Raw genomic sequence first — 72,089 nt, 5'->3', positions numbered from 1 at the left:
TTAACAGTTGCTACTTCATTAGCAACCATGAAGAAGAAAATGTAAATAAATATTGAAAGTATAAATAAATATTGAAAGTACAAATAAATATTTAAAGCCAACGGCAATCTATTCACAAGAACAGAGGTAAATTGCAATTTATAGTTTTATGCGAATTCTTTTATCTGATACTATATACCTGGGCTTAGCAAGTCAATTACTTCGGAATGATTCTCCCTTATACTGTCACGTAGATCCCACATATTACATTTATTATTCACAAGTTTTGAGCGCGAGATTCTTCCCCCTAATTGCTCAAAATAGCATCCTTTCTTTAGATAACAAACTAACAATTTACAAAGCCATTTTGCGTTTCATGTTACGTGATGTCTTCTCTGTCCGAGCACACTCAAACCGCATTAATCGAAAGTAATTACAGACTGCACAAAACGCTATTCTTCTACAAGAATACAAGACGCTTTGATATACTGGTAACAATAAAATACATGAAGCAAATGTTGGGCAGCTTAGAAGTATAAGCTAGCTAAAAAATTCTTTAAATTCTTTTCAATTGATAATGAAAGTTTTACTATGATTATATGATGGTCACACATTTATGCAATTATTAGTTTTCTTGCTTTCTTTTATTATTCTTATGTCTACTCTCAAAATATAATCCTTCTGAAACTTTTAATTTTCTGTACCTAACATGATGGACATTCTCTGAACTGGCATGATTCGAAAAAAGAAATTATTTGACATGGACAGTGCCTCGTGCACAGGCATTCTGGAGACTACATCATTCCAATCCGAAGTCAATATAAAACATTTTTAACTTCCACTCGCCAGTTTGTTGCCATCCATTTGGCGAAGCATAAGATATTTAATTTTTCTTATAAATTTAATACTCCTGTTACTGATAAACATGTAAGAGTCCTATCTTTTAAGTTACTACTAAAGTTGAAGAACCTTAAGAACTGATAAGCGAATAATCGCTTTAGTTCGGTAGACAGAGAACAGATACTCAAGAAGGGTTAAATACCCTTTATTATTCCAAATAAATTTCACAGAAGACTCATTCTTGGAGTTTACAATAAAGGCTCCTCTTGGGCTTGAACTCAAGAAACTAAGAAATAAAACTTAACTAATCTTAACTAAAGAGATACACTGGTGTGCAAAAATTAAGGACGAGACGGTTTTTTCAATATAACTTTGTACAAAAGCTTTCCAAATCAACACATTTAATACCGTAAGATCCCCAATACGTAAGGACATGAGTAATGTAAGCAACACTTACTAAAAGAGAAATTACAGGGATAAAAAGAAGCTTTATTGAAAAAGTAGCATGGAGCGCAATGCGACTGAAGGCCGAAACATCCCTGTGATGTGTGTCCAGCAAGAAACATCCGGTCTTTAATAGGGGATATGATCTCCCCTGACTGCTAGGCAGGTTTCACAGCGTTTGCCCATGCTGAGAATGAGGGTGTCAATGGGTTGTTGAGGCATTGCTGCCCATTCGTCTTGCAGCGCCAATTGAAGCTCCGGAATCGTTACTGGTGGTAAGGTACGAGCTGCCAAGCGACTGCCTAGAAAATCCCATACATGCTCGATGGGATTGAGATCCGGAGATCGTGCCGGACAATCCATACTTTCAATATCCTCACTCTCTAAGAGCTGTTCGGCAGCTACTGTGCGATGACATGGTGCATTGTCGTCCATGAAAAGGAACTGCGGACACATAGCGCCTCTAAAAAGACGCACATATGGAAGAAGAATTTCGTTACAATAATGGGTCCCGTTGACTGAAACTGCGTCGAAGATGTGAAGGTCTGTACGATTACCAAGCATGATGCCTCCCCAAACGAGAACACCGCCACCTCCATACCTGTCCCTTTCAATGATGTTCGAGGGATGATTGCGGCTTCCCCGCTCTCTCCAGATGAGTATGCGATGAGAATCGCTACTCAGACTGAATCTGCTCTCATCTGTAAAGAGTACTCGTCCCCATTCATTGTCTCTGCAATTTCGGTGTTCCCGGCACCACAGAGAACGCCTTCTCCGATGGGCAGGCGTTAGAGGTACACACCGTACAGGGCGTCGTGCAAACAGACCACCACCGTGCAGTCTTCTGGCCACGGTAAAACGCGATATCGGTCGTCCAGTCGCCTGTGTCGTGTGTCTAGCGATTTCTCCCGCTGTCTGCCGCCTGTTTCTTCTGGCCTGTAAAGCAATATACCGGTCATCTGCGGGTGTGGTTCCTCGTGGACGACCACTACTAAACCCCCAGATAGCCGTTCCTGTAGTTTGAAATTGTCTCCAAAGTCGTGAAACGATGCTGTGAGCAATTCCGAACTCTGCAGCCACACTTGTCCTACTGCGGCCTTCCTCCAACTTCCCAATGATTCGACCTCGGGTAAAAGCATCCAGATGTCGTCTAACAAATTGATTATTCGCCATTTCTCGCTGAGGCAGCAACTCGGTGTGATTTTAACTGCTATACGGCGTGCAACCTCTTTGCCAGAAATACTGATCTTACACCGACAACATGCTTTATACTACTCAGACACTCCCCATTACGTCTACCTGCATATCTGCGCATGTGCTACCGTACATCACCTTACTTAATCTTCTGATTGGTCTTTCTGTCCGCTCTGCCTCTTCGTTCAGCTGATTTGCTAATTTTTCTGATATTAACTTCGTCCTTAATTTTTGCACACCAGTGTATAGCCGAAGCTATCAAGATTCTAACAGAGCTGGCTCCTTAACGCTAACTAACGGCGAAGCTATCAAGGGCTTAGAGTACGGCCGAGCGTAGAAATAGTTTTAGAGAGAGTATAGCCAAAAGGCTAACGTGCGCTGCATAGAATCTTTAGGTCTCTAACGAAGTCAGTAAAACTTCACAGTTAAATACTCTTTCTCCTCATTTGCATTTGACCGCGATTCTGAAAACTCGTTCTGGCCGGAAGTTGTAAGCTGAAATTCAGAGAGGACAGAAAAGAAACTTTTAACTAAAAATTAACTGTTAGATAAATTAAGACAAACCTTACAAACAAACTATATGATTTAAAAGATATAGCCGAAACTACCAAGATTCTAATTATTAAACTCATCTATTTTATTAGCATTAAACTCAAAACCATTAAACACATCTATTTCTAAAGCTCATCTATTAATAAAATAGAAGAGTTTAAACGCATTAAACTCATCTATTTTATTAATTACCTGATGGATCCGTGAAATAACACTAGCTGGCTTTGTTAAAAGCATTATATTTTATAGTGACTATTTTAAGCGCCAAAAACATCATTTTTAGTGCATCATGAGGAAACGGCGTTCATTAGGTGTGATGGTGCTTGCATGACGATCTTTTGCGGTATCCTTATTTGTAGGTGCGATTGGGTGAGGAGAAAACGCCTTCTCGGTAATTTTTTTTTATTTAGAATTTAAAGTAGAATATAATTAAGTGAATAATTTCATTCCTTTTATTTTAAGTAAGTCCTCGACGGTGAACACGGGGTCACGATGGCCCTGCATACGGATCAATCAATGACAAAACAAATGTACACTGCTCAAAAAAAAAAAAATGGGACAGTGCTATATCTCCCGTTCTACTGGGGCGATTCACAAAATTCAAATTGCGTTCTTCATGTCTGGAAAGCGCGACTTAGGATATATATTAGATTTATATATAGCACTATTCTAACATAGCTATTTTGACACAAAATGGGACTTTTTCTGAAATAACATACCAATTGTTTTACATATTTCGATTCTACGGCTCAAATTATGCCAGAATATTAAGTTTTGTAAAAATCGTACGAGTAGTTTTTGAAATATTAGCTCTCAAAATTTTAGCTCCTCAATGTTAATTGAATTTGGCAAATATTTATTTATATCTCTTTTTTTTATTAAACTTTTTTGATTTTTTCTCTCACATTTCAAAATTTAGGTTCATTCCAAATAAAATTTACCCATTTTTTGTGTTTTATTTTTTTAATTTCTATTTTTAAATAATTTTTATAAATTTTCCGAAAAAAAATTTTAATTATAACCTATAAAATTTTTACCATCATCTTAAAGTAGGTATATTTTTAAGCATATCTGCAAAAAATTAGACTTTTTTATTCAAAATTTTCTAAGATATACACAAATTTACATATTTTCGCGTTTTGAAATTTGGCATCATTTTTTGAGCGATAATAACGCCAAATGTGGTCTATGGATTTTTATTACACTGTATTGCCACAGCTATTTTTAACCTTAAATTTCAAGTCAAATTTTACGGAGAATTTATTATATGACATTTTTCCCTCAATGTTGCGTAATAAATATTTATTAATACTATATGAAAAGCTATTTTTTAAATAAATTTTTTAATATTTTTTTTAATTTCTCTCTATCTTTTTTTTTTTTTTTTTTTTTTTTTTTTTAATAAGAGTAAATTTTTACCTTCGGCGTTTTATCGTTTGCTGCTTTACTTCGTTTAAACCGAATTGTCTAAAACTGAGAATTTTCGTTTGATGTTCATTTGAATTTTATGACATTAACTGCACAATTTATTTCTAAACAAACTGATGCTTTTAAAGAGGCTGAAAGAGCGGCTGGTACTATCATTCCATATTTTTAAAGCACAGTATATTTTTATAGAAACATAAGATTTAGAATAATCATTTTTTATAAAAGTCAAATTAGGATATAAATATACAACCCTCTAGAGACTGAATTAATGGAAGTTCAATGGTCATGTAGAAATGATCTGCAGCTACTTAATCGCTGGATAAGTCAGCAGATTCCGTGGACAAGTAAGAATAATTATATAAACGACATTCTGAATTGAATTAACAACGAGAATACGATGTTTATTAAATGAATTCAAGAAGTTTTAAAACTTTTGTGCGTAGCGTATTTTCATTATTCTAATTTAAAATTCTAATTTAGAATATAATTGTCAAGAACTGATTCCTAATCATCAGTAATATAATAAGTAGTTATTACGGTTATTAATAAATCCTTCTTATAAAGTAATTGCAAATATTTCAAAAAACTTTCTGTCTGAATGCAAATATTTTTAATTTTATATTAATCAAGATTGCACACGATATTATTTATTTGCACTTCAATTCTTAACGTCAGTTCTAGTAGAAGTTACAAATCAATTATATTTAATTAAGGATTGGATTGGATTATTTAATTATGGCAAAGCACAAGAGGGCTATCTGCCTAAAGGGAGGGATGCCTTCGTGGAGGACTTTCTAAGGAAAACTAGCTCGTATACACGTTACACATCGGGAAAACCACGAAAACACTAATGCAACCAGCCCGTTTGCGGGATTCGAACCTTGGACCGAACTACCAGTGATCAGCGTCTTTACCGCTCGGCCGTTTGTGGGCCTTTATGAAATGGAAGGCGATAACTTTATTTAAAATGATTGTCAGAAATACCAAAATGTTTCGAAAAGTTGGATATTTTTTAACATACTTTCAGAATGCTTAAAGAAAAAGAGAAGAAAAATAAATTTTTTCGTAAAATTTAGTATTTGTATTTTTTTTAATTTAAAACTTTTCAATGTTATGATATTTGATTCTTGCGATTTCAAAAATAAAATATTTGACTAAAATATGAATAACATTTCAAGAAACCAAATGTAGGATAAAATTGTGTAAAGCAATGGACACAATGATAAAACTGTTTAAAGCAGTGTATGCAAGTCATCCTAAGTTAAAATGTCGGTTATACATCTCTCTTATTTATATATATATCTTTTCTGAACGGAACATTGAAAGGCGTAAAAACTGTGTAAAAAGCATTAAAACTTCAAAAGCATTAAAACTGTGCTTTACTGTATTTTCTCTTTTAATATAGTATGCAGTTTTCAAACTCATCGTAGTCTGGGTTACAAAGTATTCTTCCGAAAGAAACGCAGTTCAAATAAATAAAATCAAATTCTGGAAAATTGATATTAATAAATATATTTAAAATGCTCAGTTCGAAGGAATAAATAGAAAATTTTAAAACAATTATCTGAAGAGACAATGCAACACAAACAATTAAAATAAAAGTATAAAAATTTTAAAATTACCTAAAATAATAACTATGACGAAAATATATATATAAAGAAAACTATTTGAAAAAAATAAACGCTGCACCTTTATTTACGCAGTTCGAATAGGTAAATAGAAATTTTTAAAACAGTTATTCGGAAAAAAAAAAGTGCAACTTAAACAATTAAAATGAAATTCGAAAAAGAAAAAATTACTTAAAATAATAAGTTATAATTAAAAATATAATATAAAGAATATTATTTGGAAAAAAGGAACGATGGTGACTTTTTTTCCTCTCACGGGAAAGGAAACTAGGTTGCCATATATTAAGAAGTTCGCCAAGTGAAGTATTCTTGGCGCAAACTGACAAAAAAGTGCCAACATAAATTTGTGAATTTCTCCATAAATTTCGCTCCAAATTTTACAAAATTTCATTTTTAGGCGTAATTTGAGTCGTAGAATCGAAATATGTAAAACAATTGGTATGTTATTTCAGAAAAAGTCCGATTTTGTGTCAAAATACCTATGTTAGAATAGTGCTATATATAAATCTAATATATATCCTAAGTCGCGCTTTCAAGACATGAAGAACGCAATTTGAATTTTGTCAATCGGCCCAGTAGATCGGGAGATATAAGACTGTCCCCCCTTTTTTTTTTTTTTTTTTTTTTTTTTTTTTTTGAGCAGTGTACTTGTAAATTTGAAGGAATATGAAGCAAGACATCGATGATTAAGCAAGCATTTTTATAAACCATAGCTTTGCATATGTTTTTACTTTTATGTCATACAGGGTACAGTAAAAGCAATTATTAATATGTACTTAATGTGAGACGTGAAATATTGAATGTTCGTTTGCGATAATTTTATCCAAATAAGATTAAACTCACTTGTAACAATCTTTAATATCGAATGTAAATTTAGATCAGTAATTTGTGATCGGCATCTTTTATTCGTGTACTTCATTCGTAACGCACCTTAAATTAACTAATTCTTACGATTTTTATCTTTATTATAATTTCTTTCTTCCATATTCTTCACCAGAATGCAAATTAACTGTGATTGTATTTAAGCTGAAGATTTTGAATCTTAGAGAGCGAAAGCTTCTAGCACTCTCGTCTGCTCTAAGTTTTTCGTATGCTCTATTTAAGTGATAATCCTGGTAACTGAGCCAGCGTTGAATTCAATTATCCTTTATTGCTTAATTTAAATAGCCACAAGTGGTGGGATGTCAGTATCACAAGTTGTGCCTTATGTTCAGTTTTCGGCTAAAGTAAAACAAAAGTTATTTTAAACTTTTTTCAAGATTTTGTGAGTATTCAAGACATAGCAATAGCTGTGTTTACCAATAGGGTCTACAGGTCTTTAACTTCAGTTCCAGTTATCAATAGCAACTCTACAGATTAACGAGAGTTCTTTCAGGTAAATATGTCGATCAAAATAAAACTAAATATTTTTTGACATAACCTGAAAATCTTTTGAATTTATCTGCGTTCGGTTGACCATAAAAAATCATTATTTCACCTGAAAATTTTCCCTTAACAAATTATCCGACTGCAAATAATCAGTTCTAACTGAAGCATCATTTTAAAATAAAAATTTATGGATGAAATATTAAACTCCCATTTCAGATCACTCTTTTTATCGCAATAGTATGCATATTTCATTGCTTAATTTCTAAATTAAAACTGATGGAAATTATAAAGCTAGATTCTTCGACGGATGCACATTCTTTCTAGCATTTCTAGTATTCTGAGCTTAGACTGATGGCTAGGATAAATCATGTGTATATATGCAAATATACATTGCAACAATAGATTCACACTCGTACCACAAATTCCAGTTGTTTGCATTTCGTCACAAATTCCAGTTGTTTGCATACAAAATCAGATTGGAAAGAAATGAAAATGTCATTGCAGAGGATCTTCTAACGATACATATTAAGTAATTAAATGAGCCACATTTGGCCGCTGGCCAGCTTTTGCCCATCTCTATTCTAAGCCTATTTGTCAATATGTCTCCTAATGTTAGCTCTAAATTGAAGAACTTGTTTCAAAATCCAATGATCCTGAATGCAAGGTCAAATTTCAACAAATGCCATTTAAATCATGTAGATTACAGTCAGGACAGAATACACAATTCCATCGAAATCCTTTCTCGGATCAAAGGTGTTTTCATATTGGTGGAGAAAAAAAAATTGGGCGACAGTCGTTGACAAAGTTTTCACACTCTAATCGAATCAGGACCTTCGATTACTGTATGTCTTCATACCTCAATTGTCCATGAGAAGAATGATTTAGTTCCTTATGCACCTTCTAACAAATCAAAGTGTATTAGGTCAGATGATTTTCTATCGACGAATAGAAATACGTTGGCATATTCATCATTGTATTTTAAGTTCCGATTGTGAAGAACAAAAGCGAAGAATCTTAAAATTTTCACACGTTGCTGGAAATCTAATTCGCGACCTTCAGATTTTGTGGTATTAACCTTTAAATCTCAATAAAGTAAAAGATATTAATTCCATAAAACAGTTATGAAATTCAGTTTTTAATAATAAATCTTAGCTACGAAAACTGTGGAACATAATGTTTTCAGGCAGATTTTCAGTTTTCGTTACTAATTGATTAGTGAATCAATAAAATAAATAAAAATTGCAGTATAATTAAAAACAAAATTTCTTCACTTCAATAATAGCACTCCTTCGCTCCTAGCAGCATTCTCTACAAAAATCCTTAATTTCAGAATCACCCTCCTTAATATTATAATTTAGCACAAAATCTATTGCTTCATTCCATGTTAAAACATTCCTTAATTTGTGCTAACTTATGGCTTTTTTCGCTTATATTTAACTGAATTTTATCCGCTATTTGATAATTATTTATTTACCTCTCTCTGTTGTTGAAATTAAGTGTGGAAACAGTAGGTAAAGATTATTATCCTTTCTCGTATGCTCTTACGGTGTAGTGGTAAACATATCAGAATCTAAGAATTCGGATTCAGTTCCTAGGGCAAACGCAGTGTTTATTCCATAAAATATAAAGTCTTCATATCTCTACAAAGCTAATTTATGCTTCCATGGTTAGATTACACGAGCAATATAAACCCGCAGTGGAATTATTAACATACGTATCTGTCTATAAGCTATACAAAGCGTTTTTCTCGTGCACATATTTTTTCTATGTAACCTGTACAAAAATTTGAATTTCATATATTTTTTACCAAAACATATCACTTTCTTTAATACTGTGAATTTTATTCTAAAATTCTATTTTATGTGATTCACTGTTCAAACTGTCGTCATTTGTCAACGATCCGCTACTCAAGAGTCATTCAATTTCGCAGACTTTGTTAGAAGACCCTATACATAATATGAACTTTTAATTAATTAAACTTACATGCATGATGATTTGCAGTACATGATTGTTCATAAATCACATTCGTATAAAATACAGTTATCAGGAAATTAAAGGATCCTAAAGACACAGAGGATAATTTTTACTAAATTCACCAGTGAAACTCGTAGACGTCGACATGTTAATAACCACATAATATACTGTTTAAGCGCTAGCGTGTAACGTTTTATTAAATAACTTAATTTTTTTCTCAAATATGTGTTTTTGACTTCAGGAGCATTACAATTGAAAATAGTTATTCGTTTTAACTTTTTGTAACATAATGAGTATTTTTTAAAGCTAGAAAAATAATTAGAAGCCTAATCCAGGTAGCATGCTTCCTGAAAGTTTCTGAGCAGTTTTTCGTTTAACTACATTCCAGTATTCATCGTAAAAATTTGTCACCATTACTCGGTTAAAATTCTTTTAAAGTAAATGTACTCAAAAATCTTTCCTCTAGCAATTAGCTACATCGGTAAGCAAAGAATACGTTTCATGACAAGCGAGAAATTTTGCTTTACAAAAGTCACATTGGAAAATTAATTAATATCCTTTTATGATACAGAAATTAAAATATCTTCAAGGAATAAAATTGATCATGTATTGATTCAGCTTTTGAGGCTGTTTAAACATACTAAAATCGGACTGTCCTCAGATTAAATATCTCAGGGACATTTTTATTTTCAATAGTTCAACCCAAGAAAGAAAGCTTCTAAAACACCGACTTATTCACGATAGTGCCCAATACTTCCAAAAAGATTTAAAGCCATAATGCCTCAGTATTTGTGCCAGAGCCAACAAACCGAAGCTTCTGAAGAGTAGCAAACAAAGAAAAGGGAAATTGGAATTCTTACTCACTGACCTTTAGTCTAAATTCACGCTCTTTGAAACTCCTGAAAAGCAATAAAACCTTTATAACTTTACTAGTTTGAAAACAGCTTATAGGCATTTTTTAAGCGGAAATCTTGAGAGTTTCCTACTTCTTTTTCTTCACTTGAGGCCATAACTTCGATGCGATTTTTTAAAATTGCTGCTACAGTTCTGGTAACAAAAATTCCTTTTATTCAATATTTGTATAGCTGAAATAATTAAAGTAAATTGTCAGGCAAATTCAAAATTTAATTTAAAAATCCAGAGGATTTCTATAGGAGAACATCAATTTTAAATTTTAAGCAATGATAATATAACATATAAAAGAATTTTCTCAATTTGAGTTGATTTCTGGTTGAAACGCTATTGCAGATGAAATTTAACTGCTTATAATCATATCTTATTCGAAAAACGTAATTTGAAAAGAAAGCTGTAAAGAAATTTTCGTAAAAGCTGCAATGAACGTTTTTTAATACTTGAATATAATTTTTATAGCACTTTTATACTAGTCGACGATTGTTTATGTTGTTATTGCATTTACACAGCAATCTGTCTTTATTTCATTAAACATCAGCAAATTGCACAGTTCCAATATCAGTACCTAAATTTTGATTCATACGGGTTGATTGCGTACGACGTACAGCTTCATGCGATTAAACTTTTGCATTTTCTACTGTTATTCAAACTCCATATTTCTGAACAAATGTGACACTTTCTTTTTCATCAGTTATTAAATTCCACAGTTATTTACGAAAAGAAAAAATACACTCAGTACAACAAACACTAATGATCATTGTTTGCCATATAAATACATTTTGCTGACGTCATGGGTTGCTTGAGTATTTTGAGAAAATTGCTAGTTGCCTTTTTAATACTTTTTAGTAGGTATGGATAATCAGAAAGATCCAAACTAGTATATATTATTCTTCATGTTTATAAGAGATGAGATACCAATGGCTTAAAATAAAATGTTTGATTTTATAATGTAGTCTTAAAATACGAAATAATTGTTCTGTTTTATGTATTTTAGCATTAGAACTGGACATCAGATATGTCTGTGTCACCAACAGTTGGTGGTTGCTGTGATACTCCAATTATTCATGTCTTTGTTATAGGATTTCATCACAAAAAAGGATGTGTTGTAAGTTTTGATTTATTTCACATTTTGTCATTTCAGAAAACTTTTTGTAATGTATGAAGGAAAGAAAATACCAGTATGAAACTGAAAATTGTGTAGAAATCAATTTTAGATTGATGTTGGTTTTATGAAAGTATACATTTAAAGAGACTTCCTTAAAATGCAAGTAATTAAAGCTGAAAGTAAAATCAGTGTCAATTTAGGCTTGATTTTTGCTTGCTTTAAATTTTTAACTTGTGAAAGTTATGGTGATTTCCTATATGTTTTTACCACCAATCCTCGAATTCCATATCACAGATTATGTTCTTACTGCATTAATATAAATATTAACAAGACATAGTGCACAATAAAAATTAAGCTTTATTTTGGAACTTCGCGCACACTGCCCGACAACCTGCCTGTTTCGCTCTGCTCGCTACTCGTATAAGAAACTTCTCCTCTAGGGTTGCTACACTTAACGTAGGGCGCAAGGCGCGATCCTTATCGCCATCACCACAGAGTTTTCCCCCAGTTCCTTTAATGGCTATTCAAAGGAACGACATAGGTTATGAAATTATCTCAGAGGATCCATACTGTCGGGTATTTTTTACATGATTACAAAATTAGAATATAAAATTAGAAAAGATCAAAATGCAATTCAATATATAACAAGGTATTGACACATATAATAAACATGAAATAACAAGAAATATGTTAAGATATGAATTTTAAAAAAATGTTTTAAATTGTTATGTAAGAAGCAAGTTTCTTAGGGAAGTGAACATGTCTTCCCGATCTGGTGACAGTTTGTGTCTTAGAGAGTTCGTTTGCAGATTTATTCTGAACTGTCTTTAAGTCTTTATTTGTTTTCAGTTCAGGCAAATTAGAGTCCGAAAGCAAATAGGCTGGTTTCACACGGTCTATAGACACAGTAGATTTCAGAACGTTAATATCAATTGTGAAAGTTTTGTTTGTTCTAGAAAGAACTTTCTGCGGACCTGTATATGGTTGGCACAGAGGTGGCTTTACTCGATCGACACGTAAGTATACATGCGTACACGACTTTAAGGTAGCACTTACATAACACTTTTCTTGACAATGTGCAGATGTTGCTATTGGATTGGATTGTTGCATTCTATGCCGAAGATTCGTGATAAATTGAGTGTCATACGGAGATATCTTAGATGACGTTATCATATCACTAGGCAGCTTGAGAGTTGTGCCGTACACCATGTAGCGTTGCGCGCCTCCAATTTGCACGCAACCAAGAAGTGACTGTTGAAACTGGATAAATGACAGAGTCTTGCTAAGGGTTTAAGTCCCTTTTTATTCAACGTAATAAATTATAAGTGCGTGCTCTTGACGCTCACAAACTACGCCAACTCGGCGGTAAAATAAAAATAATAACCTGAAAAGGAACTAATGACAAGACTAAATACGAGGCTCTCTAAAAGTAACTAACCTCACCGCGTTTTACAATACCGCTGCTAATTCAGCAAACTTGAAGATCACTTGAACGATTAACAATTCTTCCAGGCAAGCACACAGGCTGAAACGCGGGGTTCTTCAATTTCTGGCTAACTACCTCCATGCTCGTGAAGTAAGAACAGCACACCTCGAACTCGTTTCCTTTCTATTTAACTCAGAATACTTCCGCTGATAATTTGAATCCTTGCGCGTTCTACTAAAATTTACATACTCTGGCATTGGCAGTTCCAGGGAAAAGTAAGGCTTGACAGGAAAGATAGTTTAAACTTAAAATAAATGTTAGTTAAAATAAATATAAACCCTACAACCAGTTCAGCACAAGATGACTGTAGATCTTCCTTTACGGCTGTCCGAATACCAAGCATAACAACTGGTAGTGTTTCAGTCCAGTTATTGGTTTCGTGAGCCTTGAGAGAAGATTTTAAATGTCGATGAAATCGTTCAACGATGCCGTTAGACATTGGATGATAGGCTGTTGTTGTGATTCTGTTCGTACCCAAAATGCGCGTAAATTCTGCAAAAAGTGCGGATCTCATTTGAGAAACTTGGTCTGTTGTTATGATCGATGGGCAAACAAAACGAGATATCCAACAGTTGAAGATGGCTCTGCAAATGGTTTCCGTTTTCATATCCGGGATGGGAATGGCTTCAGGCCATCTGGAGAATCTATCTATATAGATTGATATATTTTTTTGCTGGGCTCACCATTAAAACAGGTCTCTTAACCCCTTGACATACAATGATGTCCGGGAGATGTCATTGATTTCACGTGCCATAGTAGACTTTGACATCTCCGAGACGTCAAAAACTGTTTTCAGTGAAGGCCTTACAGTATATTATTATTGTTATATAGCAATATGAATTTGAAAATAAAACGTTCTGTTTGAGCTTGCTCATGAGTGTCCAAATTAAATGGTATTCTTTGGATGCGTATTTTATTTGTATGTCAAGGGGTTAAAAATATATTAGGATTATTTCTACTATTCTTATCTTTCTTTTGCCATATATTGCCTTGCAGCAATTTATGCCATCACTAGCTTCTCAATTAACTTTTTTAAATTGTCCAACATTAAATCTAGCTCTTCAAATTTTACAAATCTTGTTCCAATACTGACAAAGGCTTCAGCTGAGTCTTTAATTATAAACTTTCTTGATTTCTGGATTCAGTGTTTTTGAATTTGTATTAGCTGCTTTTCAATCAACATACATACTTTAATAGTAAATTCTTGGAATTGAATACTATAAAAGACATTTTCATTAATAACCAACTACAACGTACTTTTAAGATTCATTGCAGTTTTTCTGTCTTTACTGAGAATCTTTTGCAAAAAACAGTTAAAACAGTCACAGTTTGTTCATATCACTTATTCACGATAGTGCCCAATACTTCCAAAAAGATTTAAAGTCATAATGCCTCAGTATTTGTGCCAGAGCCAACAAACCGAAGCTTCTGAAGAGTAGCAAACAAAGAAAAGGGAAATTGGAATTCTTACTCACTGACCTTTAGTCTAAATTCACGCTCTTTGAAACTCCTGAAAAGCAATAAAACCTTTATAACTTTACTAGTTTGAAAACAGCTTATAGGCATTTTTTAAGCGGAAATCTTGAGAGTTTCCTACTTCTTTTTCTTCACTTGAGGCCATAACTTCGATGCGATTTTTTAAAATTGCTGCTACAGTTCTGGTAACAAAAATTCCTTTTATTCAATATTTGTATAGCTGAAATAATTAAAGTAAATTGTCAGGCAAATTCAAAATTTAATTTAAAAATCCAGAGGATTTCTATAGGAGAACATCAATTTTAAATTTTAAGCAATGATAATATAACATATAAAAGAATTTTCTCAATTTGAGTTGATTTCTGGTTGAAACGCTATTGCAGATGAAATTTAACTGCTTATAATCATATCTTATTCGAAAAACGTAATTTGAAAAGAAAGCTGTAAAGAAATTTTCGTAAAAGATGCAATGAACGTTTTTTAATACTTGAATATAATTTTTATAGCACTTTTATACTAGTCGACGATTTCATGTCTCAAAAAAATTTTAATTTCGAGAGTTAACAAGTGACAAAAATATATATTTACGAATACTGTAATGACTGAATAATTATCATTATCTCATATTAAGCCTAAACTTTTGTGTATATTTGTATACCCTATAGTATACAAGCAGCAGTCAATCTACTTAGACGAAAAATGCGCAATTATACAATATTGAGGCTTATAAAGATTTTGGTTCAGAAGGTTTTTTTTTTTTTTTTAAATTTGGAATTAACTACATCATCATCGTTATGTAAAGGTCATATGATTGTTATTATTTTTAATAGGGAGAGCAAGTACCCAAATTAAAAGAAGGAATTAAGGGCCTACTGCAAATTTAAATTATAATTTTGGCTTACATATTCCCCTACTTTATTACATCCAATCGCAGTCGATTATGTCAAGTGCTAGTGTGTTAATGGTGAAGCTTTGCAATGGTGGCAATTATTTTTATTTATTCTACTCCATGTGAAACATCGCTCTTGATCGATAAAAAGTTATTACTATTTTTCGAATAGAGAGGGGATGTTTAAAACGAGGAATTAAGGAGCTATTGTTAATTTAAATTATAATTTTGATATACATAATTTTTTCTTATATATGTATATACATATATATTTTATATGTTTCTATACGTATATATAGATAGATAGATATAGATATATTTTAAATAAAAGTAAATTAAAAAGCCTATGACTTGCGCTAAAGCTGCAAAGTAATAAACCAATAATTCATAATAATTTATGATAAGAAAACTTTCCATATACCTATATATATATATCGAGTTTTACAGGATTTCTCTACAGTAATTGATTTTTACTCCAAATTGAATTGACTAAAATGCTTCATGAGAATAAGTTCTTTGAGTAGCAACTATTCGCGGAAATATTTGGCCTGACTAGAATTGCCGGTTTGGCTTTAACTTATAACTCGAGTAAAGACGAAACACTTTCATATTTACGTATTTTTATCAATTATTGTTCATTGAACGGGAGTTGGTTTGTTCCCCTTGAAAAGTCAACTAATTTCCGATCAATGACAATAATTTCATGTTTTAATTTTTCCTTTTACAATTGTAATATTATTCTTCTTGATGATTTAACTCCAGTCCCCGTTAAAACATTATTAACATTTTGCTTTCAAATTACTTCAAAACATCTTTCAAAATATAACTTACCAGTATGGATGCACACTTTTAAAATAATTCTACTTTAATTAAACTTAGGAGATAATATAATCAATTAATCAATACTGTTTAGGAAATAAATTATATATATATATATATATATATATATACACAACGAAAAAGAAGTTCAAACTCTGTATGTAAATGGATCAGTTATTTAGAATCCGTCTGCTCGAAAACCTTTTAGTAGTGCTTTACTTAATTTTTAAGCAAATTTATGGTTTTGATGCTGTTTCTTTACAGTATAAAAATCTTTTGCATTTTTACTCTACCTACCCAGCTTGTAGAGGCTAGAGTCATAAAGACACAAATTTCTATAATTAAGTTTACGTAGTTTATCGAAGTATTAAACTCTAATTTATAATTTGTTTAATTATTAGTTCAGAAACATGCCGCTTTATTTACTTTTTTCTTTGTATCAACCTTCTGACAATAGTGGGACGAAAGATGTAAATAACCTCTTTTCTTTTACTGTTTTCTTCTTCGGTTTACACATTTTTAGCATCTTTTCATGCAATTGGTCGCTGTGCCTCTCAATTTTATTTTGAATGTTTGGACCGAGTTTAATATGGAATAGAAAATTCTTTATTTTTACTTTACTATTGCATTACTATAGATATATACATATAATTTAAGCAAATAAATCTCTATCTACCAGGATATTTTTTAGATAAAATTCAGTTTAAATACATAAAGATAAATTATGGCAAAATGTTATTCACAACAGAAATAAATGCTGGTGAAAAAGCGATGGATGAAACTTTTATTAAAAAACGCAATGCTAATATAGTATATAATGATTTTAAAGAGTCCAGACAGTATAACTTTATAAAAATATTGAATATTTCTAAATAGCCATCTCGAGATTTCAACACATATTTATTCAACCCAATCACAATGAAAAGGATAAAAAAATATTCTTTGTAATTGTGCTTATTGCTTTTAAATCGATTATCTTATTAATGAATAATCTTCCATATTACATTTTAAGGTATCTTATGCATTACTGAATCTGGCGCGTGGAATATAAAAGTATTTTATTTCTGTCCGTAACAACGCATTACTTTCATAGAGTTAATTCAATTTGAAAGATAAATATATTGCCTTTGTCCAAACGGCAACATTCCCGCGAGATAGTCTTAAAAATATTATATTCCGAGTAGTTCACTGCTCGCTTTTAAATCCTTGAGCTTGTTTATCCAAAAATTCATTCAAGTTTTACAAAATATTAAATAAATTATGGAGTACCTACCTAGAATTTACAGCTAAATGTGTGGAACCTTTAGAACTGGTAAGTGAATAATCGCTTTAGTTCAGGAGACAGACACATAAACTTGAGAAAGATTAATTACCCAAATAAAGTTTACAGATGGCCCTTTCTCAGAACGTACATAAAAGAATCCACTTAAGCTTGAACTCAAGAATACTAAGAACCAAAATTCAACTAATGCTTAATTAAAAAGATATAGCCGAAGCTATTAAAATTCTACAGGAGTTGGCCCCTTGAAAGTTAACTAAACGGCGAAGCTATCAAGAGTCTGAAATACTGTCCGAAATACCTTAGAGAGAGTATAGCCAAAAGGCGGAACGCGCGCTAGTCAGAATCTCTGGCTCTTTAACGAAGTCAGTGGAACTTCGACTTTAAGTACTGCTCTTCCTTCATTTGCATTTAACCACGATTCTGAAAACACATTCTGGTAGGAAATTGTAAGCTGAAATTAGGGAAGATAGGAAAGTGGCTTTAAATAAAAATAACTGTTAACAATTTTAGATAGACCTTACAAAATAATAAAGCAAATTTCCGAAGTTCAAAATTCGAGCTTACAGGGGAATATGTTTGAGTGCAGGACTACGTTATTCAAAATTTAATGGCTTTTGGTAGCATTGTTTTTCTTCATTGTGAGGAACATGTATACATAGATACAGAATTTTCATTATATTCATTTCTTTAAAAATAACAATGAGCGATAATTTTTATTGGCAACAATTTGAAAAGTGACACGCCGTTTATAGTTAACCAGCGCAAAATCCCATTTCGAAACTAATAGCCCCTTTTGGGTTCATAAATTAAGCATTCTATCCAAGAAATACGAGGTAAGATCCAATAAAAGTAAGTTTTATGTTCTGTAGTTTTTGCGTTAAAATTTATCTAAAGCATTCTATGCATTATTTCATTATTTCTCAATCCAGTGTGATTAAAGCGCCAAACCGTTTTAGCCTAGGCCTTTCAAAATTGTTAAAATAGCTCTGCAAATAAAAAAAAATAAATAAATCTAGAGTGAAGGTGATGTTGGTAATTACTTTCAATATGAAGAAGATTATACACCGAAAACTCTCTCCTTTAAGATGAGCAGCCAATAAAGTATTTTTCTTTGAAGTTTTGAGGTAGCTAAAGGAAGACATTTTTCATGGAAGACCTCACTGTGCAAATACTAAGAGTGATCGCTTTACGAAGGCACCATACGCTATAAATAAATGAAATATTAGGAATCGAAGAGAAACTCGCACTTGTCCCTCCTCATTTGGCGGCCATATTTGGTATCCTGAAGCTATTTAATTTAAAAAACGGAAATCAATAGCAAAAGTTCAGCCTTGTGACTTCGTACAGAATGTTCAAGCTAGCTGAAAGACATTGTTAGATACTCATCAATTAAGTCAAAACAACATTGGGATAAAGTCATTTCACGCTTTAGCATCCGTACATAAGACAGAAAAAGGGCTATTGTGAAGGGTATATAGACTAAATTTAAATCAGGGAAATCTGAACTACTCTTGTTAAGTTTGTTTTCGACTACCTTAGTATCAGATTAGGCATTATGCTACAAGGGAATGATATATTCATGGATGTTTAAAGAAAACATGTGTCGTATTCTTTATAAAACTAAAATATTAATGCAACCAGTTGTCAGGTTGATGGAAACGAAAGCGTGTTCAATTCACCTGAAAGACCTAAAGCACTAAAGGTTGGCTTGTTGGCTGGTTTAAATACGGCGAAGCACACAAGGTCTATCTGGATATCTGCCTTATCAAAAAAGACTTATAAAGGGAAGAAGTCCACGACTGCACGTTGTCTTTCATAAACTTTTCCTTTATGAATCCATCACTGAAAGTCATGAACTTCAAAAGTCCTTCTTGTAGGGATCCATCTCTAAAGACATGAAGCTCTTAGAAGGAGACGGGTGCCTTCATCAAAAACTTTATAAGAGAACTGATTTGTATTCGTGTTAAATATGATAAAGCAAAGAAATTACTCGTGCAGGACAAGAATGAATGACATTTTAAAGAAACAAATTCTTCCTCATTTAGAGAGAGAAAATCGCCAAAGCACTCACGTAATTAGCTCATGAAAGCACCTCACACGAAATGAGCTCTATAAAATTTACTAGTGGTCTTATTCTCTCGACACTTACAGTTTTGCTTATTTGTGATTAATGCTGTTAATTAAATTACTTAAATATGATTACGGAATTTGAATTTTTATTAAAGACCTTTCAAAAACACTTAATATTTCTTAATAACGTTTTTTTAATAACGTTTCTTAATAACGCACATTTAAAGCTGCTCTTTAAATGAAAATTAGTGTATTTCTATAACTGAAATCAATTCATTTGCATAAAATATTATCTGTAGATTACTTTTCCGGGAAATTAAAAAAGCTGTTAGTAATTAACGCATCGGAAAGCCTTATTCAAAACGTTATTTATAACTTAGCACGAACATTCGTGCCATTAAATAAATGTTATTCTAACTGCAAGGAGGAAAAAATTACTTTCTTTGCTTATCGTCATTCGGATTTCCTTTATTTTCACTTTAGAGATTTAATTTAAAAACTTTTTTTCCTCTGAAAAGTACTTAGAATAATAAGACGGTTAATTAAGTGATAAATTAGCTGATTACATGGTAAATTAAAACCTTGAAAGCTGATACTACAGATATCTTGTGAATAAAATATGAGTTAAATGAAAGAACAAGAAATTATTTAAGGTTACATCTAAAATAAGAATTATATTATTTTTCAGTCTTTGAATAGGAAACCGAAAGCTCTACATTACAGGATTTATATCCCCCATATTCTGTATATATATAATTTATATCCCATCTATATATATTTATAAACTCTACGGGATTTATATCCCTAACTTATATCTCCATAGCATTAACAAATGTATTCTGACTTTAATGAAGAAAATATAAATCCTTAAAACTGATGCTTTCGTCATTAGGTTTCATTTAAACTGTCTATGAGCTCAGTTTTCCTTTTTTTCATTTATCGTCTTCTGTATTGCATTCCTAATTACTAATTTTATTTGTGTTTGGATGTAATATGCACCTGCAGTTTTCATTTTACAAATATTAATTCTGCGATTAAACATTAAAAAGCGTTTTTAGTTTTTTATGTAAGTTTCAAGATTATTCTGCGTACGATTCCCGAGCAGACAGATACTGAATTGCCAAGCTTTTGAACGTATTAACCGGGAGTTGTGCGAGAGTGAATCTTTCTGGCTTTGAGTGAATTATGAATATCTTGCAGCAGAAGAAGCTGAAAATATATATTTAAGGATCCAGATATGTACAAAATAATAATTTCATGCAAAGTTGTGGACTGTAACCTCAAACATTACACCTAACCACACCAGAGTAAAAAGGCAAACAGAACTGGAACTTGCCCGCATAGTATGTAAGTGCGAGAGACACCAGTTGTGAAAGCATCAATGTAAAAAAATGTGACTGTTTCTTCGAAAGCTGACAAACACCTGGTCAAGCGGTAGAGAGATATAATACCCACCAGAAGGATCAAAGCCCGAGATGTGGAACATACTAAATATAATGCTTTATAAGGAACGCCTGACGGGGCTCCTTGCGGATTCTGTATAGTTATCTGTATAACTAGTGCGGCTGCACAATACCCAGATTGTCAATGATTAAACAATGGGTGTCCACCACTCTTCACCGTACCCATATCCATAAAATCAGGTGCCGTGGGTGCAAGCCAGCGAACCGTTTGGAAGACTTGAGAATGAAGAAGATATGCACCGTGATTTTCAGAGAGAATTTAATCTTTGAAACTGGACGATTATCTTCTGGTATTAACTATTCCGCTTATTGTTACAACAGGCTGTAACAAATCCTGAATACCCTCCGTACGCCTTATTCATGGATGAAATTACGTATTCCTGTATCAGATACATTTAACACCCACAATTCTCACGGCTGCAAACATAATAATTCTCATGACACAATATCAATACCTTCGAAGAAAAGTATCCAGTAATGCTTAAGCATTTCATTCGTTATTCAACTGTATAATGAAAACAATACCCACCAGCAGGCGAGCGTTAAAAGCGCTAAATGCTGATAGTTCTGTTTAGGGTGTCAGCTCAGGAGAACGGGCTGACTTCATGGGTCTTTCCGTGGTTTTTCTCATGTATAACGTGAATGCGAGCAAGTTTCTCTTAAAAATTCTTCCACGGGACATTCATCCCTTTCCGTGTAATGCCAAAAGACGGAACACGTGACAAATAAATAAATAACGAATAGAATATGAGGACAGAAATGCTGCGATGAAATAACAAAATTCGTTTTACAGATCAGTAGGTGTAAGCGATCCATTGGCGGCATAGAATAATTATTAGCACACGAACGGTAGACAAAATGACATAATATATTACATTGGACTGCACATTATACATAGTCACCTGAATACCTTTCTGCTACCGTGCAGTACCTTTCTGCAAGATATCTAGCCAGGTTAGTTTTTCTGGCAATTCCCCAGATCTTTGCTCACGAATGTATGATCTTTGCCCATGAAGTGTCAGCTCACATGAACAATAGTATGTGAAATTACTTAGACGTAATCATATCGCTTCGTTTGGATCTATTCCTTGGTCATCAGATTTCATATGCATGTTTTCTTCTGGTAGCACATTAAGAGCCTGATCTTTGCCCGCTGAATTCGATGAAAGGCTAAAGGCCAGACTGTTAGTTACTGCTGGAAATGTGCATAAAATGCTTGAGATCTTTGTTACTCAAACCATGCGTCGCTGACATTATTTCGATGTTATTTTTGATACTCGCACTTTCGAGCACCTGTTTTTAAAAGCTAAATCAGTAAAATATATATTTCTTATATTGCTTTGTTTTTCTTACATACATGTTATTCATACCTTTCTTACGTATCAACATTTAACTGCGATGTTTCTGCACAACCCTTCCATTACAAAATATGCATATTTCGGTTCCTTATTCCTACCTTTACATTTTTACTAGATATTTTAGAATATTCTTGCAGAATCCATTAAAATTTCCATATATTTTTTAAATCATTCAATAGCAGATACAAAATTTAAATCATTTAAAAAAGGGTTAGCAACAAAATGTATTGCAAATAGCTTCGTTATAAGAGTATAAAATTAATTTTGAGAGCTATATGAAAAACTAACATGTACATTCTTTTTTATTAAATTATACATTTATTTCTAATCTCTTACATGTAAGAAATAAGTCTCTTCTTTCAGTCAATTTTACGTTATCTGGAACACACTGCATTCTATATGCACAAGAAATTAAACCAATTTTTATGCGCCAAACAAGGTTTCGCATCCTGCTTTTTAAAAAAACGAAGAATTTAAATTACTTTCATTATTTCTCAGGGAATCCGTAAAATGATCTATTAAAATATGAAAACTAACAATTTTAATATGAAGAATACATTTTCAGGTGTTAAAAATGAACGCTAAGCTAAAAAAACCACTGAATCGAGTTAACACTTGAAAAAGAAAAGTTGAGTTGTAAATTAAGCTGCTCTTTCTATATTATTATTTTTTCCCATGAGAATTATTTAATAAAATAGTGAGGTTATAACAAATAATGAAGAAAAGCCCAGCGAAATATCTATTTTATTATTTTATCATCGAATATGCTCCTTTATCATCATTTACCAATTGTTTATAATAAACTAGGATTTAATTTATATCTAGTCTTTGTAATACATTTTCAATAATAAAAGAAGCACAAATGTGAAAACCCAATTTTAATAACCCAAAAATGTTAAACTGGAAACAAATAGTTATATTGCTTGAGTCTGTTAACGGTTTTAACTATTACAGTCGTTACTCACTCTTAACAAAATATTCTGCTTCCAAATAACATAATAAAACTTCCGCTAAAACTTCTTTCAGAAGTGTTTAAAGTATAAGCCATCTTCAAGACAAACCACTGAAAGTTTCTACAAAGTCAAACAAAGACGGTAAAGAAAAGGGGAGGAGAATATCTAATAGCTTCTCATTCGCGAAAGACCCTTTCTTATTTATGAAAAGAAGTGAAAATTCCTGACTAGAACGTTAAAATGAATTAAACGGATTCAGTTAAAAAGTTCTTTTTGATCAGCTCTTCTTTTTTGAAAATGTATGATGCAGTAAGATATACGATGCATAAGTAGCCACGCAAGTTTTCAGTACTACAATATTACAGAAATATACAGTATCACAGAAGTTTAAAAACATTGAATTTCAAAAGTAATTATTATAAACGGTACTTGATACTGAACAACGAAGGTATTTGGATCGAATAAAAAATTAAATACGCTTGTTTTTTCGGATATGGCAAATATACGACGGCTATCTGTTTAGAAGACGAATGCCTTCGCGAAGGACTTTCTAAGAGAAGCTCTTATTTATGTTATTTCACTAGTGCCAGGAAACCAGAATTTAAACATTAATGCAACTTGTCAATTCACCGGATTTTGTACCTGGATAGAACTGCCAGTATTCAGTGGTTTTTAACCACTTGGCCACTAGAGAAGAATAATTAAATAAGTGAGGTTATAAATATTAGTGGAAGTAAGAAAGTACTACATGTAAAAAATCTTATAAGTAAACTATTATACGAGAAAATCAATAAGTAATAAGTAATGAATTATAATTGAATAAACAATAAATTAAATACAAATAAGTAAACAAATAGGTGGGTATCTGGGTAATCAAAGATAGGTAAATATAATAACAGTTACCTATAATTAATTTCAGGAATTCAATCAAGCATGTTAATTCCCTGCTAACCTTACTGCTAACCTGTATATTTTTAATACTTTGTCTCATTCTTGGGCATTGCCTTTTCAATTAAAAAGAAGGTAAAATTTCATTAAAATATCTGTGTGATCGCATATTTTTTCTCGTTGTCATTACACTGCTTTCTTTTTATTTTAAAACATATTTTAAATTTTGTAAGATCAGTTACGCAGTTATCCTATCTTATGCTTTTTTTATTAAAAATATTAATCATCAAATAATTAGGTTAAATAGTTTTAGAGACGTTAGGCTATTTCAAAGCAGGAAAGATAACAAATGAGCAACGCCTTTTCCGGGACTTAAACCACGGGCCTCTTGAATACGCGCCGAACGTGCAGACCATTACACCACGAAGGCACGCTAAGAAGGCGGGAGAAATACCTTATAAGTTTAAAGCTTGGTTTAAATCAATATTTTATTCTGCATGTTTTTTGCATAATTATTCCAAACACCGATTTTTTTTTTTTTTTTTTTTTTTTTTTTTTTTTTTTTGACAGGTTGCAAGTAGATTATAAGAAATGCCAGAGTTAGTTTGTACTTTAGAAGTTTTTAAACCGTACACGTCTACTAATACAAGAAAACGTAAAACAAGTAAGAGAAAAATGAGATGTTTTGAGGTTAAATCTAATTCTTCATGTGCGAGCCTAATAACAATTAGATGTTAATTCTCTGCCTTACTGCAGAAGTATTTTGGAACTACAAATCTCATTTTATTTGATTTTATACAAGATGGGTCAAGAAAACCGTACGGTTGGTTTAAAATAAAATAGCCCCGTAAATACAAAGAACTCATTTTTATTCAAGTTGTTGCTCCTTTACTAAATATATATATGTAGTGCATTTATAAATAAAAATAACATCAATATTAAGTTCCAAAAATTAGATTTTGCAAATGTCACCCTCCTCGGTTCACACACTGTTGAAGTCGATCATCGAAACTTCGCCATTTTATAACCATCCACTAAACTCTCAGTGGGTTATGTAAAAGATTAGGGGATCAAAATTAGGGCAGATGGTCTATTAAATAAAAATAACACCAATATTAAGTTCCAAAAATTATATCTTGTAAATGTCATCATCTTTGGTTCACACATTACTCGAAATTTCGCAACAAGTATCCACTAAACTCTCAGTAAATTATAAATAGGAAGCTAGAGTGTCAAATATGGGGCGATTGATTATTAAATTGGGAACAAATTAATCTAAACCTTTTTAGATGCACTCTTTACTTCATAAGTGTTAACATGCAAAATAAAATATTTTCTTTGTAGAAATGCCAGACATTTAGCCACTAAGCCATTAGCTTTGATCTTGCTTTTCAATATTTAAGAACAATAGAATTGAAAGATGATAGTGCAGTGTATTCGTCATTATGTTCCTTATCCATCGACTGTCCAAAGTTACAAAGAGTACAGATAGATTCAGACAATTGTGTCCAGTCAAAAGACGAAATAACGCCATAACTACAGGACGAGGAAAATCGAGAATAACTTAAACTAGTGAGATACTCCCAGGCCTTTCCCTTAGCTTCGTTTGATAGTGGAAGGCAAGCCTCCTCTTAAATTCTAATTTAATTAGTAGTTTTGCAGAATTTAATTAGTAGTTTTTCCGAGTCATATATTATAAATGATTTGTATTATAGTCGTTCCGTTCTTCGCCAGGAAATCGGCCCTTTCATTTCCCTCGATGCCGCAAAGAGTAGCAATCCACTGCAAGAGAGTTGAGTAGCCAGAGTGTTGAGAATATTCCTACATTCGTAGATTCGTTCGGAAGGCACAAAATTTATTGTGTTGAGAGAACCTGCAAAGCGGCTTTGCTATCGGACAAAATAACAGCCCGAAGGAAATTATTTTTCCGAGCGCTTAATTGATTCAGAGCAATAAATATAGCCTTAACTTCACAGTCAAAACTGATAATACCTTTTCCACTGTCTTATAGAATGCAAAAAGGTTACAACAGATACCTGCACCAGCTCCAGTACCTCGCTCAATTATGAATCCATCGGTGTAAACATGGCTCTAGAGATTATCAGGATATCTTCTCGCGATAGTTTCATAAGCAATGGCTTTGATCTGGGCAGTGGGCATCTCTTATCAATTTTCTCGTCAGGTTCAAGATATAGACGGAAGTCACCGTAATCAAGAGGACAACAAAGGTACAGTCATTATATTCATTTCTCGAACAAGGTCTAAGTCTTCTACTAATTGATAGCCAGTTTGATTTAAACCCACTTGTGTCTTTACATTTCTATTATTGTTAAAATTGTAATTCCCCCAACATTTGTTATTTGGGAGTCTGCAAAGGTTTTGCAACAAAATTGCAACATCTTTATAAATTTCATGTACGGCAGGAGAAATATTGGTTAAAGTTTCCAAAGCCGCAAAGCCGCTATGGGGGTGGATTTAACTGCATCTGTTATTAGGCGAAGAAATTGGTTTTTAATCTTGCCAAAACATTGATTGTACTGATGGAAGCAGTCACAAAAACTTCATTATAGTAATAAAATAATGGTTTAATATACATTTTATATGCATTTATTAAAGTTTCTCTATAAGACCCCCATCGGCACCTCGCCGGCCCTTTCAAAATGGGAAGTCTCCTTTCAGTTTTTTTCCTTATATAAGAAATATATTCATTGCAATTCAGATGTGAATCAAATTTGCATCCAAAATGGATAACGTTAGATTACTTCACCATGAGAAAAAAGGTGTGGCAAGAAGTGCTATCTGTTCAAGGTAAAAAAATTGGCTATTAGTTTTGTCTAGGTTTAAAATCATGTTATTATTTCTGCACAAAAAATCCATTCTCCCCAAGGCATCATTGAGATTAACATTCAGGCAAAATAAAATGTTGATCAGAAGTAAATAACAGTAAATATATAATAAATAAAACCCAGTAAACTATTTCTAAGCATAATAATTTTAAGTGCAACATCTCTGGACCTTTATGTTTGCTCAGCAGCAGTACTCAGTTTTTGAAACCTCTATTTCAAAATAGCAACATTTCCTTAAATCAATTACAAATAAGTGCTAATTCGTAAAATACTAAACTTATAAAAATTCATAGTCAGTAAAATTTTATAAGGATTTCTTATTAGTTGATTTAAATCTCAAAATTCAATCAACCAGTCAGAAATGTTATGACGTAGATTTCTATTTCCTAAGCAAATACAAATGCACTGAAGCTTTAATAATAGTTAAAGAAATCTGAGAAGAAGCAATGTAAATCTCTGAAGTCTTTAACAACGTAATTCTCAGAATTACTTCAAAATGTCTTAATACTGTTTAATACTTTTTTTTAATTATCACTTTGGATTATCTTATTCAGTTCCAATATATGGCATCTTTCATTTCTTGCTCATCCAAAAAAGATATACTGCAAGAGACTGCATAAACTAAATATATTTTTAAAATATTTTTTAATTTTACTTTTTTAATTTTCTTTTGTTCCATTAACTCCTTTACTCCTTTATTTATTTATGATCCTTATATCTGTTTCCATGCCCATATAAAAAATTACTTTTCTTTTGGGAAGGAAAAGCAAGTTGCCTTCAAATGCAGCGCTTCAAAATATCAATTTCTTTGCATTTGTACTGCATCCCACTTCAAATCATTAAAAAAAAAAAAAAAGATTTCCAGTTAATGTTACTTATTTTTATTTCTTCGTGTTTAAAGTTCTCTCTATGTTACTTTAGCAGATAGAAAAATGAAATTCTTAATGAATTATATTTTATTTAAATGACTCCTATATAGTGCGGTTTTTACTTTTCGAATTTCTCCTCTTTGCTAATAAGCTCAAACGTTTTCTGAATCATGTGAAGGATAATCTTTATGAGTCGCGTTGAATTTAAATATTCCAGATTTCAGGTTTTCTCCAAGAACTACTATGCCTGAATCCAAGAAATACTTTATAATTAAATGCACTTCCCTGGTCATTCTAAGTATGCACTTCCTTATCAGACAAACAATGAACATAAAAAAACCTTAATCATTGCTCAAAATCCAATATTTTTCTAACATCAAATTCACATTTATAAAATCTGAATTTTCAACCAAAAAACGCATTGTTAACAACTGATCTTTCTTTTTCGGGAAGGAAAAAATCCTGCGTAGTTACCCTATTTAAATTTTGAAAAACAACCCATCCAACCTATCTCATCCGTTGAAGGACGGAAGAGAAAGTTTATAAAAAAATTACGTTAAGCTATTGGGTTGAGTATTAAAATATTGAGTTATAAGTTGGGTTTCCTTAAGACATTGCTCTCGGATACATTTTTCTAACATATAATAACAACATATTCCAACATATATATATAAATGAAGAAATTATTTTATGAAAAAAAATATTACACATATTCCGTAAATACTATAGGCAGAAGGGCTTCTGTAAAAATATTTAAATCTTTACATACTTCCCGAATCGTCAACTGTCCGATAAGGAAAAATTCAGTATCCATTAATGAATTTGAAACAAAGAAAATGCACATTAAAGGGAAAATGCGTGGGCATTACAGACCAAATTTAATGACCTAGTCATTTATTGTCGCAATTTAAGAGTTTGAATAAATTTAAACAGCAATTACAAAACAAAAGTTTTTGTTTTACTAATTGCAGATTACATTTTGAGAAAGAAAGCTTTCATATTTTTAAACAGCAATTACAAAACGTAAGACTTTGTTCTAATAATTGATGATTGCATTCTGAGAAAAAAAACATTCATTATTAAATTTGTGGTCTTTCTATTAGAAAGTATGCTTAGTATTATATTTTTAAGCAAATGTATTTTTAAGCATAGTTTTAGAGTTTTCTACAGAAAAGCTTGAAACTATTTGTTTTTAGCAAATCAAAGTACTATAAACATTTTTCTGACTAAAATAAGCCCACCAGCGGCCGAGCGCTGAACACTGGTAGTTCGGTCCGAGGTTCGAATCCCGCGAACGGGCTGGCTGCATGGGCGTTTTCGTGGTTTTCCCCATGTGTAACGTGTATACGAGCCAGTTTCCCTTAGAAAGTCCTCCACGAAGGCATCCCTCCTCTTAGGCAGATAGCCCTCGAGGCTTTGCCATAATCACACACACACACTGACTAAAATAATTTTTTGTTCTCTAGGGTGATGTAGAAAAGTCAAGCTTTATTTTTCCATCCCCAATATTCCGACTATTTTCATAAAATTCTCTGGCTTAGAAACTTTTAACAGAGTGGAGATAACTGGAATCGGCACTAATTACCAATGTTAAAACTACTCTCTCTTTTTGTATCACTATTTATCTAGTTGTCATATCATTTTTAATGTCCATTGACTTCTAAGAAACTGTAAATTTATAAACTGGGAAAAGTAAAAGAAGAAAGCAACTGAAACAAAAGAAATTTTCGCGTAACATAAACATTACCATTAACTATTCTCTGTGCATACGCAAATTTTATTAGTTGCTGATATATACGCATTTTGTGAATTTCTATTCTAATTTTTTGCCATCCTTGCGAAAAGTAGCGCTGACGCTTTAGTAATAAATCTGATTAGAACGCAGATTTTCAGCTGACATCAGATTTTGAAACAGATTATAATCAAATTGCTGGAATCAGGAAAGTCACATGCGTTGAACACTTAGTATGTCACAACGCGTAATCCCCTGATTCTAGAAAAGATGCTAAAACACTGAAGACAGGTGACAATCATGAAAGGGCGTCAAGAATTTCATCCTCTTGTAGGCATTATCTGTAGGACATCTTCAAGAGATGTCGGTAAGAAAATTCTCTTAAAATTTGACAGTGGCAATGAGAGAAATATGGATCTTTTTTAAAATATTTACAAGACGTTTAAAGACGATTATCTGTACGCCGTTACACGCATAACGTTTTTTATCGGCAGCATAAAAACTTAGATTCAAATCAGTGGAATAACGTGATGTTTCCCGCTGTGATTGGATTCAGTTTACAGGCTGATTTTTATTGCATCGCTCCACATAGAAATCCTTATCATCGTCCCCTTACATCATAAAGAGGTTAAATGTGCAGTAAAGATTATTAGTCTTGGAATACATAATACGCCACCCAGACGATATTGTGGTTAGGGCAGTCTACTGCGATACCGAAGGCCCGGGTTCGAATTCCAGAGAAGGCAGGGATGTTTGTAAATGTATAGTGTCTGTGCGGCGTGGAGGCACTTTAAATATGCGGCAAGCCGAACGTTCTCTATAGAGGATGGGGGGAAGAGATCGTCGGACCCGTCTCCTCGGGATGATGTCCATCAAAACTGGAGGTGGAACTGAGTGAAGTCGTACTGTCACTTGTGTGGCGCTCAAGGTTTTTGCCAATGACAGGCGCAATCGCTCCTTGCCCCGATTACTCTCAGACACGAGAGATAAGTCACAACGGCAACAACAATATATATAATGCTGAAATAGTACATTAGACTCTTATATTCAGCGTTTCCGAGCTGCCGTGGGTCCATAATCCATATCCATGGGTAGCAACAAGAGCACTCAGCCTTCTGCGCTTGTTAATAATTTTTTCTAGAATAAAGATACCCAGCTCATGTGAAGACCATTAAAATTATCCGTGTCTAAATTCCATTGAACACCGATGGGAGGTCAGGAAATGAACTGCTTTCCGTTAAAGCCGCCCCCAAGGATTTTTACGGAATTGCACGCAGCTCTGCAGCAGAAATGAAAAATCGATGTTAGCTTACGTGGTCGTGGCTTACGTGGTCGAAAAACGTTACCACACCCCTTATTAATGCTCCCATACTAACACTTTTTTTTTTTTTTTTCAATTTTCCCTAAAAAAAAACTAAATTAAATTAATCTTGTCTCTCTTTTGTAATTCCGTTTTAGAATGGTTGTAGCTCTGATCAAATTTTTAAGTTCTATACCTCCTGTAAGGAACACCTTCGAATAAGCGAGACGCCTATTTAAAGGAAAATTCTGTTGTTCCCGGTTCCTTTGGATTGGGCACGTATTAACCTCTTAATAAGGGACACCTCTATTTAAGGGAGAAAACGTCTGGTCCGACAGGTGCCCCTTATTGGGAGGTATTACTTGTATATGCAATTTATCAGTATTCTGTGGTTATGTATTATATCTGCTATTCGATCAGGCAAAAGGTTACCTGAGGTCTGAATACGGACAACTGTTTTATACAACAGCCTTCGAGCAAATTTTTTAATTTCAATAAAAACGGAGGACGGAATAAAACGGATGTGAAATCGTAAGCTGAATATAGCTCCCTTTTTTTACATTTATCTTTGCCGAAAATCTGTATAGCTTTCTAAGAAGTGGTACATTTCTTGAAAATCCTGGATAAATAGTCTGCATCTGGCTTAATTACTCGTCGAGTTTCAATAAAGTTTTCAAATGAAATAAAATCATGAACCAGGAAAAAAGATTATTTTCCTTAATTACGTTAATTATAAATTTGCCTGTTCTTTTACAATGGCTCCTACCAGTCTTAGAGACATTTATTTCCACTCATTTCAATTCTTCCAGTTTAATACACAAAAATGTACGAGGCTATTGGAAGAACGAAACGTACAAAAAAACTAATGATACAATACTGTATTTTCGTAAAGCAAAATGTTGGATTTGGAAAGCTGTGTTGTGGCGCCATCTATCCTTCATCTTAGAAACAAATAAAATATTCTGCAAATAGACTGCAAAAATTTAAATAAGCAAAGGAAATTTTAAATAAAAGTATTCAACAGATTAACTTCTAGAAGTCTGTTAAATGAATATTTTATGTACAAAACTATTTAACTGTAAATTTTAATAAAGTTTTCAGAGCGCCCGAACTTGTAACAACATTAAATGCGAACCAAGGAATCCGAGATTAAATCATCAAGAAAATGTTAATCTAGTTCAAAGAAGCAGCACATATTTTGTAAAAATACGCAATTTATCTTCTGATCTTCAGCTCTCATCAGAAATCTGAGTTCAAGTTTTACTTTGAAGACGAAAAGTACGTAATTTTATCTTAAAATCATCATATTTGAGAATATTTATCCATTAAGCTTCTTTCTAATCAACTATAGTCTAAGGGAAAGAAGGATATTTGAGACAGTTTTGACAAAAAATGTTACACAAATGGTACTTTTGATGTTTGCTTCATTTGCACAATGTAGAGTATCGTGGTCCATTTGCAAATCCGGGTCTATATTAATTTAATAGAGCCGATATGCAGACGCACCATTTATTACCAGAAATTTAGATGCACCTTAAATTTCATATAATGCTCTAACTCACAAAAGCTACCTGTTTAATAATATATGTATGACTTATCTATCATTATCATGATCGATGTAGTTATGACAAGGAACTCTTGTTAAGTGAAAGAAAAACCACTTTTCAGAATTTATCATACGTTGCTCTTAAAGTGACGGTGAACAACTAATTCCCTTTGATCCATTTATTTATAAGCATTATGGAGATTTCCGGTTATGTTTTTACCACCAATCCTCGAATTCCATATCACAGATTATGTTCTTACTGCATTAATATAATATTAACAAGACATAGTGCACAATAAAAATTAAGCTTTATTTAGGAACTTCGCGCATACTGCCCGACAGCCTGCCTGTTTCCCTCTTCTTGCTACTCGTAAGAAAATTTCTCCTCTAGGGTTGCCACACTTATCGGAGGGCGCAAGGCGCGCTCCTTATCGCCATCACCACAGAGTTTCCCCCCAGTTCCTTTAATGGCTATTCAAAGGAACGACATAGGTTATGAAATTATCTCAGAGTATCCGTACTGTCGGGTATTTTTACATGATTACAAAATTAGAATATAAAATTAGAAAAGATCAAAATGAAATTCAATATACAACAAGGTATTGACACATATAATAAACATGAAATAACAAGAAATATGTTAAGATATGAATTTAAAAAAAATGTTTTAAATTGTTATGTAAGAAGCAAGTTTCTTAGGGAAGTGAACATGTCTTCCCGATCTGGTGACAGTTTGTGTCTTAGAGAGTTCGTTTGCAGATTTATTCTGCTGAACTGTCTTTAAGTCTTTATTTGTTTTCAGTTCAGGCAAATTAAGAGTCCGAAAGCAAATAGGCTGGTTTCACACGGTCTATAGACACAGTAGATTTCAGACCGTTAATATCAATTGTGAAAGTTTTGTCCGTTCTAGAAAGAACTTTATGCGGACCTGTGTATGGTTGGCACAGAGGTGGCTTTACTCGATCGACACGTAAGTATACATGCGTACACGACTTTAAGGTAGCACTTACGTAACATTTTTCTTGGCAATGTGCAGATGTTGCTATTGGATTCAATTGTTGCATTCTATGCCTAAGATTCGTGATAAATTGTGTGTCATACGGAGATATCTTAGATGACGTTATCATATCACTAGGCAGCTTGAGAGTTGTGCCGTACACCAGTTCAGCACAAGATGACTGTAGATCTTCCTTTACGGCTGTCCGAATACCAAGCATAACAACTGGTAGTGTTTCAGTCCAGTTATTGGTCTCGTGAGCCTTGAGAGAAGATTTTAAATGCCGATGAAATCGTTCAACAATGCCGTTGGACATTGGATGATAGGCTGTTGTTGTGATTCTGTTCGTACCTAAAATGCGCGTAAATTCTGCAAAAAGTGCGGATCTCATTTGAGAACCTTGGTCTGTTGTTATGATCGATGGGCAGCCAAAACGAGATATCCAACAGTTAAAGATGGCTCTGCAAATGGTTTCCGTTTTCATATCCGGGATGGGAATGGCTTCAGGCCATCTGGAGAATCTATCTATTAGAGTCAAAAGGTACACGTTGCCTTCTGATGGAGGTAACGGTCCGACGATATCCATATGGATTTCTGAAAAACGTGCATCAGGAAGAGAGAATGTGCCCAGTGGTGCTTTAGTATGCCTAGTAATTTTCGATTTTTGGCAAGATTCACAGGATTTCACCCAATTTTTGATATGACGTTTCATATCGGGCCATACATAACGAGAACAAATAAGCTTCGTAGTAGCTGCAATTCCTGGATGTGACAGATTATGCAGATGATTAAAGATGAGTCTGCGAAAGGAATTCGGAACAAATGGACGAGGAATGTCTGTTGATATGTCACAAAGAATATTACCATCAGAATATTGGCACGGTTTAAATTCCAGTTTCAAAGATGATGTGTTGTTTTTGAGAAGGTCTTGTACCTCCGGATCATGCCGTTGAGCTTCCGAAAATTTTTTTAAATCCAAAAATGGAGATTTTGTTATGGAATCAATTTCGATTCTTGAAAGAGCGTCAGCAACGACGTTTTTTGAACCTTGCACATGCCTAATATCAGTAGAGTACTGAGAAATAAAATCTAAATGGCGCAATTGTCGAGGTGAACATTTATGAGGGTTCTGTTTAAAAGCGTATATTAACGGTTTTTGATCCATATAAATTATAAAATTTCTGCCCTCTAACATGTGTCGGAATTTCTTAATTGCAGAATAAATAGAAAATAATTCCCTATCGTACGCGGACCATTTCTGTTGACTTTTACTGAGTTTCATAGAGAAAAATGCTATAGGTTCCCATGTTTGTTGAGACAACTGCATAAGTGTGCCACCGATTGCGACGTCTGAGGCATCTACCCAGATGCTTAGCTGGGCTCCGGGAATAGGGTGTCTCAAAAGGGTAGCCTGAGCAATGGCATTTTTGGCAGCAATAAAGGCTTGTTCAGCATTCTCGTTCCAATTTAATTGTGGGGATGAATCCTGAACACGAGAACGAGATTTCTTTTTATTAATATAGCCTTCTAACAATTTTATTAAAGGAGAAAGAATATGTGCTGCTTTAGGTATGAAACATCTATAAAAGTTAAACATGCCTAAAAATCGGCGAAGCTGAGTGAGAGTGGTAGGTTGAGGAAAATCTAAAATACATTTGACTTTGTCAGGAAGAGGTTCAATTCCGTTTTCACTAAGGTGAAAACCTAAGAAATCAATAGATGTTTGACCAAAGGTGCATTTTGAAACATTTATGCAAAGTCCATATTCCTGAAGTTTGGAAAATAAAGCTTTCAAATGCCTGCAATGTTCCTCAGAATCTTTAGAGGCTATGAGCAAGTCATCGACAAAAGCGTAAACGCCTTCTAAATCCCGCGTGACTTCATCTATAAAACGTTGAAAAGTCGCAGATGCATTGCATAAGCCGAATTGCATACGGATACTTTCGAATAAACCGAATGGTGTGCATATGGCGGTTTTGTGGATGTCGGCTGGGTTAATTGGTATTTGATGTTATGCCTTAATCAGGTCGACATGACTAAAAATTTTAGTACCGTGCAATGCAGCAGTAAAATCGGCTAAACATGGAATAGGGTATTTGTCTTTTATTGTTTGAGCGTTCAATGCTCGATAATCTCCTACAGGTCTCCATTCCAGACTTCCCTTTTTTGGAACCATGTGAAGTGGGGATGCATAATTGCTGCTCGAAGGTCTCAAATGCCCCAATTGCATCATAGTTTGAAATTCTTGTTTTGCTATTTTTAAGCGATCTGGAGCTAACCGACGAGGTTTTGCAACCACAGGTGGACCTTTAGTTATGATATAATGAACGGTGTTATGTTTAACAGGTTGGTTAGGATCTGGTAATCTAGTAACTGAAGGAAATTCTTTTAAAATTTTGTGATATGGTGTATCACTACATACAGTTTTTACTGAATAAATGCTTGCATTTTTCACGCAACCGACGGTTTTAAAATGCGTTTTTAAATCTTTGAGACATTTGTTTCTGAGATCAGGCACCAATTCAAAGAAATGGAGAAAATCTGCTCCAAGAATGGGTGTACTAACATTTGCTATAAGAAAAGTCCATGTAAACTGTCGTCTTAATTTGAAATCCAAAGAAAGTGTTTTTTGACCATAAACATGAATAGTAGAAGAATTAGCAGCGAAAAGTGTTTGTTGGGACGAATTCCGTTTTTGAGAATTATTTGCTGGAAGTAAGGACACGTCAGAGCCGGTATCGACCAAGAATGAAAGGTTTGTTCTACGGTCACGAACGAACAGGCGACGTGAAACTTGAGGCAAAGAATAAGTCGCCTCTATTCTTTGCTGGTTTCGTTTCCCTGCCATGAACAAGGTTTTGTACATTTGTCATCTCTACACTTTTTCCCAAAACGTCTATGATACCAGCAAACAGAATAATCTCTCCTTTTGGAATTGCTTCTTTCCTTATTGCGATCTCCGCGATTTGGCGAGCGACCACGAGAAAGAGAAATGCGATCAATACGTTTGTTTAATTTTTCTATTTGTTTAAATAATTTATCCTCAAGAGACTGATCGACTGTGCGAGAAACGGCACAAGTCCCTGGGGTTGGATTTACTTCTAAAATTCTGTCGGCAATTTCTGCAGCTTTATCTACAGTTAAATTGGAAACCGCTGCCAAAATAGACTGAACAGTCGAAGGCAAACGTTGAAGGAATAATTCTAACATTAAGTTATCAGGAACATTTAAAGATTCTGCTCGACGTTTCATATTTCTAAGCAAATCGGAAGGTTTTCGAGAACCTAATTCTTCTCCAGATAATAATTGGCGAATTTCTTGCTGAGAAGATTCTCCTGCACGATTTATTAACTCAGTTTTGAGCTTTGTATATGGATCAATAGGGTCTGGTTTCATAAGTAAATCCCGTACTATTGATGCAGTATCTGGAGGAAGATGAGCAACTACATAATTATATTTAGTAATGGATTCTGTGATAGGTTTGGGGGTGGCAAGAGCAAAGGTACTTTCACACATAATAAACCATAAAGATGGGTCTGATCGGTTATAAACCGGAATTTGGACGGCATGAACATCAGACATTGTGCAAGGTTTTTAAGCCAAAATAAAAGCAAAAATTTAACTAAAGAAAATTAAATTAAATGATAAGTAGAAAACAGAATTATAAAATGATCTATAATTACTACTCATCTGTGATCCGGAGGACGAAAACCGATGTAATCCATTACTTCTGGTTTGGAGATCTTGAGTGATGGCTTGTAGTCAAAACCGAAAGTGCTTGAGAACTGTTCATACGATTTAACACAGTCCGGGTTACCATTATGGAAATTTACGGTTATGTTTTTACCACCAATCCTCGAATTCCATATCACAGATTATGTTCTTATTATATTAATATAATATTAACAAGACATAGTGCACAATAAAAATTAAGCTTTATTTAGGAACTTCGCGCATACTGCCCGACAGCCTGCCTGTTTCGCTCTTCTCGCTACTCGTAAGAAAACTTCTCCTCTAGGGTTGCCACACTTATCGGAGGGGGCAAGGCGCGCTCCTTATCGCCATCACCACAGCATTAAGAGTAGACTTTGAGAGCGCGTTAACTTAGAAATTATCTACTTAAATCTGTCAATATTAATTTTCGTGGGGAAAATATTAATATATTTTAAAAAGCATTATGAGTAAAACAAAGGGCATAGCCCTTTAGGAGATTGGAAGGTTAAAATATCTGAGCTTTGCTGACCTAGTAATATTAGTAGTGGTTCTTTTCTCTGTCTCTACCTGTCAAAAAAATGGAAGAGTACTTTACTTCTAAGCATACTGTTTCAAGCATTGTATTTTTTGTAAAAAGAGGATTTAATTTACATAGAGATTTTAATTTTATTTTTCTTGCTTGCTCGTTTCTCGATTTAAAACTGCAGACGTGCATCATCGTCATTATAGCAATATTTATTTTCCCCCCTTTTTTTGACTTTCTTGTTGAAATTAAAGGAAGTACTGTAACTGCGAAAAATTTCGGCTATCATATTCAAACAGAAATATCAATTTGGACCGTTCCAGAATTAATTTGTCCAATTTTTATGCGTGACGTCTGTACGTACGGTCAGATTAAAGGACTCATTATTCCAAAACGGAATTTAAAATGGACTTAAAAGGTCTTCATTTCATGACGTCTGTACGTACCCACGGGCGTATGTATATCTCAAATAACTCAAAAAAGATTAATTGCAGAATGTTAAAATTTTGTATATCGGACTGCTATAATATCTACTTGTGCGCCCCTAATTTTTTATTGCAATCGGCAGTACCAAACGTATATATATATATATACGTGTATACATGTGTTATAAGATTTATCAGGATGGTTAGTGGTTAGTTGTGATTACCTTTTATTCCGCAAGATGACTCTAGCGTTTTATAAATTCTTTTATTACTATACTAAATATTTACATATATTTACATACGGTTCAGGAATATCAATCACCTCGCTCACATTCTCTAGACTCTCCGATTACAAACGTGGGCCCTCTATCGGCGGCTTTTCTACAATGTCATCAATCTGCTGATTACACGTGTGTGTAATATATAGACAGATGCGTAATATACAGACATGACAGAAATATGTACAGTGCCGGGGAATATCTTTTTTAAAGTAAGGATCTCGTTTAGTTGTGTTCTTCATGAGCAACTTAAATTTAAAAGATTATTTACTGATTTATTTTGTTCATGAAGGTTCTTTTGGCTTAAATGGACTAATGTCTCTCTATTGATTCAGTATTATTCGTGACATGATTTGATTCTAGCAGAAATATAATTTGATCCTTACTTGGAGGAAAGACAAAACATTGTCCTTAATTTACTTGTTAATTGATAGTAGATTGGTTTGTTCCCCTTGACATGACAATTAATCCGAAAAATTTCGGGTATCATATTTCGACAAAAATATGCATTTGCATTTTGACCGCTATCGAATGCAATTTAACGATATTTTTGCGTGACATCTCTACGTAGAGACAGAATAAAGGAATCTTTTCCCCAAAAAAAAATTATAAAACTGATTTAAAATGAATTCTGAAGAGATTTTTTCGTGGCGTCTGTACGTACGTATATATGTATCTCGCATAACTCAAAAACGAGTAGCCTCAGAAGGTTGAATTTTTGTATATAGGACTGCTATAACATGTAGATGTCCACCTCCCATTTTGGTTGCAATCGGCCGCACCAAAAGTATATAAATATATATATATATTATATTCACTCTGTTACATGGCTCAGTAAGCTCAGTTTCTTTATTCTTATACGTTTGTAAACTGTACATTTTTTTCTTTAAAAATGACTGAATTATGTTCTTTTTATCTTCCGATTAAGATTTTTATGCCTTTAGTTAATCTGCATGTGGAATTATAAGCAATTTAAAAGTTTTTTAAGTGCGGCTAAGCTTAATTTTCTTTTACGATGGCAGCCATATTTGTTTACATTTCAAGCTTAGCAGAATAGTGGATTTGTTGCCAACCTAGAGAAACTAAGCTTTGCAACAACAAAGTAAAGTCTTCTTTTATTATTGCGAATTAAATCATGCTTAATTAATTCTGAAATCATCGTATAAGTTATTAGCTTGTTTTTGCGTAGAAACTGTAATTTTAATTGTAAAAATTGTTTTTTTAATTGTTTTAACTGCAATTGGTGTTTTACGTCTTTTCTATATCTTTCAATTTTTAATGAAAATATTTTGAATTTTTGTGCATTTTTGCCTTGCCCCGAAGTGAGAACTGAATTAATTAGTATTATGTAATTTATGTGCATTAGGCGAGCGGCGCTGAATAGTCTGGGAAGAACTGTTTCTTTTTTATTTATTTAATTTCTTTTATACATCGTTTTAGATTTAATATAGTATTCTTATACGATAGTATTAGATTTAATATAATATTTGAATAAAATTTGGGGTAATTCTTTAGATGATATAGTTTTTGTGCACTCTGAGTTATAAAATGAATGAGATGCAACGCTATTAAGCTAACTTAGCGCTGAAGTGTGGCTATGGTAAATAAATGTAGTGAACTTTAAAGAGTGCATTTATTCTATTGTGGTTTATGCGCTATCGACGAAGTAGATTTAATTCAAAATTCGTTAACTGTTTCCAATATGTTTAAATGAAATGCAGGAAAACTGCGTATAATTAAATGTTCCGTATAAGGAAGTCATGTGGTGTATACATTAGATTTTTATGTTTGCAAAGCAATAGGGATCTAGTAAATACTAATTTAAATACTGACTAATTTTTTTCTTTCCTGTTAATAATTTATGGTTTTAATTGAATTTCTGTTCCTTGGAGATGGTATATAAAACGTTTTCTGATTATAATATATATAATATACATCCACCTCTTTACCCGAGCTTTATTTTATGACTACAGAAATGTTTTATATGTCGAAAATGTACATGACTTAGCAATGTCAAATTTTAAAATAATAATACTTTATTTTGGAAAAATAGCGAAATTTTACTTTTATTATGGTCTCTCGGTTCCTGTACTTATATATGGGAAAGTTTTATAGTCGTTATGAAAAAAAAAAAAATTTATAAGAATTTTGACTCCCGTACAACCAGTTAAATTGACCAAGATATTAAATTTTAAAATTTGCAAATTGTTTCAGCAGTATCTTGCGGATGACTACGTGAATAAAGCTGGCGCAGCCAGGTTAAAATCGGTGAACACTGGTAATTCGGTCCAACTTTCGAATCCCGGCGAACGGACTGGCTGCATGTGTATTTTCGTGACTTTCTGCATGTGTAACGTCTGTACAGTATCTTTTTGATGCATAGATCAATGAAGCGGGAGCAGCCCGGGTAAAATCGCTGAACACTGGTAATTTGGTCCAACTTTCGAACCCCGACGAACGGGCTGGCTGCATGGGTGTTTTCGTGATTTTTCGCATGTGTAACGTGTATGCAGTATCTTGTAGATGAATAGGTGAACAAAGCGGGCGCAGCCCGCTCAGCTCTCGAGCAAGGGCCTTTTAGCGGTTGAGCGGTAAAATCGCTGAACACTGGTAGTTCGGTCTAACTTTCGAATCCCGGCGAACGAAAGCGGGCTTTAGCCTGCTCAGCTGGCGGGCTTGCTCGCTAGTTAAATTTTAAAATTTGCAATTTTTTATTTCTTTTTCAACTTTCTTTTAGGGATCAGTTAATTAAGCTAGAATAATTCGAAAACATAAGTTTAAATGAAACACATCAAAAACTGTGTATAATTTAATAGGCCATAAAAGGAAGTCATTTGGTGTCCACATCAGATTTTTTTTCTTTTCAAGCATGTGTGCTTGAAGCATTTTGCTACAGTTGTATCAAAACCACCACTTTGGCATTTATAGATATAATAAATAGTATCTAATATGGTGGCAAATATATTTATCTGAATTAATTACTTCTAATTAATTTCTTTCGAAAGTCTCGCGTACTTTTTGAATAAAATTCATCATTACACTTTGATCAATTGAAACCACAGCTGTCACATTTCATGATAAGTAAATCTGTCATAAGCAAATTTTCAATATGTGTGGATGATTAGTGATGGAAAGTGGATGATTAGATTTGATTTAGCAGTGGTTTTAGGTGAACACTGGTGGTTCTAGCCACTGCTAGCTCAAATTGTATCCAAATTCAAATTCAAAAATTCAGGCTTTTAAAAAAAGATTGTTTCTACAGTTGTTAATGATGAATTAGTAATTACAAAAATAATCATTTATTTTACTTGTTTCTTCCCTTTCGTTTCAGTAAGGGAAGAAATGCTTTTGAGTTCTGGAATATCTAAATGGTTTTACTAAATAGAAATAACATTTCTAGTTTAGAATGAACGCAATATGAGCAGTTTTCTCATCGTATATGAAAAAGCTCTGCTTATAAGTCTTTTGGCCTTATATGACAAAGGAAAGAGAAAACAAAGTAAGTTTTATAGATAAGCAATTGAGACATTTTCAAGTACTCGAAAAGAGCCATGTTAAGCGGTGTGACAGCTTAAAGATGCTGAAAAATTAAAAAATTTCAGAAAAAGCGTATACTTAAAACTGTGCATATTTAAAAGTTTCTTAAAGCCGAAATTGAAGAATTTCATATTACAAAATTAAGTAAAAATTTTAATTTAAATAAACAATACACAAAATACATATTTTATATGTTTAGTATATAAATGTGCAATATAATTTTTTAATATGGGTGCCACTATTTTTTTCACTGAAATGTCACCCCTAAATCAATCCTCTTCTTCGCTTCTCAGTGGACTCACCTGTCTCTCAAAATCAGAATCATCTCGAGATTCGCTGAGAAACAAATTTCTCACGTGAACTTCTTCTTCATACTCCATATCAGAATCATTTGCAAGCATAAAACTGCCGGGTGTGGGAGTCTCGTGAAGTTCTGCCATTGGAAAAAGAGTATCGCAGTCTTTTATCTCTGCTTCTTGGTTATCATCTTGTACTTTATTTTTATTTTCCTGAAACTGAAATACATTATTATTGCAGTAATTATTATTCGTAAGAGTCATTTAATTTATACCCTTTTAAAATAAACTAAGGTAGAACGATATCTTAAAAGATCATTTGCTTCCCAACTCCCTGTATTATTTAAGCACGTTTATGTTCAATTCATTCATATACATTTTTTGTCGCACACTGCCCTAAGTAACATCTAGTAATTATACAATACTCAATGTTTTGCGTTCTGTGTAAACAAAATGTTCATTTATAGAATTATTTTTCAATAAAAACACATACTAGTAAACGTGGGAAAAGTTAACTTAAAAGAACAAATAGGATATAAGTACATTTTGAAACTAACAAAATCCTTTACCTCGCATATATGACGGTGCCTAAAAGTTTGTAAGTGAACTGTTTACTAGGTATTCATCACTTAACTTGTGACCAATAAAATAACAAGCAAGCGTTTCACATTCATAAGAGGAAATAATTGCACAAATAATGAAATTAAAATAAAAGACGTAAAATTATATAAAATTCTTTAAAACAATTAAAACTAAATCCAAAAGACTATTAAATGAAATCAAATAAACAAAACTCTAATAGATAAAATAAAACTGGCTTCAACTAAGTAAATATTATTTTTTCTCTGCAATAGCATTATGGGAAGCGTCCTTTTGTCGATAATTTAAAATGTGTCTTTTTCTTCTTGAAGAAAATTCTTAAGTAAAATAAAATGGAAAAGCAAATAAATTATAAATTTTAATTCTGAATTAGAATGCTTGATGTGGATTTGTTAAGACCATATTATTTGTTTTAAAAATGCATATTGTTACGGATTTGATATTTAAATAGCTAACATTAGTAGAATTATAAATTAAATTGTTTTATTACCCGTGTAGTGCAGCGTGTGACGAATATTAAAGGAAAGCTAATCCGGAAAATTAAAAGTACAAGAGCACGTGCATTTAATATTTAATAAATAAATAACTCTTTTGGATTTCGAGAAATTGCTAGAACAGTCTCGCGCGTGACTTAAAAAGTTTATAAACAGGAGGAAAACCTCTCAATTCAGTTAAACTTTACTTCACTATGATTAGTGCCATATGCCAATGAGACTATTATTACGTTTTTCTTCTGACACTAGATGTTACGTTATTTTCTTCCTTCACTTTCGTACGGGGTTCGTGAGGATTTGGAGTGAATAATGACAATACTACTTGATGAAGTATCGAAACACACTTTATTTCCCAGTATTGTCAGGCAGCTCCAAAACACGTTTTTACAGTCGTCGATGAACTACTATAAACACGCTGACACGATCAGCGACATAGCCTCCAGGTTATCAGGCTATCACGGTGGAGACAGCTTCATGGCAAAGCACCAGAGTACAGCTCCCGACTCTGCTTGGTCGTCCTCTGAACTCCACATACTCTCGAGACTGTCCGCGCTACAACTCGCGATGCACTCGACGACACACAGAGCACAGCTCCCGACTCTTCGGTTTAGTCGTTGCCGGAGCTCAACACGCTCTCTCGACGATGCACAACCCGCGATACACTGCGAGACACTTTCGGTGCTAACTCGCTAGACGAGACATCAACTCGATACTAACTAACTCTCGGCGAACGAGCAGGGTTTATATAGCTTTTGACTGGTGTTCGAGAACATTCTGGTCTAAACTGGTAAGAATTCATTCCAGAAGGTTCTCCATCCGTCCATGGCATATCGCCAATTTTGTCGCCAAATGTCTCCAAATGGGCGAGATCTCGCTAAACGTGGCAACCCGGCCTTCACTTGCCATTTTATGGCAACCCTAAAACTGCTTTGCGGAGAAGCCATCTTACCGCGCCTATACATTTCGTAACACTATTAATCTGTAAAATCGTTCCTATTCGCTTTCTGCTTTGGTGTTGTATTTATGTGTTATAAAAATATAAAAATACCAAAGAATTATAAAATTAAAAAATAGAAAAAAGTTTAAAACAAAAAAACTTCACAAAAAATAAAAACTTGATTTTTGCTATCCCTAAACTTTCTCGAGCTAATGTGGCTCCTTCTAGTGTGCATCATGATAACTATTTTTGCATTTTTCCTATTTCTGCTCACTACTTAGTTATTTTTCTGATGTGGAGGTACATGATTTTGAACCATAGGCACTCCGTAATTTATAATCATTGGCAATTCAGTTAGTTGTTGTTTTAAGAGTTTGTTTAAAAAACTGCTCTTGTTGACTGTAGCGAATTCGCGGATTAGCTTTCACTAGCTGTTTTGAATTAACATCTCTAGCTTTTGGATTAGTTGTTGAATGTTTGAGTAATTAAAAGATAACTACTGTAAGATATTGAGATATTGTACGATTTTCTCTGGAGAAGTTTAAGCATTTTGTTTTATTTGTTCTGAATAAATTTTGTTCATTTTTCATCGAACTTGTGCATTCATTTCATAACGAACCCGTAAGCACGCAACAATATACTATAAAAACGTTTCTTTTGTATTTCAATTCAACAAAATTTTCTTATTAATTTTCCTTTTATCATTGTTCATTTACGTGAATGCAAAGTTCAGCAATAATGTCATATTTTCAAACAAATGCTAGGAATCTCTTCGTCTATTACGATAAATGTTAGTCGCAATTTTTCGACAGTTTTATGAAATATAATTTTAATAACTCATTAATTTTGCTCTCAGATGCTGCGAAATTAAACAAAGACTTTAGAAGATAACTGCCTGCAATCCAAAACCCTTAGAGAAAGCACTAGAAGAATAAAAAAAAACGGAAATAACAGAACAACAGAAGCAGACAAGGCTTTGTAGAATATCAGGCTCTGAAGGAAAAAATTATTAGATCATTCTTTTTTTGTAGGTCTTTTTTGACTCTTTTTCTTTGTGATCATAATGACGCAAATGTCGAGGAACTGAGCCCAAATAGCTACTTTTTGTGTTTTCTAAATCTCCATTTCCTCAAATCTACATACTTTGATTTTAATAATCAATAATTACGAATTTTAATAATCGACATTGTCATAAGATAATAATACTAAATACCATTTGCATGCTTCTATCCATCTTCTTTCTTCAACTCATGCGGCCTTTATTGAGGTACCTCTGCAAAATTGATGGCGCACCTATCACACCGCAGACAACGAAATTTAGTACAATTCATTTAATACTGACTCGAGCCCTTATGACATAATTCTGGAAACAAGAAGCTCTGTCAACTGCAGCAAAAGTCACTTTTCAACAAGAACTTCATGCAGAATGGGCCATCTTTCCCATACAAGATCCTCCCTCTAATTCTCTAGTTTCCTCAAGTTTCTTCATCAACTTTTTTATCCTGTTGATGAAGAAAACAAGAAGTCACGGGTGATTATCGACATCGTTTCAGATAATGATATTCTCGAATACAGAAGAGTAATTGGTGCTATTCTCATAAAAAAAATTTGAAAAAAAAACTTAGCAGATAAGCAAAGCGCATCCTTTCTTTTCTGAAGATATATGAATTATTGAATGTATTATTATAGCCTTCGATTCCTTCTATATTATTGCAGTGAAAAGGAATTTTTCGCACATCCTCTGTAAGGTACTTCTCTTACAATGGTAAGTAATAACAAACATAACTGTCTTCTAGCGATAATAAAATTCTTTTCTAACTGTATCGCCCACAAATGTAAGAAAAAGCTCAGAATTATATTATCGAAAGAGAACGAAGCGGTAATATTGGGAAAACAGGCAGTTAAATGCATCGTGTAATTTTCCTGAATTATTTAAAATTCGAGTTTCTTAACGCAGTGTCTTCAGGAGCTTCGTCTCTCCAATACAAATAAGCATTTCTTGTTTTTATTAATTTAAATTTTTACCTATGGAACTTCGTAACATAACTTTTCCTTTTAAAAAATCGCTTTAAGCGTTTTAGAAAAAAACGCGATTCGTCTGTTAACTTGTAAGGATCTTAAGTTTTACTAACGTTTATTTTATTTTAAATCTTTACTATCACTTCTTATTTTCTACTTCCGGCCAGAATTATAAGCGTGAAGGAGTTTATGCAAAGTTGTCTGGCGAACGCCAAGTATTTAAGTGTGGCCTTTTTGCCAAGCAGAAGAGAGGAAGCCGTGAGTTCGAAGCAGGCCGCTTACCTTAGAAGTTACGCAGTTGCTACTTTGCCTTCCAGGCCAGAGGTTTTAATCCTCTTGATAAATTAAACGTATTGTAGTGTTCACAGTCTCTGTGCTACATACGCTTTCTGTTATTATAAGGCCAATCTTATTCTAAAGTTAAATTAGAGTTTAGTTTTATTTTGATATCTTTTAAGTTAGACCCCGAGTGGAGGGTCATTGTATTCCGAAGTACGGAAGTCATTGTATATAAAGAAAAAAATAAAGGGTTTTGTATACCCTTCGTCTGTATCCTGTCCACTTACTACAATTAGTGAACATAGCTTTAGTAAGCTCTCTGTTCTAGTCAGGTCATTGTATGTTTCCGAAGAAAGTTAGAAGAAACATTGAACCTGATAGTGGCGCCCGACGAAGAATAACCATGGCCGAGTTTCAAGAAGAACCTGTGCTGCCTGCAGAAACAGCTCAGAATCCAGAAATGCCAGCTGCCGCCCTGGAAGGATTTGGGTATATTGTCCAGACCATGCGCGCTTCGATAAAACCAGAAGCAACGTTTAATGGAAACTCACAGGTAACCAGTTTTTTGGAAAAATTGGATGACCACTTCATGCTCTACCCCGTGCACGAGTTTCAAAAAGTTACCTTAGCTACCAGCGCTTTGAGGGGCCAAGCGCTTAACTGGTTCAAATGTATCGGCAGAAGTCTCTTGGGTCAAGCAGGAAGTCCCACCTATACCTACGAAAATTTCAAGACTGCCCTACTAAAAGCCTTCCCTGTTGTAAGGGATCGTGCGAAATTAGAAACAGAACTTTTCAGTATATATCAACAAAGAATGGAAAACCTCTCCAGGTTTATTTTAAGAAAAATTCACGTTTTCAAGCTCTTGTATGGAAACCGTCCGGATCCTGAAATAATTCAAGTGATTTTGCCGAGGTTACTACCCCAAGTGCAAGACTTTATTGAATTGAGAAATCCGACTACACTGGAAAAATTATTTGAGCTAGCAATCCAGTTTGAAAGTAGAAGAACGGCGGACGTCGAAAGAAGACGCCAATATCAACAGCGAAACCAATTTGGTACGCCAAGACTACAGCAAACTCAAGCACATGGCTACGGAGAAAAAGCGAATCAGTGGGCAAGGAAACCCGAGCATTCAAAAACAGCCGGCGAACGTCGACAGTTCAATAGCAACCCAGGAAAAAAGTCTCAAGGCCAGTGGAGAAAGAAGGAAAGCACCGAAAGAAAAAATAATTTAAACTAAAACGGATTTCTGCTGACGAGAGGGTGCGGAAATCCGAAGGCCACGAAAACCCCTCTTCCTACAAGTTAAATACAGTAATGGTGAAAAATTTAACTCTTCCGAAGATTGAAGTCTTGGTAAATAATATCCCGGCCACCGCACTCCTGGATACCGGCGCGCAGTGTTCCTGTGTGGCAGAAGTCTTTTTTAGAAAGTATTTTCGCAAATACCGCATATATAATGCGGATAATACAACAGTATTAGCGGCGCAAGGAGAACAATGTAAGTGCGTAGGTAAAGTACCTTTGTACATCCGTATCAAGGACGAACAAGTAAAGGTGATGTTTTTTATAGTAAAGAATTTGCAAGCACACTTAATACTAGGAATAGACTTTCTTTCAGACGCACAAGCTACACTGGATTTTAATGAAGCGTCTCTTAAGCTGACGATGAAGCCAGTGCGTGTAGAAAAGGTTGAACCGCCAAGGGTAAATCTCGACCACCTGCCTAATGACGAGCAAGATAGAATCCGACAAGTGGTAAGTGAATTTGCTTCCTTATTTAGTGATATTCCAGGATTTACCCAGGTTACTAACCATAGTATTGACACCGGAGATGCATTGCCGGTTCGTCAAAAACCATACCGGTATGATAAGAATAAGGAAAAAATTATAGAATGGCATATTACCGATATGCTACGTAAAAAGATCGTAACGCCTATCTCAAGTAGTTATGCTAGTCCGGTGGTTTTATGTAAGAAAAATAATGATTATCCTTTGGAGCATCCAAAAAGGTGGAGATTCGCTATTGATTACCGTAAATTAAATTCCATAACGAAATATCCGGTATATCCGTTACCGATTATAGAAGAAATTTTAAGGAACATAAAATCAACCAAATTTATGACAACTTTAGACTTAACGAATGGTTATTTTCAAATAGGGATCAGGCCTGAGGACGTGCCTAAGACTGCTTTTATAACCAAGTCTGGCACTTATGCATTTTTGCGAATGCCGTTTGGCCTTTCAGGCGCCCCAGCAACATTTCAGCGATGCATGGACATTGTGTTAAGACCTGTTCTCGGAAAGTCCACATTTATCTATTTAGACGATATCATTATTACTAGTGATAATCTAGACCAACATGTACAGGATTTAAGACAGGTGTTTTCTTTATTAAATGAGGCCGGTCTAAAAGTTAATGTCGAAAAATGCAAATTTGCAGCCCCTGAATTAAAATATTTAGGTTACAAAATATCGCAAAAAGGGATCGAGACAGATGAATCAAAAATAATCGCGGTACAAAAGTATCCCACTCCAAACACGGCAAAGAAGCTCTCTTCTTTTCTAGGACTTTGTTCATATTATAGGTCCTTTATAAAAGATTTTGCGGCTATCGCTGAGCCATTGTTAAAATTAAAAAGGAAAAAGGCAAGATTCTCGTGGACGGCCGAAGCCAATAGTGCTTTCGAAAAATTAAAACAAGCATTAACGCAAGCCCCTGTGTTGAAATTTCCTGAAAAGGATGAAAATTTAGAAATTTCAGCGGATGCTTCGGATTATGCGGTAGGAGCGGTACTTTCGCAAAATCAGCAGCCAGTAGCATTTTTTAGCCGAACTTTAAATCAAACACAAAGAAACTATTCCGCGACCGAGAGAGAGGCACTTGCAGTTCTGTTAGCAGTGCAAAAGTTCCGAGTCTATTTTGGAAAGGCGCCGATAACAGTATATTCTGATCATGCGGCGGTAACTAGATTGTACTCTGGAAAAAATTTATCCCCAAGGTTAATAAGATGGGCACTCAAGCTGCAAGAATATAATCTGGTAATCAACCATACCCCCGGAAAGGAAAATATCGTAGCAGATGCCCTGTCACGAATTAAATTAGACGAACAGGGTAATACCGTAAAAGTTGCAATGCTGACAGCGTGTACAATAAATTCCCGAGAAACTGTAATAACCGAACTGGGTAAGGATCCTGAGTTTGGAAGTATTTATGAGTATTTGAAGGATCCTGAAAATTTTAGCCACCAAGATATTGTGGCGATAAGAAATAGGGCGGCCCATTACGAACTAATAGATGGTCTATTATTTTATACAAAAACTACGAATTCCAACAACGAATTTCGACCTGTTATCCCAGCTAGTCTTAGATTAAATATCCTGCAAGAGCTCCATGACAGCCCTTTAGCTTCTCATGCTGGTATTCGAAAAACTACTCAACGCGTACGCGAGGCAGTCTACTTTCCTGAACTGCAAAAGTTAACAAGGGCGTATGTCCAGTCCTGCCCAACATGTCAAGCCGTTAATTATATTAATTTCCGCCCGGCCGGGTTTCTAAATAGTATTAAATCCGAATTTCCAAATGAAATAATCGGTATCGATTTATTGGGCCCTTTCCCAAAAAGTCAGTTAAACAAAAGTCGCTATCTCCTTGTTATGGTTGATCATTTTAGTAAATGGACCGAAATTGTTCCCTTAAAACGAGCCTCCGCGAAATTATTTACCGATTCTATTTTAAATAAATATATTTTAAAATACGGGGCGCCCCTAAAAGTTATATCGGATAATGGTCCTCAATTTGTAAGTAATATATTTGAAGACATGTGCCAAAAACTGGGCATACGTCATTTAAAAATGGTCCCGTATCGGCCGCAATCAAATATAGCGGAACGGGTCAACAGAAATATAGTGAAAATTATCCGTAGTTATGTTAAAAATTTTCATAAAAGCTGGGATAACTATGTCAATGAATTTGCTTTCGCCCTTAGGACCGCAAAACATGATACAACGGGCAAAACTCCTGCTGAGTTATTTCTAGGCAGAAAGATTATAACACCGTTAGATAAATTATTTTATGTGCAACAAAGAGCCCCAGAATTTAAAATGGGTGATATAGAAAAACTAATTAAGGAAGCAAAGAAGAATACGGAAGTAGCACAAAGAAAACAGAAGCTCTATTATGATTTGAAACGACGGGGAGTAACTTATAAAGTAGGGGATGAAGTACTAAAAATTAAGCATTCACTTTCTTCAGCACCAGAAGATAAAACTGCCAAATTTTTCCCACGCTTTGAAGGACCATATGTTATAGAAAAAATAACTCACGCTGTTGTAGTATTAAAGGCAAGAAATGGCGAAACCTGTTCCGCAAACATTGACCAGATAAAACCATTCTATGACCGTAATAAAATGCAAATCTTTTCAGATCTTTTGCAGGATCCGGTACGGCAGACACCGCAGGTACAAGTTCCAGAGGTGGGAAAACGACAAGTACAAGGGCAAGCCAATGAGAGACAGAAGCAAGTGAAAAGAAAATTGCCCCGCGGAAAAATTGAAGGTACAAAGAAAAAGAAGTCGTTCCACCGTCCAAAAAACAGAGTTCACGAACACCCCCAGAATGAAGAAGGGAGAAGGAAGACGTATGTGGAAAAGACCGGGAGAAAGGACGGCAACTATAACCCGGCTGTGAAACGGAAGATTGACTCATCCGACAGAACTCTCCGCAGCAAAAGTCGCCGAACTGCGGAAGGGCCATCAGCGGCGGAGGAAAAAGTACAAGAAAAATTTGAACGGCCAACAACGAGGTCCAAGCAGGATCACGACAGAAGTTTCCCGGTTCCACCAAGACCAGCTGCCTTCAAGCGGCCAAGACCACAAGCAGAGGACAGAAGGAAGATGTTCAAGGGTGGCCGTAGTGGTGAAAAACGGAAGCTTCCAGAGGAAAGCACTGAAGGGCGAGCCCGTACAAGAAGGAGGATCAACCAAGCAACGGTCTGCAGCACCTTTAAAGACTGGGCCCAGAAAAGGATGTCTGAATATTACAAAGATAAGTAAAATTTTGTGTTACTTTACAAACTTAAGTTAATCTTTCATTCTTACTGCAAGTGGCAGATTTGAAGAAGTTTTACCTCATGCGAGGTCTACCTTTATCGCCAAAAGGGCGAGAAATGAGTTGTGACCGATTTTCTTATTATGTTTTTCAATTACTCGCGCGTAAAACTAAAGTTGATGTATAATAGCGTTGTATAAAGACTTAAATTGTATAAATTTTATTTAAAACATTCTAACAAGAAAGAAGTTTTAGTCTGAAAGACTTTTTGAAATGTAGTATTATTTCAATGTAGAAAGAATTGGCACTTGCTTTGAAAAGAATAGAAGTTAACAATGTACTACTAATGTATGTTTTCAAATGTGTAAAATTAACGGCATCTTCATATGTTCTTGTATACATGTGAACTGTTATTTTGAATGTTTAGAAATACCGTGATATGGTAAAAGTGAAAGTAATGTTAAAAAATTTTGTTATTCGTGTGACTGTAAAGATTAAATCATGCTGAATATGTGTTAAAGGTTGAATGATGTAGTTAGGCTCTCTGACGCTACACTTTAGAGTTAGCCACTTTCAGAATAGTACCTCAGGGTCTAGAGTTGAAATTAGGGTGTGTTAAGAGGTCTCGTATGTTGAATTTTAACACGTTAGTGTTTTGATTGTAGGAGGAAGTGTTGAACACATAGACAGAAACACATTCGTGTTTGGTGTTTTTACAACACATGTCAGAGAGCACGGGGAGAGATAATTAAAATAGTCATGAATGAAATAAGAATGTTAAGAAAAGTATATTCTATATGTTATTTACAATGTCATTCTGTAACATTTCATTAAACTAGTTTTCCTTCCAGATCTCTGGAAGGAACCAGAATTGAATAAAGCTCCTGTTTTGATGCAGTACAGATGAAAAAGAAAAAAGATTGTTGTATATTCCGGGAGCTGCTATTGTAACAAATTTCTTTCTTTTAAAATTTTCTAGTTTCTAGCTAAGTTATGTTTGTAAAAGTTTGGCCTCGCGTTAGTTTCTAGAGCTAAAAGTTTTCAACAAGGTCCTTTTAGACCTCAGTTTCAAACTAATTAACTCTGGCGGGAAGTATGTAAGGATCTTAAGTTTTACTAACGTTTATTTTATTTTAAATCTTTACTATCACTTCTTATTTTCTACTTCCGGCCAGAATTATAAGCGTGAAGGAGTTTATGCAAAGTTGTCTGGCGAACGCCAAGTATTTAAGTGTGGCCTTTTTGCCAAGCAGAAGAGAGGAAGCCGTGAGTTCGAAGCAGGCCGCTTACCTTAGAAGTTACGCAGTTGCTACTTTGCCTTCCAGGCCAGAGGTTTTAATCCTCTTGATAAATTAAACGTATTGTAGTGTTCACAGTCTCTGTGCTACATACGCTTTCTGTTATTATAAGGCCAATCTTATTCTAAAGTTAAATTAGAGTTTAGTTTTATTTTGATATCTTTTAAGTTAGACCCCGAGTGGAGGGTCATTGTATTCCGAAGTACGGAAGTCATTGTATATAAAGAAAAAAATAAAGGGTTTTGTATACCCTTCGTCTGTATCCTGTCCACTTACTACAATTAGTGAACATAGCTTTAGTAAGCTCTCTGTTCTAGTCAGGTCATTGTATGTTTCCGAAGAAAGTTAGAAGAAACATTGAACCTGATAAACTCTGTTTGTCAATAAGAATAAACATATATGACGCTTAGTTACATTCTTAGTTTCTAAACATCAGAAAATCATTTTCGATCAGTTAAAATGTAAATACAAACTCTTGTGTTTTATTTATGTATTATTTTTAATTTCTATTTTCTAAATCTTTTGTTTATTTAATCGCGCTTTTTTATGCAAATGTTTTGCTATTAAAGGCTTTCACGGTGAGAAATTGAATATCAAATTTACCTGTCTCAATTTAGGGTTAGAAATCCTTAGCTGAGACTCGCAATTGCTCTCCAGATGCTCTTCTTTACATGAGCACAGTATGTCTTGCATTTTAGCGTTCATTTGTGAGCAATCTGTAATTACCTCTCCACTTTCACTTTGCTCTTGTATCCATGCCGGACATTTTTCAAGCATACCCCTCCTATTCTCTCCTTTTTCAAGGGCAGAGTTGAGATCCGAAGCTCGGGTTATTTTAATATTTTCAACATTTGCGTCCATTTCATTCTTTCGCAATGTTAAAATGTCTTTGATACGCATTTTCCACACCAATTCCATGGCGTAAAGCAAGTTTGAAAGTTCCTCATCCATACTTTTCATTACTGAATTTAGTGATGAATCTTTAACATTCCAACCAGGTGCTCCATATTGGTTTTGTATATCATCCCATATTTCAAAGGCTTGCATAAGTGACTCATAAAGGTACTTAGAAGGCCCGTCTAACATACTGGTCATGTAAAAATTGAAGTTCTTTCTGTGTAAAAATTCGAGATTTTGCCATGTGAGGTATACCTTTTGGATATCTTCGCCTAAGGTTGCTAAAAAGTAAAACGAAGCTCTTCAAAGTAATTAAGTTTTCGAAATATATTGATCAAAACATTTACAATATAACTGCTACCTTTTCTGTTGTTATCACTGATCAAAATTATCTTCAAAGGACATTTTTGATGTAAGGTTTAATTCAAAATGCTGATTCTCTTTATCCTTTTCGCGAAACATTGCATTAAGTTTGGAACATCCAAAAATCAACCAAGTGTTACCCTTTAAATGTAACTATTTTAGTGCTATCCGTGTAACTGTGAATGCTAAGATGGAATTTTCTTCTAATGTGCCTATCTTTGTTTTTAATGTTTGAGAACATTCGCCTGAAAATGTAAAAGAACTGTGTGATATTTTCAGAAAGCTATAATTGCATGCGATATAAATTGCATGTTGTCGTGAAATTGAAATTTCCGAAAGACTCCGCTTAATGTAATAATAATTAATGTTATCATTCAAATATTTTTATCGAATTGTTAAAATCTGTCCCATTTGCATAGTAAACATGGAAAATGCATTCATAAGATGTAAACAAACATGAGATATAAAGCAAACTCTTGCCAAAATCCTGTCAGTGGGATAAAGTAATAGTTGTTCTTAAACAACTGCTAAGTAAAGCTCTCGAGAAAATATTGCTTGTTTTCGAAAAATTACAAACAGTTCTCTGTGACTGTGAAGTGATAATGAATTCTCGACTTCTAACTAACATTTCTGAAAATTCGAGAACCCAGTTCCCTTAATTTATAATGTGTTCCTGAATAAAGAAGTTGGAGTATCTGATCTCTAGACTTGGTGAAAGATCTATCTCTCTAATAACGCCCATCGCAGAGCACGAAGTTAGGTAAAGTTAACTGTGCATCCGATGTCATCAATCCGATGTCAAGATAGCATCGGATATGTTATTATTACGACCAATTCAGAGAATCTAACCATTCAAAATTGTTGGGCATTAAAATGCTACTGAATCAGTAGGAGACTCAGCTCATCAAAAGTGAAGAAAATCAAAAGGCAACAGAAAAGGTAAAAGAACTTTTTGACATATTCCCAAAGTGATTTGCATGTGGTCGTGAAATTAAAATTTCTAAGAGACTGAACTGACTCCACTTAAATGTGATCGCGATTAATATTACCATTCAGATAATTTTATCGAATTACCAAAATTCCTCCCATTTGTAGAGCAAAATATGGAAAATGCATCGCTTACTATGATCAAGTATTCGGTTAATATTATCAAAGTATCATAGAATAAATTTGTTTCAAACTAAAACTTATCAAGTAAGGTCAGAATAGATTTTAAAAATTGTCAAGTGATAGAAAAAGTCGATAAATAAAGGATTAAGTTGGTTTGGATTTTAGACAACTGTACGTTAACCTTAATCAATGTTAAAGAGAAAAAGGGAACTTTAGTTTGTCATAGGTTTTGAATATGCCCGGGCAGGATGAAGCCTTATCGTATCATCTAGTAGCTAAATCCCTTCGAAGTTTCCTTCAGGATAACTGTTTCTCGAGATTCTGTCTCATCCGGTAAAGCGAATGATTATAGGCCGTGGAGCCGAAACGACTTCAACCCATTCTCAAACTTTAAATAAGTAAGAAGTCTGGCTTGCGTGAGTGAAGCCCGTATAACACGATGGCAGTGCCCAGTGGGACAGAGGAAGAGAAGTAAATTGCAACATTTAATGACGTAAAAAAAATACGGAGGTGCTATTTTGGTAGACGCTTGCACGGATGTTTGGCGATTTACTTTGGCGCAATTGTTGGCGCGGATTTTACAACTGTCAGCCATCTTGAAAAACGCTGTTTTTACATATTTTACGCATAGTAAAGTATTCGAAACTTTAAAAAATAAATATCGTTAAAAATAATGGATTAATTTTTTGTTAAAAACGTGTTTCTTTAAGATGGCAGGCAAATGTAAATAAATAGATTTATAACGCGTATAAAATACTTAAGTAAGGTTGAATTATTACTTTCATATAGCAAACAAAAAGAATAAAAACACCGCTATAAAAACATTGCGCCAATGTTTAATTAGATTAAAATATTACTTAACTGAATATGGAATTAAAAACCATCATACCAACGTTTAAAAGAATTAAAATATTACCTAAATTCAAATACATTAAAATAAGTAAATAAGAACGCTTCGTACACTAGAGCTAAAATTACAGCAATTAGAAGTTTACTGCCGGTAAAAAAGAAGGAAGGTCTAATACTTTTTTTACAATTACGGCGGTTATTTCTTCCATCGTGACCGCAATACCATATACGGCCGTCTTCAACGAACTTCATATATGATCCACATTTCTCGCACTTCATTGAAGAAGCAATTAGCGAGGTTTCCTCCAAAAATTTTAAATAAATTTTCTCTGACCCTTGTAGCAATTTATAAATAAATTTTTGATAAGAAAGCCTGGTTGGCCAAAATAAGGTCCCAAAGGACAATTTTTTTATTCCGATACCAATAATTTTTGGTACTTACCAATAACAACATTAATCTTTGAAAGGGATCCTATGAAATCTAAGGAATTCGAAGAGATGGATAGTAAAATTTTAAAATGGCGCGGTAATGCACAAATATTCAGTAACCAATCAGGGAGCTGATTATAGCTCGTTAATGCACAAATATTCTGTAACGAATCAGGGAGCTGATTACACCCCGCCTAGAATTAAAATTATTTAAATTATCATACATAATAAAATCATTTTAAAAAAATGCAAATGAAATTGTATTTTAATATTCAACAGCCATAAATAATGTTTAAAACATTAGATCAAATTTATAGATATTAAAACCAATTACTTTTAAAGCAAGGTGACGTCATTGATTACATCATCTACAACATGTACAAAATATCATAAACAATAAAATTTTTATTTCAAATAAAAATGCAAAATTAAAGTGACTTTTAATATTTAGAAGCCATAAATAATATTTAAAACATGGAATTTATGCATAATAAAACGCATTATTTTTTAAATAAAATGATAACAAAATATCGGTTACCATAAATAACTTGTCCAGCAATGGGTTTACCATAAGTCGTATCGCTCGCTAAAATCCGTACAACCGTCTACCAAAGTATCACCAATACGGACTATGATTTGACTCAACTTCTATAATCAAAACCCTTTGTTTTAATTGAATGATGGCAAATTGTTTTCTACGTTCTAAGGCACGTTTCGCTTTCTTTCTTTTTTTTTTTCAGTTAATGGCCTTCCTACCGATATTAGGCCTTACTAGTGGCTGACTGATTAAAAACACTTCTAAATACTGGTAGCCCACCAGCGGCTGAGCGGTAAAGTCGCTGAACAGAGATAATTCGCTCAGAAGTTCAAATCTCGCGAACAGGCTGGCTGCATGAGCTTTTTCGTGATTTTTCCCATGTGTAAAGCGTATAAAAGCCAGTTTCGCTTATTAAGATCCTCCACGAAGGCATCCCGAGTGCTTTGCCATAATAAAATTAACCTAACCTAAACATCTGTTGTGTAATTTGAAGAAAAAGGCTAGAGGGCGCTGTTGCTCGCTTAGTTGTAAGAGAATAAAGTTTGTTCATGTTGAAGGCGGCGGCCTAAGAATACGCTCTGTATATAGTAATTAAAATATTGTTTAAAATGTAAAAGTGTTAAAATTAGTAAACCCGCTGAACCACCATCATCTGATTTGGAGATGCACAAAATTATATATGGTGCATCGGCGTAAGGAATTAAGGCTTTGTGAAGATTTTAGGTGTTCGATCCAAGTGTTTCGATTTCAATGGATATTTCATATTCAAGTGACAATGGAATTCCAAATAAAGGTAGGGAAATCTTAAATTAATTATTTAGTGATTATTTGTAGTACATTAGTAAGTATTTATTATTGCTGTCGTGGGTGTATTTAAATTAAGTAAAATGGAAGAGAAGTTAGATAGATTGAAACGTAAACGTTCCACATTGAGATCGTCTGTTACTAGGTTAATTAAAGTGATTGAAGATAAATTAAAAATTGAAGGAGAGGAAAATTCGATTAAAGAATTACGAGAATTGTTTGAATTATTAACCGAAAAGAAAAATAATTTAAGAACGCTTGATGATGAAATACAAGAGTTAATTGATGTTAACTTAATTGAAGAAGATTGTAGTATAAGCGAAGAATACAATGACAAATGTATAATTGCTTGTAGTCAAATTAAGCAGTTTCTAGGTGCGGTTACCGCAGTACCGCCAGCGAGGAATCCCCAAAGTTCTGATTTAAACCAGTCTAGTGGTAATGGAATTTTGCATGTAAGTTCCAGTTCTAGTGGGAGTAGTACGCTGAAATTACCAAAATTAATGATTGATAAATTTTGGGGAGACCCCAAACAATGGAATGAATTTTGGAATAGTTTCGAAAATTCGATACATAAAAACGAAACGCTTTCAAAAATACAAAAATTTGTATACTTAAAAACATTCTTAACGGGACAAGCTTCGAAGGTTGTGTCAGGCTTTGAGTTAACAGAAAGTAATTATGATAGTTGTGTAGCATTACTAAAGGACAGATATGGTCGAAAAGACCTGATCATTAATTCATTCATGAATAAAATTCTCAATTTAGAAGCTGTTAAAAATTCTGCTAACGTAAAGGCTTTACGTAAATTATATGACGAATTAGAAGTTTCGATTCGTAATTTGGAAACTTTAGAAGTAACTTCTGGCTCATATGGACATTTATTAATTCCAATATTATTAAAATTAATTCCGGACGATTTAGTTTTGGAATTTAATCGGCAAAGAGGGTCGAAAGATAAAGTTGAAGTTTCGGAATTAACACAATTTATTAAAACGGAAATAGAATGCAGAGAAGTTTCAAATCTAGTATTAAGCGAAAGGAAAAATCCTGTGCCTCCGCGAGTCGACCAATCAAAATATGAAACTAGAAAATATGTAAAAAATACACCCACGGCTGCATTTCATACTGCAGTTAACCGAAAATGCATCTTTTGTGATAATTTGCACGAGTCATTTAAATGCGAAGTGAATGTTTCTGATAAATTAAAGAAACTAAGATCCGAAAACCGCTGCTTTTCTTGTTTTAAAAAATTCCATACATCAGAAAGGTGCAGAAATAAAACTAAATGTAATAAATGTGGCGGTATGTATCACAATGAATCGATTTGTACTAATAAATCCCTTGTAAACAAAAAGTTGGAACAAGGTTATTCCAAAAATGAAACTGAATCTCTGACTTTGAATTCTGAGGAAAGAAATAAAGTTCAAAACTTAAAATTGATTGCTTCTGTTCCTCAAGGTGATAATAATAATGACTGTAATGCCAGGGAAATATTATTACAAACTTGTACAGTTTATGCTTGTTCTAAGTATAAATCAAAATTAACTAGATTAATTCTTGATCAAGGTAGTCACAGATCCTTTATAACGAAAAAATTGGCCGACCATTTAAAACTTACTCCAATCCGTTATGAAAGACTTTCTGTTTATTCATTTGGTGCGACGAAGGCAATGAATCATTCCTATCCGGTCGTTGAAATCGAAATTCAGAATTGGAAACAAAATAATAAAATAAAAATTGAATGTTTGATCTCGGATGTTATTTCCTCGGCGTCCATCAGTGTGCCTAGTAAACAAATTGCAGACTTCATGGAGCATATGGGGTTGCAGATCGCCGATTGCGCAAGAAAAAATAACATAGATGTTGAGATATTAATTGGAGGGGATGAATTCTGGAATGTAGTTTATTCTGAAAGAATTAAAATATCTGAAGAGTTGTACGCAGTCAGTTCTGTGTTTGGTTGGGTTGCCGCCGGAATCGAGAAAAATAAAACAAACAAAAATTGTTCTGAAAATTTAGCGGTAATGACAAACACTGTTGTGTTGAAAGATTTAAAAGGTTTTTGGGAATTAGAACATATGGGAATTAATGATTCTGATGATTATTCCGATATTGACTGCGAAATAGTAGACCAGTTTGAAAGAAATTTGCAGTTTAAAAACGGAATATATGAGGCAAATTTAATCTGGAAATACAGTCCAAATAATTTAGAAAATAATTTTGAGGTAGCTAAGAAACGATTCGCAAACCTTCACAATAAACTAAGTAAAACACCAGAGATTTTTCGGGAATATAAAAATATAATTGAGAACCAGATATTAGAAGGAATTGTGGAGGAATGTCCAAATAATGATACAAATTTGGGATATTTTATGCCGCACCGAGCAGTGATACGACCTAGTGAAACTACTAAGGTAAGAATTGTGTACGATGCTAGCTCAAGGACAGAGGACACGAATTCGTTAAATGACTGCCTTGAATCGGGACCTAATCTAAATCCAAATATACTAGACATTATGTTAAATTTTCGTAAGTTTAAGATAGCGTTTTGTGGAGACGTTGAAAAAGCCTTTTTGATGATAGGAATTGCTGAAGGTGATAGAAAATTTCTAAAATTTCTTTGGTTTAATGAAAATAATGACTCCTTTAAGATTATGCAAATGTGTCGCGTAGCTTTCGGTTTGACTATATCTCCTTTCATTTTGGCCGCCACTATAAAATATCACATTCGAAAATATAAAGATAAAATGCCGGACAGTTTCCAAATGTTAAATTCTTCTGTCTATGTCGATGACCTATATTTTGGAGCAGGAACGGTTGAAGATGCATATCGGTTATCCGTAGATGCGGTTAACATATTTAAGGATGCTGGGATGAATTTCAGAAAATTAAGAACTAATTCTAAAGCATTAAACGATTTATGGGTCTCAGATGGGATTAAGGAATCAGACAACAAATTAACTAGTGAATCGAATTTCTTAGGCATGATTTGGAATTCCATTGAAGACGATATAAAGTTAAATTTTAAAAAGTTAATTGACTTTTCTACTGGAAACGATTTTGCTACAAAAAGGAAACTTTTGCAAAGCATTGCCCAAATATACGATCCATTTGGATTTATTGCACCCTTTGTTATTCGGGCAAAAATTATTATGCAAGAAATCTGGTGTTCCGGTTCTGACTGGGATGAGGTCCTTCCTGCAAAGATTAAGGACAAATTCAACATTTGGCGGGAGGAACTTAATGATTTAACTGAAATATCGATACAGAGAAATTTCTTTGATGACGATCCAATGAATATAAGCCTTCACCTATTTTCGGACGCTAGTCCTAAAGCATATGGGGCCATCGCATATTTCAGATATTGTACGAGTGATTCTAAAATTAAAACTTCCTTTATCATGTCGAAATGCAGAGTTGCACCTTTAAGAGCAATCACGCTTCCTCGTTTAGAGTTAATGGGAGCACTCATGGCTGCTCGAATGTATAAATATTTGAAAAAATTGTTTGGTGATTTAATTGAGGATGTTTATTTTTGGAGTGATTCCGAAATCGCCATTACTTGGATTAAAGGTTCGCCAAATAATTGGAAACCATTTATCGCCAATCGTGTTACAGAAATACAGAGTATATGCAACAAAAAATTGTGGAACCATTGCGAAGGGAAACAAAATCCTTCCGATTTACTAACTCGAGGAATTAGTGCTCGGTCACTAATTAAGAATGATTTGTGGTGGCATGGGCCACACTGGTTACGTTTTCCTATTGAAAACTTTCCAAAACAAAAGAAATTAAAACCAAATTCGGAATCGTTGGAGTTAAGAAAAAGTATTATTTTGACTGCACCTGTAATTAACAATGAATCCCCAATTTTGCATATAGAAAAATTCAGTTCTTTAGGAAAATTACTTCGAATTACTGCCTATGTATTTAGATTTATTGGGAGGCTTCGGAAAAGGTCTACAGGGAATGGACCTTTAAGTGCTTTTGAGATTAAAGCAGCTGAACATTATTGGGTAAAAATTACGCAACGAGAATCGTATCAAGCGGAAATAATTAAGTTATCAAATAAAAAATCAATTCTCGATTCTTCCATCTACTCCCTTAATCCAAGGCTTGATGAGGAGGGAATTCTTCGGTTGAAAGGTCGCATTCAATTTGCAGACTGTCACGAGAATTTAAAACATCCTATTCTATTACCCTCAAAATGCAAGTTTACCGAGTTGATCATCATGGACTCGCATGAAAGGGTATTCCATGCTGGAGTTAATTCGACACTAACTCAGATCAGAAACAAATATTGGATCATTAAGGGAAGACAGCGTGTTAAGACTATCATCAGCAAAAATGTGATATGCAAACGATATAGTGCTCGTCCTGGGGTACAGGATATCTCTCCACTTCCTCCAGACAGAATCCAAGAGTCGCCTTCATTTGCTGTGACCGGGTTGGACTTCGCCGGTCCATTTTTTATGAAAGACAGGCATGGTAAAGATTACATGCTGTTGTTAACGTGTGCGGTCACTCGTGCCTTACATATAGAGATAGTAACTGATCTCAGCACTGAAAGTTTTTTGCTAGCTTTCCGAAGATTTTTAGCTCGCCGAGGACTGTGTACCACCGTGTACTCCGATAATGCCAAAACTTTTAAAAGAGCTGATAAAGAACTAAAATATATTTTTAAAACTTTGAGTGATTCATCTGTGAAAGAATTATTTTCTGCTAGAGGCATAAATTGGAAATTTATTATTGAGAGGGGTCCATGGTGGGGAGGGTTTTGGGAGCGTATGGTACGAACCATAAAATCCAGCTTGCGAAAAATTATTGGTCGATCATCCCTTACTGTGAAAGAGCTTGAAACAGTGCTCATTGAAATCGAGGCAATGATTAATTGTAGACCAATTACCTACGTGTTTACCGATCCCAATGAACCTTCTCCACTAACACCCTCTCATTTTCTGGTTGGTAGACGATTGCTATCTCTGCCTGCTAATCAAATAACATCTCAGAAATCTTTGGACAATAGGTAAAATTTTGGAATTAATGCCAGGCAGAGATGGTAAAATAAGATCTTGCATAATTAAAACACCTACTGGTACCTTAAAAAGGCCTATACAATTGTTATATAATATGGAACTTAACTAATGTTGTATTTTGTATTTTTAGGTTTGATTCTCCTGACCTTGCTGATAGGTATCATTTAATGTTTTGTAAAATATTTTGTGCTTATAATTATGTATGCATGTGTGTTATATTTAACCATTTCTCCAGGATTTATTGTCGAAATATTAATTGAATATTCTAGAATATATTATTGAAAGATGAACTCTCCACCGAGTTCAGGTGGGGAGTGTTGTGTAATTTGAAGAAAAAGGCTAGAGGGCGCTGTTGCTAGCTTAGTTGTAAGAGAATAAAGTTTGTTCATGTTGAAGGCGGCGGCCTAAGAATACGCTCTGTATATAGTAATTAAAATATTGTTTAAAATGTAAAAGTGTTAAAATTAGTAAACCCGCTGAACCACCATCATCTGATTTGGAGATGCACAAAATTATATAACATCTGGATACTGATAGTTCGACCTATATTCGATCTAAGGTGAATGGGTTGATTGCATGATTGGTTTTCTTGTTTATCTCCATGTGTAGAAAGTCCCCGATGAAGGCATTTCTTTTATTAGGCATATATCTCTAGTGGCTCTACTATATTCAAATAACCTAAATCTAACCAAACCTACCGAAATCAAGAAAGCCATATTTTATTTAACCTCTCCTGCAATCAAATATAACTAAGGTGACAACCCATGAACACCCTCCATATTAAGGGGTATAACCGCACATTTTAACATTTTTCAAAGCATTAAAATATACTATTTTAGAGTTTATAAACCTAAGAGCAATTTATGAAGGAGAGGTAATGATTACAAATACATGCCATGAATGAAGAAAATATAATTTTTATGAAAACTATTATCAAAAATTGCCTAAAATTGTGACTCAAGTTAAATTACAAGCAAATCTCTTTTCAAATAGATCTGATTTTGGATGTGTATATGTTACGGTAAAAGTAATAAAATCGGTGATTATATAAAATTACCGGTGATTATACATAATTATACTAAATTTACTAAATATACTAAATTTGGTAAATATTATAAATTATTTCATATTTATCAAATTTACCGGTTAGTTTATAAAATCCCAAACTCATAATGGGAAATGTGACAAAAGTCCCTAACTTTATGAAAATTCGTTCAGTTTGCGCAACTTCTATCAACACGTGACAACCACGTGATTTCAGAAGTAGTTCTCATTTCGTTGCATGTAGACGTTTTTTCGCTACCTTCTCGTAAAAAATAAAACATTGAATAATGGCTGGTATGTTTGAGCGTTTTAATTTTTAATTCCAAATTACTTAATATTATGGATACTAAGAAAACAAACAGTAGTTTTCTGACGAAAGAAAGATATGATGATTTGTTAAGAAAAGTGAATAATAGTAAAAACAAAAGTAATGGAAAAAAACCGGAAGATTATCAGAGACTAAAAAGATATGATGTAATGGAAAGTAGGCAATGTTGAAAAACTCATCTTTCCCGTAAGTGAAGATGGCTCCAATGTTAAATTTTACGTGTACTTTGAAGGAATTTTTACCATTATTCATGAGGTACACTAATCAATAGGCCATGGTGGTAGAAATAGGATGTTAAAAGAACTTCAAATAAAGTACAAAAACATTACTACCGAAGAAGTCATGATTTACTTAAATTAGTGTGAAAGTTGTCAAAAAAAAAAAAAAAAAAAAGGATTTGTTGTTAGGCCAATGGTCTTTCAAGAGATGAACTCAAGATGCCAGGTGGACCTAATTGACATGCAGTCGCAACCAGATAATGACTTTAAGTTTATATTTGTCTATCAAGATCACTTGACGAAATTCGTACAGTTGCGTGCAATATTTTTACTATATTTAAAGCCCCTAATGTACTGCAAAGTGACAACGGTCGTGAGTTTAGAGAGAGTTAGAGAGAGACAAAATCGTAGAAGAAGCTTGTGCAATGTGGCCGGATCTGAAAACTGTGTATGGAAAACCTAGGCACAGTCAGACTCAAGGTTCGGTTGAACGTACAAACCAGGATATTGAAAATATGCCAAGGCTTGGTTGGAAAGCAATCACACCAGTAAATGGTCCGAAGGGTAAATGGTCCGTTTTACGCAACTTATGAAAAATAGAGCATTTCATGAAGGCATTAAGTGTTCTCCTTATGAAGCAATGTTTGCGACGCCTGCGAAATTTGGCTTGAAAACGTCTTCGTTCACGAATGACTCTATCGAACATCTTAGAACTGAAGAAGAGCTTCAGGCATTAATCGAGACAGTTAATAATGCTTCTGAAAACACCAATAGAGAAATAGAAAATGTTTCTAATATGGACAATAACGATCTATCTCAAAATGACCCTCCATCTGAAGTTAATTTTTAAACTCAGAAAGAGAGTGAAGCAGCGGTCGCTCTAATCCAGACAGATATTTTATGGAGGCAAGAGCAACTAAGAAAACATAGAATGAGTGCTAAAGAAGGTTTAGAATTACAAGCAAAGAAAATGTTGAATGTTTCAAATCTTAGGTTTCCTGCTGATAAAGTTGGTGGCACAGTGAAACTATGAATACCAGACGTAGACAGAGCAAGAAGTGATCCCCGAAATTTATTAACGGTGATATTAGAAGTTCAAAATGAAGAGTTTTATCAGTTAGAAACGACACAAAGAAGACTTTCACCGATGTATACCAGAAATCGATTCACAATTTATGAAAAAAAATTTATTTTGCTTGACGATGTTCCAGATCTAGCAATATCACTTCGAGAATGCGTTAGAAAGACATCTCTATCTGGAGGTCAGGGATATCAGCGATGTGTTTGTAAGGGACAATGCGAGTCTGACAAGTGCAAATGTAAAAAATCTGGCAAACTTCGTAATTCTAATTGTCGTAATAGTCTAATATGTTTAAATAAATAAACTTAAAATATTTAGTAATTCGTAGTAATAGCATTTAACGTTATTTGAATTTTTTTTTTCCTAGAATATGGGTTTAGTTTGTTTTTTATATGTAACTGCAGTTTTTTTTTAATTTTTTTTATGTGCAACTGTTTTGTACAAGCTCATGTAAATTGCATTTTTACTTCCTTGTACGAAGTAAAAAGGAAGTATTGTAATCGCGAAAAGTTTCAGGCAGCATATTTCAACAAAAATATCCATTTTGACCGCTATCGGATGCGATTTAACGATGTTTTTGTGTGATATCTGTACATAAGAACAGAATAAAAGACTCGTTTTCTCCAAAAAAATTATAAAACTGCTTTAAAATTAATTCTGAAGAGAATGTTTTGTGGCGTCTGTACGAACGTATTTACGTACGTACGTATCTCGCATAACTCAAAAACGAGTAACCTCAGAACGTCAAAATTTTGTATATAGGACTGCAATAACATGTACAGATGTGCACCTCGTATTTTGGTTTCAACCGGCCGCACCAAACGTATATAAATATATTTATATATATATCCACTCTGTTACCCGACTCAGTGATCTCAGTTTCTTTACTCGTATATGTTTGTAAATTGTACATTTTTTGCTTTAAAAATGATTGAATTATGTTGTTTTTATCTTCTGGTTAAATTTTTTATGCCTTTAGTAAATCTGTGTGCAATATTTTTAGAATTATCAACAATTTAAAAGTTGTTTAATTGCCGCTAAGCCTTTTTTTATGGCGGCCATTGATTGTTTACATTTGAAACAGCAGACTAGTGGATTTGTTGCCAATCTACAGAAACTTAGCTTCGCAACAACAAAGATAACGCCTTCATTTACTATTATGTATTAAATCGCGCTTAATCCTTTCTGGAATTTTTTCGAGGAAATAAGTGTTTCAGATTTACTTCGTAATTTTTAATATAGATATTTTGAGTTTTTATGTATTTTCGCCTTGTCGCGAAGTGAGAACGGAATTAATTGAATGAGATATACTCAATCGTCTGTGAAAAACTGTTTCTTTTTTGTTTCGTTTGCTTGATTTCTTTTATACATCTTTTAGATTTATTATAGTATTTGAGTGGCAACGATTAGGCAATTCTTCAAATGATAGAAATTTTATGCATTCTGAGTTATAATATGGAGGAAATGTGACGCAGTGAACCTAGCGCCAGATTGTCGCTATGCTAAACAATTATAGTGAATTTTAAAGAGTGCATTTATTCTGTTGTGGTTTATGCGTTGTCGGCGAAGTAGATTTAATTCAATCCAATAAGTTTAAATGAAATGCAAGAAAAAATGCGTATAATTTAATATTCCGTACAAGGAAGTCATTTGGTGTACACATCACCAAATGACTTCCTTGTACGTCAGGCCCTTATTCAAATTTCGTTCAGGGTAAATAATTGTATGTGACCTAAAATAACCATTTATTGACTTTTTAATTATAAAATTAAAATATAATAAAATATAATTTAATTGTAAAATTAAATATAAATTAATATTAGACTGTAATTGTCATAATAGTCTAATATGTTTAAATAAGTAAACTTAAAATATTTAGTAATTCGTAGTAATAGCATTCAACATTATTTGAAAAAAAATTTTTTTTTCCTCTAGAATATAGGCTTAATTTGTTTTTTATATGTAACTGCATTTTTTTTTTTTTTTTTTTTTTTTTTTGTGCAACTGTTTTGTACAAGCTCATGTAAATTGCATTTTTTTTTTTCATTTCACAACACCTGTCAGGCTCTTATTCAAATTTCGTTCAAGCTAAATAAATGTATGTGACCTAAAATAACCATTTATTGACTTTTTAATTGTAAAATATAAAATATTGTAATTCGTGGTCTCTTATGCCATATTGTCCAACCAAAAAATATCTTTCTGAGTAGTAACTACTAAAAAAAAAAAAAAACCTGCACTCTATTCTACGGGCCCAATAAGTCATGATATTTATCACATTTACCATTATGAGTTGGATATTTTCCAAATTTAGCGGTGATTATGATAATAAGTGCAAATGTAAAAAATCTGGCAAGCTTTGTAATTCTAAAACAATCTCATACGTCTAAAGAAGTAAACTTACATGTAAATGCAAATAAATGAATTTTTCCCCATAGAATATGGGTTTGGTTTTGTTTCCACAAAATAATCCGAATTTATTACCTTTTCCATTACGAGTTGGGGATTTTATAAACTAACCGGTAAATTTGATAAATATGAAATAATTTATCATATTTACCAAATTCAGTGGTGATTATATATAATCATCGGTAATTTTATATAATCACCGATTTATCATTTTTACTGTAGGATATACATTAAAAATAGCGATATTAAAAATAAAGCATTCAAAATCTTCATCATTTATTGAAAATATTTATCAACCGCACTAATTACAAATTAAAGAAAGCTTCAAGTACTATCCATGATTTTTTTTCTTTTCGATAATACATACAATAAAATTTTATGATAAATAACTTTGTTCTTTTAGGAAAGAGATTAACGGTTAAATTTATTATAAATCATCAAAAATATATTTATTTTTTACTTACTTTTTTCACCGGTAGCTAAAAGCATTAATATGCAATCTTCTTTGCTAGAATACTGAATATTTTCGGAATTTGAGTTCATATTCAAATAAATGTATGAGTCTATCGCACTCTTTGAACTCCAAATAAGAACAGACTTCCAATAACACTTTTTCTTTAATTTCTGGTGTTGTTGATTTAAGCTATAATGACTGAGTGCTAAGAGCTGTTTAAATTCAGTAACATATGGTTCATCTTCACGTTGTGATAAACAAAAAAAAAAAAAAAAAATTAGCCCAAATGTGGCTATTAATCTCGATGAAATGAAAACTTATTACCAGCTACGTGAAATATGACGTCACTCTTCAACGAGAAATAATTTTAGAGACTTTATTGATTGGTTTTAGTTTTTTTTTTTTTTTTCGGGGGGGTTGGCAATGTTATCTGTATTTCATGAATTTGTTTTTGAGTTGTAGCTTCCGCTTGGTTTCAGATGTAAAGATTAATAAATTTGAATTTAAGTGGAAGACTTGGAATCTTTTTTTAGAGTTTGACACTTGCCTCAGTTCTCAGCAGGGAAATATTTGTGATTGGAGTCTATTATATTATTTCCTTCTTTTTTGGAACATTTGGCGCCCTCGACAGGATTGGATGACTGTAAGTAAACATTGTTCTGAACGGAATTATATTGATCAAGGATCAAGGATCAAGGAAGTTCGTGTTACGGAGTTCTTAGGCATAAACGCCTTTACCTCCACATCATCTGAAGAATAAAATGTCATCATCAAAAGAAGGAATTTTCTAATACGGTAAAAATTTTGAATTGTATTGTATTTTTACTACGAATGTTTTTTTAAAAGGCTAATATTCTATAAGCGGGGTAAGTTGGCACCAAATTATTTTAGTCTTCAAAATTTGGCGAATTTTCTGGGCGGCAATGAAAGCACTAAGATGTGATTTTTAACGTAAAAAGAATAATAACTTTTAAGTTTTGCAGTAGTGAAACGCCGAGTCCTATCTATGTAATTCATCGTAAAATAGTAGAATGAATAATTCTTAAATAAATATATACACTTATCAGATCAGAGCACTGCGAAGTGAGTTTTAAACAGAATTATGTAAACAGACAGAATTTGCTATTCTGTTTAACGTAAACAGAATAGCAAATTTTTGTTTACAGTGGTGAACAGCAATTATTATGTGCAAACAGATTGAGCTGTTTACATTTGCTAAAAACGAAATAAAGATTTTTTTTTATTTATTTAAAATGTGGATTGACGTTATTTGATGAAACGAAGTTGTAAAAATAAAGGTTAATTTGGAGTCAGAGCCAATAAGTGTAGCCAGAAGTTTTTTTTAATATTTAATTTTGAAATACTGTGTTTGTTTTTAAAAGTTTTACTGTTTAATATTATTATTATTATTATTATATATGTTTAATATTAATATATGTTTAATATGAAAATGAAATTGATTAAATGATAAAACAACGTCGTGGAATTCAACACACTAAGCAACATTCGTTCAAAACTTTAAATATTTCACATCTTTCGATTGCCACATGCAAGAAACAAAACAAAAAAAATTAACTAAATAAAATTAAATGAAAACATTCATAACTTCACATCATCTGAAATTCAACTTTCTCCCACTAACAACAGCTTAAACTTCTGCAAATACTTACATAAATATAATATTAAACATATAATAATAATAATAATAATATTAAACAGTAAAACTTTTAAAAACAAACACAGTATTTCAAAATTAAATATTAAAAAAAACTTCTGGCTACACTTATTGGCTCTGACTCCAAATTAACCTTTATTTTTACAACTTTGTTTCATCAAATAACGTCAATCCACGTTTTAAATCAAAAAAAAAAAAAAAAAAAAAAAAAATCTTTATTTCGTTTTTAGCAAATGTAAACAACTCAATCTTTTGTTGCCATTCCAAGAACAACAAAAATTGAGTAATCTTTTTGTTGCCATTCTGAAAACAACAAAAAACAAATAAAACGATATTAATCAGTATTTAAAGTTTCTGTATAAGTTCAAGCCACAACAGTACTTCCTTCCCAGTAACTAAGTTACGATACAGCATAATATTAGCTTTAAAACACACTATTTACAAAAAAAAAAAAAAAAAATATTGATACATATAAATGCTAATTCCGAAATCGCCCAGGTTTTTGACCGTGTTTTGTGCTATGGTGTGCGTTGTGGGTGTTAAGCCTAACACGTGCTAGTGTCAGCAATGGATCCGAAGGATTACCCGCCGCTTCCTCCGCCCGAGGTTGTGAACGTTAGTAAAGAAAATCCTCTCTGGTTTACCCGAGGAGCTACGTGCGTATGCAGACAAGGTGTTAGGAAAATGTTGGAGTCAGCTATTAAACAAGGATTGTTACGATGCGGAGGATTATCAACTCGCGCTTCAGCAAGTTCTGCTTCTGAATGTTGCAGTTCATGTAGATGAGCAGTTAACGGAAGATGATCTCAATACATTATCCAGTGAGGAGGATAAGCAAAAACGTCTGGATATACACCAAAAATGGAGTGGAATAGCCAAAAGATTGGCTTTGTTATTTCAGGGTAAGTGCGGCGTTTTTAGTGCCCAAAATCCTAGTATTGTAAATTTATCTTGTGATAAGTTGAATGTGAATGTTGTTAAGCATATCCCTAAGATGCAGGTTATATCTACTGTTAATTCTGTTAACTGTAATGATACTATATCAAGTGTGAAAAAAAATATTAGTGATAAATCTGGTGCAATTGCACAAACTCCTAGCGAAGAAAAAACAAAAATTTTGCTTAAACGGCCTTCGAAAAAAGGAAAAAGATGTGTGGGCGAAATTCAGGATTCAGAAGGCTTTACACAGCCGCGTAATACGGCTCGGCCTACTAAATTAGTCAAAGCTAATGCAGAAATTAATGTTAGCAATAAATTTGATAAGCTAGGTGAAAATGCTGATGCAGATAATACTGCCACTAATAATGATATGGAAGTTAGTGAAGAGAATGATGTTATTGAAATGCAACAACCGAAGGTGAAACCGATAATGGTGAAGCCTACAATTAAATTTTCGGATTTCTCTAAAAAATTGAGGGCTGAAACTAATTTAGACTTTGCAGCTAAAGTTACTGGCGAGTTTTTAAAAGTTTTTCCGAAAACGGAAAATGATCACCGTCAGATAACAAAATATTTGGATGAAAAAAGTGTAGATCATTATTTAATTACCAGAAAGATGGATAGGCCCATCAAAATAGTTATAAGAGGTTTACCTATTGATTGCCCCTCAGATGACATTTTTGAGGAGCTGGTTAATTTAAAGTATAAACCTTGAAAAGTTACCCAAATGCACAGAACCAAATCTAAGGCTCCTTTGCCTTTGTTTCAGGTTCATTTAAAGAATGTACCAGGGGTGCAATCTATTTATGATGTTAAAAAACTGCTATGTTTCTTTGTTTAAATACATCCTTATAAGTGTGCAGTGTCCCAACTGCCAACACTTCCACCACAGTAGCGAAAATTGCAAACTACAACCAAGATGTGTGAAATGTGCTGGTGCACATCGTACTGATAAATGTAATGTTAAAAAATTAGACTCTCCTATTTGTTGTAATTGCCTGCAAGAAGGACACACCGCCAATTATCGCGGATGTCCGAAATTCCCCCGACGCATAGTCGGA

General features: G+C 33.5%; 1 protein-coding gene across 1 annotated transcript; it reads right to left on the bottom strand.

Moving 5' to 3' along the window:
- Positions 1-42,083: 42,083 nt before the first annotated feature.
- LOC118185693 (uncharacterized) lies at positions 42,084-68,902 on the bottom strand. The gene is made up of 3 exons (XM_035355578.2): positions 68,425-68,902; positions 53,455-54,029; positions 42,084-42,390 (listed from the first exon to the last, which is right to left on the bottom strand). The coding sequence occupies exons 1-3, from the start codon at positions 68,501-68,503 to the stop codon at positions 42,145-42,147; spliced, it is 900 nt and encodes a 299-aa protein (XP_035211469.1). The 5' UTR covers positions 68,504-68,902; the 3' UTR covers positions 42,084-42,144.
- Positions 68,903-72,089: the final 3,187 nt, after the last annotated feature.

The sequence above is a fragment of the Stegodyphus dumicola genome, chromosome 8 (assembly GCF_044657685.1).
Source record: "Stegodyphus dumicola isolate Sdum_Otavi_A_Nest chromosome 8, ASM4465768v1".
Classification (NCBI taxonomy): Eukaryota; Metazoa; Arthropoda; class Arachnida; order Araneae; family Eresidae; genus Stegodyphus; species Stegodyphus dumicola.
The sequence above is the reverse complement of the archived record's forward strand: the minus strand, read 5'-3'. Positions and strand labels throughout refer to the sequence as shown.

Coding starts and splice junctions, on each gene's coding strand:
- LOC118185693 (XM_035355578.2), bottom strand. CDS start 68,503: ATGAACTCAAATTCCGAAAATATTCAGTATTCTAGCAAAGAAGATTGC. Junction 54,030..68,424: donor TTTAGCTACCGGTGAAAAAA/GTAAGTAAAAAA, acceptor TTTACTTTTTAG/CAACCTTAGGCGAAGATATC. Junction 42,391..53,454: donor CTAACCCTAAATTGAGACAG/GTAAATTTGATA, acceptor AATGTATTTCAG/TTTCAGGAAAATAAAAATAA.